The 54,730-nt window shown below is 47.2% G+C and overlaps 2 protein-coding genes across 2 annotated transcripts; one reads left to right on the top strand and one right to left on the bottom strand.

The window, feature by feature from the left end:
* Window positions 1–1,553: 1,553 nt before the first annotated feature.
* On the bottom strand, window positions 1,554–21,037 carry fem1b (fem-1 homolog b). The gene is made up of 3 exons (XM_038813204.1): window positions 20,409–21,037; window positions 10,669–12,080; window positions 1,554–6,467 (listed from the first exon to the last, which is right to left on the bottom strand). Exons 1-2 carry the CDS (start codon window positions 20,960–20,962, stop codon window positions 10,709–10,711), a joined length of 1,926 nt encoding a protein of 641 aa, XP_038669132.1. The 5' UTR covers window positions 20,963–21,037; the 3' UTR covers window positions 1,554–6,467; window positions 10,669–10,708.
* A 2,192-nt stretch (window positions 21,038–23,229) lies between these two features.
* On the top strand, window positions 23,230–43,786 carry LOC119974537 (ceroid-lipofuscinosis neuronal protein 6 homolog). Its single transcript, XM_038813513.1, has 7 exons — window positions 23,230–23,557; window positions 33,533–33,647; window positions 34,397–34,495; window positions 35,360–35,548; window positions 37,269–37,324; window positions 39,882–40,004; window positions 42,661–43,786. The coding sequence occupies exons 1-7, from the start codon at window positions 23,508–23,510 to the stop codon at window positions 42,929–42,931; spliced, it is 903 nt and encodes a 300-aa protein (XP_038669441.1). The 5' UTR covers window positions 23,230–23,507; the 3' UTR covers window positions 42,932–43,786.
* Window positions 43,787–54,730: the final 10,944 nt, after the last annotated feature.

The raw sequence follows: 54,730 nt of genomic DNA, 5'->3' as shown, positions 1-54,730 counted from the left end.
GATGCTCCAACATAACTCCTTAAATACTCATTTTTTATCTTTGAGCTAGTTTCTAATTTATTTCTATAGTTTACTCTCATGCCCACAATTTAGAAATAAACTGATGATCGTAATCTTATATTTGCAATGGGTATGAACTAGAATATTAAGTGAGTGACATGGCTGGGTTTCTCAATAAGAAGTCTTACAACACCAGGTTAAAGGCCAACAGGTTTGTTTCAAACACGAGCTTTCGGAGCACTGCTCCTTCCTCAGGTGAATGGAGAGGTATGTTCCAGAAACATTTATATAGACAAAGTCAGAGATTATCCCTCTCTCTGGATCTGTAATGATTTGATTACCTGCAAATGCTCGCATTCCAAGCATTGTCCGGCATCTCTGACTTTGTCTATATAAATGTTTCTGGAACATACCTCTCCATTCACCTGAGGAAGGAGCAGTGCTCCGAAAGCTCATGTTTGAAACAAACCTGTTGGAGTTTAACCTGGTGTTGCAAGACTTCTTACTGTGCTCACCCCAGTCCAACGTCGGCCTCTCCACATCATGGGTTTCTCAAGCTCGAGAAGATTAAGTTCGCCTCGAGGGGATCGATGGCAGGGTTTGCCTGGAGGTGGCAGCCGTTTATCGACTTCTTTGGAAAGAATTAAGCTGTCAGCAGGGCAGGGGAGTTGGAGGCGGACAAGGTGGGCAATTGTTGTTGGGGGTTTTCGTTATGTTAGCCATGTTGGCTGGTTTTGGGTGTCTGGTTGTCCATTGTGTTAAAATGTATAATATAAATGCCTTATTTTTTAAAACAAATAGCAGTCAGCGTGATTTCAGGAAACACTTTGTTAAATCGGGAACACACTAACCACCACAAAAAGTAGCAGATGCTGGAATTAGCTGAAAATGTTAAAACTGGAATTAGGGGCTGGTTTAGCTCACTGGGCTAAATCGCTGGCTTTTAAAGCAGACCAGCAGCACGGTTTGATTGCCGTACTAGCCTCCCTGGACAGGCGCCGGAATGTGGCGACTAGGGGCTTTTCACAGTAACTTCATTGAAGCCTACTCGTGACAATAAGCGATTTTCATTTCATTTCAATAGACTTCTGCCAGTGAAGAGCATGAAAGGCTGGAGAACCATGGACGGTGAATGGAGTTTAGATACATAGGAGCTAATAATCATCAATAACGATCTTTAGTGTCACAAGTAGCCACACTCCGGCACCTGTTCGGGTACACTGAGGGAGAATTCAGAATGTCCAAATTACCTAACAGCACGTCTTTCGGGACTTGCGGGTGTAAACAGGAGCACCCAGAGGAAACCCACACAGACACGGGGAGAATGTGCAGACACCGCAGACGGTGACCCAAGCCGGGAATCGAACCCGGGTCCCTGGCGCCGTGAAGCAAAAGTGCTAACTGCTGTGCTACCGTGCTGCCCATTTATGATTTAAACTGATGAGTAGGATGGGCTCTCGGGGATGAACAGCTTCCTCCACTGACCAATTCCCAAAGTATACAAGTTGTTTCACAACACCACGCAGAACAAAACACACCGTTGACGACACAAGTCGCTACCGTTGACTTTTAATAACAAGTCCTGATTTTTGTTTTCAGTGTGGACATAAGGTTATTTAAACAAAACAGTCACATTTTTACAAGATACAGAAGATCAAAAATGTTACATATCTCCCCCCTTTCCACAAAACAGACAGTACAACATTGTAATTCGGTGAAAAAAAAGAAACAAACGGGGAGTTTAAAAACCCAATAAGAAACCTCATTTTCCAAGTAGCAGCGCGCATTTCAAATTATAGGGAAAATAAATCTGCATCTTGGAAATTGAGTGAAAACAAGTTACATCAGTTGTATATCCTGAGGAGTAAAATAGTGCAAAGTGCCATGGCATTGTAACTCAAAATACAAGTCAGATAGATTCTGCTCCATCTTGAATTTTCATTAATATCTCATCGCTGATTCACACCGCTAAACTTCTCTTTCTGCTAATCACTTCCCCGACTGAGATCGAATAACCACAGAGGGATTGGCACAAGTGTTCCAATTTTTTTCTTTTAAATTTTACAAATTACCACAGAAATCAGAAGCTGTGAATTGATGTGATATACACAATGTATATATATTTTTAAATCAACCCTGTAAAAGCACAGCTCTTGTAGGAAGACAAGTCAAATGCCAAGAGAAAGATTTGTTGGGCTGTGTCAAAAAGTGACAACAAATATCAAAATGTCCTAATAGTTTTTCTCCCCATCCTTTATTTTATCCATTGTTAAGGCATTTGGTGGTACTGTAATTCACTCAGTTTTGCTCTGTGCAATTTTACATAACACTTAGCTTAAAGAGCAATGAGTCAGTGAAAGACAACATTGAACCAAAAAAAGCACCTCCCCAGATATATTATAATTCAAAGCCCCTTCTTCACGTTGGTTGCTTAGGTGACATTGCCACAGGAGTTGGATACAAATTACATAAGGAATCTGTTCTTTGGATCCATAATTGGTATCTGTCAAAAGTTATTTTAATTCAACACATTTTACAATTAACTGGTGTCTGCCCGACCATTTATGGCTGCACTCTGTCCCAAAGTACCTTATTGCAAATGACAATACCCTTTTGGTTGCCATTCTGAGTTTACGGAATGTAAAATTGTACTGAAAACAAGGTGACATGCAAAATTCGCAATATTGCTGACTATTTTAATTTAAAACATTTCTCTCTTTTGCACTTCACTCTTCCGTGAACCATCATCAGACATAAACTGAACTGACCCCCAGTATAGTTCACCATACAAGAGTCTGAACAGTGTCCACATGCTATTCAACCATGGACTCAAATCAATCCTGCCCAAATCCAATAGTCTCACAGACATTTCTGATAGATGAGTCCAAGAGTGGGAAATCCCACTCCAGTTTAGCAATGAAGAGGCTAATTTGAGGTCAGTTAACACGTCATAGATCAAACCTTGAATTTTCCTAGTCCAAACTAGCAACTCACCAAAGTTCCTTCGGCAGCACCTTCCAAACCTGCAACCCCCTACCACCTAGGACAAGGACAGCAGATGTACGAGAACACCATCACTGCAAGTTCTCGAGTCACACACCACCCCGAGTTAGAGCTGTACCACCATTCCCTCACTGTCACTGGATCAAAATCCTGGAATTCCCTTCCGAATAGCATTGTGGGTGTTCCTACAACACACGGACTGTAGCGGTTCAAAACAATAGCTCATCACCACTTTCCCAAGGGCAATTAGGGAATAAATGCTGGCCTAGCCAGTGACACCCATATCCCTTGAACAAATGAAAGCACTCCGTACAGTGCGCGTTTAGTTACTAAGCCGAGGGTAATCCACATGTTTAAAAACTAAAACTTTGTTATGGAATGTTTGAATAAAATATATTTTTGATCATTACAGATCCAAAACTTTAAAACAATGGCCAATCTAATATCTCCAGAGTTCTGTGTTCCAGCCCTAATGCTAAATATATCAAAGAACATCATAGGTCATGGGATCTTTGGGTCAGTGATCGGAAATGAACCCGAGCAATGGTTCCTGTTGCTGTCTGTGCGACCTTCCAAAGAATATTCAGAACAAGTGGCGACCACTTCCACATCCACCCAGAGTGCGTCCCACCTGATACTAAATCGGCCACAATCGCAGCTGCTGAAGGCAGTGGAATCCTCACTTTGCATGGACACACCACTGTATCTCCTACACCAATAATGTTCGAATATTCAGCCCAAGACTGTCACAATACTATAGCACCAGCGAGGTCTGTAAAGACCCATGGATAAAATATTTAAATTAGCAGAGGCTCCAAAGCGTAAAAGGGTTATCATTTTATTCTTTGTGAAAAGGCGACACCATTTATTCTCCAGAAATATAACTAGAGCGGGAAAAGGACACCAAGGTTGTCATACTAGTCATTAGCTGTTAATAACAATTTGCACACCCATCTCACATTAGTGTTGCCCCCAGGACTTCACTGAACACTACAATGAGAGTGCTTACCCAGCCCACTAGACATGTCACACCCTAACACGTAGGGGAGAGACAGCCTGGGGTAGAAATAAACCATGCTGTCTTGTGAAGTTTTCAGTTAGAGTCCCTGTCAGTACAGAGTATTTGGATGGGGGAGGAGCAGTTGGAGGTCAGTGCAAATCTGTTCTATTGTGCCAAGCTAGAGGAAAAGACGGCCAACGCTTCCATTTTGAATTAGTGTCCAGGGAGCTGCTGGAAAACATGGGATGCTGTGGGTAGACAGCAGGGTTAACAACCAGGACGTGGGTAGTCTGACGCAGTCTGTTGGCCATCTAGGCTCAGGCCTGAAGCACGGCCAATTCAATAAGGGCCAACACCGATGGACTGAAACCCCAGCAAGAGCTGATCGAAGAAGAAAACTGGAAGTATGGAAGGATTTACATTCAAACTCAAGTTTTACGGGGAGCCCAGTTACTCGAGCTTTGCTGATTACTCGTGATTCGACAGCTGGAGCAGTTGTAGAGATAAATTAAGAACATAATGTATCAACATTAAACATGCTTTTCCTGTAGCATCTGGCAGAAAACACATAAATATCCCGAGCAACAGAACTGTATGAGGGCTTCCATGAACGGAGCAGGAAAACAAGAAACAAAAAAAAATAAATCACTTGGGTGAGGTATCGTTTTAATAATTTAGGCATCAAGTACAATTTTGTTTATAAAAATCAAGGCTGTCCTTCAAAATCAGGACAATTCCGCCCTACCTACATCTTAATTAAATCTTAATTTTCAGTACAAGCATTATGATTGCAACATGTTCAAAACTGTTTATAAATTGGTGACCACAGATCCCTATTGGTTTGTGAAAGGTTACCCACAAAATCATAGAATTTACAGAGCAGGAGGCCATTCAGCCCATTGATTCTGCACCGGCCCTTGGAAAGAGCACCTTACTTAAGCCCACGCCTCCACCCTGTCCCTGTAATGCCACCTGACCTTTTTTTTCTTTGGACACTAAATGGGCAATTTGGCATGTCCAATACACCTACCCTGCACATCTTTTGGACTGCGAGAGGAAACTGGAGCACCCGGAGGAAACCCACGGGGACACAGGGAGGAAGTGCAAACTCCACACAGACAGTCACCCGAGGCCGGTATCGAACCCGGGTCCCTGGGGCTGAGAGGCAGCAGTGCCAACCACTGTGCCGCCAAATCAAGGCACAATCTGTGTTTCTTAGCACTTCAGTGGGCTATGGGGAATGAGCAGGAGTGGGACTAACTGGACAATTCTTTCAGAAGAGCAGGGTGGGCTGATGGTGTCCCTGCCATGCTGTACTATTCTATAATTCCACTGCCCTGGTCATTCAGACTCTGGACAGCTTTCCCCTTTCACAGAGGAGAAGCTATTTTGTGCAACAATAGCGGCTGGGCAGGGAGGGGGTTCTCTTTGGATGTTTTATGCCAAATGGGGAGAGCGCCTCAACATTTGTAGAAAAAAATTGAAAATTGCGAATCAAAAGTCAATGAAAGCACTCCCGGCACAGTTCAAATTAGGGACAACGTGTAACACTCGGATTAAAAATCATAAAAAAAACACAGGCAATAAAATTGGTCTTTGAAGAACCAAATCAATGTTGGGGGAACACATGATTCTTCACCCTTCCTCCACAACCCAAATCTCAAAACAACTAGTTTGAGTCACAGACAAATGTTTTTCTGTATTGTTTTTTATTCCCAGTATTGCCACCCTTCAGAGTTCTTTAGCCACAAGATCATCGGTGTTAAGAGGCCCATTTCTGTAAACACTTCTCCGTTTTAAGCCAACAGGAAACTTTGATCGTTCAAGTAATAACAATTAAACTAGATTCTTCTTTCAATGCTCAATTGACAATGATCTCTCAATTTCCCCCCCCCCTCCCATGTGGTTTCTCTTTCCCAAAATTCAACCTACAGTTCCAGGATTTAAGTTCTTTTTTCATATATATATATATATTTTTTTTTTCTCTATAGATTTACAAACAGATGAATCGAAATAATAAAACCTTACAAAAGAGTGATCTGAAGTTCTACTGAGCAACCCCGATCTTTTCTCAAGACAAGAGAACGGGCACCAGAACTGATCTTGGTGTGCAGATAGTCGAATTTGATCAGTTATTTGGATGAGACAGAACAGATTCATCTAAAGCAGCAACAGATTCAACGAGGCGTGGTCTGATTTATTCCATTGGGATTCTTGGAGGGGGCTGGGGTATTTTTTTCCATTTCCCCCCCCCAATGAGTTAAAGCCAGCAACATGAGCCAAGGAATTATAGTTTGGATTCCTGAATGTGTGAAATGTGGAGCTAATCTTAGACCTCAGCCCAACAGCCAAATACATTTACACCGAATACCGATGTTCGCCGATTGCTGCTCCACCCTGTGTGAAAGACTTTCGCAATCTCGCTCGTCCCTATGTTCCTTCGTGAACTATGAGCCTTTCCCATCTGTGAAATAATAGGAATTTAGAGTCAGTGAGATATTCTAGACGTGCTAAATATCAAATTTGCTAACCTGAGATTTGATGTCCTTGCAAATTTGTCGTCATTCCATAGCGCGGGAATCAAAACAAGGACCTTCTGCCCTGGATGGCTCTCAGCTACACACTTGCTTTATCAACTGAGCCATTGGAGATGCAAATGAAACACTAACAAATTCTAAAATAATAGCTCACAAATTTGTTTGTTCCAATCATTGAGATTTTCTTTGCTGAAGCTAATTAATTACAGAAATACGCTGAATGGTCAAATCCTATAGCTGATGAAAAATGCTGAACGATTTTCACTTTTAGGCTTGGCATGAGGTTAATTATCTCAGGTTTGGGTTTCAAGTTTAATACACACAGTGAGCCTACCCAAGACTTACAAGTGACCTGTTTTTCTCTTCATTCTTGCATGGGATGTGGACATTGCTGACAAGGCCAGCATTTGTTGCCCATCCCTAATTGCCCATGAACTGAGTGGTTTGCTTGACCATTTCAGGGGGCAGTTAAAAGGCAACCACATTGCTGTGGGGTCTGGAGTCAAATGTAGGCCAGACCGGGTAAGGACAGCAGATTTCCTTCCCTAAAGGAAATTAGTGAACCAGATGGGTTTTTACAACAATAGCTACATGGGTAGCCATTTCTGAGACGAGCTGTTTTTTTTGTTAAATATTCCAGCTGCCGTAGTAGGATTCTGGATTACTAGTTCAATGACATTACCACTACTCCACCATTTCCCCAAATACAAGAATATAATGAAAAAGAAGTTTGACAATGCGCTACATTGCATTGTGCTAAGTTCTGTCCTGATGCAGATCATGGGTTTTGAACATTTAACTTTCCCGCATAAGTAGCCCTTGTAATGTGAGTTAATTGGAAAAAGGTTAAAATATTAGATAAACTTACATTATTACGCAAGATATAGGCCAGTGCCCTAACCCTATTCTTCACTGTTAACAGTCAGAGGTTTCAATGGTCTACAACAGGAACATGAGGCCTTGGGTTGAGTCGGTACAGTCAGTACTGGACTGATAGCAATATGGTCACCATTTCACAGCTTGACTCGACTGAAGGTCAGTATTGAGCAGAATGTTGCAGTTGCAATTGAACTTGAAATTTAAATTGAGCAATTTAAGTCGCAATGTGACAATAGGTGCCTCCACCAATCCAAATCCATCGACACAAAGTCACATCACTGTTCGGAATTAACTTCTTTCATACAAGTTAGCTTTCTTTTAACCTCTCAGTGTCTAGCTAAAAGAATCTAGACTTGTCAGGATTGGCTGAGTGACATTTCATCAGGAATAAACGATTAACAATAGTAAGGAATAAGTAAAACAAATTTAAAATGGCAATGTACAGGTTTCCCATCTATTAACTATAAAAAACATGATAACCACGGCACTATTTTTGTAGAATGCCAGAAAACCTAAAAATACAGAATATCTGTGCTGTTTTTGCAATTCTCTATTTTCCAGGATTTATAATTTGGAGTAACTGAATATTTTGTTTTACACTCAGTGTTCATCGTGACTACCAAAACTACTTAAAGCAGCCGACATGCAAAAGGTTAATAAGGGCTGAAACCAACTGGAGTTCACCCATGTAACGCTGGGCCCACTGCAGACAGACCTCCGAATAACAGCGCTATAATCTGCAACCCAGGACACAGTGCCGCACTTAATGTTTAACAATTATTTGCAAAGAAATTAAAAGAAAATCGCTTACGTCACAAGTAGGCTTCCAATGACATTACTCTGAAAAGCCCCTAGTCGCCACATTCTGGCGCCTGTTCGGGGAGTCCGGTACGGGAATTAAACCGTGCTGCTGGCCTGCCTTGGTCTGCTTTAAAAGCCAGCGATTTAGCCCTATGCTAAACCAGAGGGTCAAGTTTTGAACCAAAACACTCTCGGACGAGCTGTCTTAGCTACATATTAGTAAATCCCATTTTACAAATGAAAATAAAACTGAAAATGATTCCAATTGTTATCATCTTCACAGCAGATCTGAATCCCCACTGGTAGTTTACCGACCACTACGCTCAATTACAGGGTTAAGATTTCATCACCAACCCCCAAAAATGTGATCTTTAAAAAGCACAGACCAAAATAATTGTTTGATATGTTCGAATTGAGCATTACATTTTATAGGTCTATGCCGGTTATCAGGGCAGCACGGTAGCATTGTGGATAGCACAATCGCTTCACAGCTCCAGGGTCCCAGGTTCGATTCCGGCTTGGGTCACTGTCTGTGCGGAGTCTGCACATCCTCCCCGTGTGTGCGTGGGTTTCCTCCGGGTGCTCCGGTTTACTCCCACAGTCCAAAGATGTGCAGGTTAGGTGGATTGGCCAATGAAAAATTGCCCTTAGTGTTGGGTGGGGTTACTGGGTTATGGGGTTACTAGGTTATGGGGATAGGGTGGAGTTGTTGACCTTGGGTAGGACGCTCTTTCCAAGAGCCGGTGCAGACTCGATGGGCTGAATGGCCTCCTGCACTGTAAATTCTATGAAATTCTATGAAATCAGGTCCATCGTTCACTTGCCTTCTGGCCATGCTCCATCCTCCTTCCGTGGTACCATGCTGTACCTCCTCACTAGTTATACCTCATGCGCAAGCCCAGACTGAATGGCTGCAGGGCATCAGTCATATGGGGTTCTACTGTCACCTGACCTTACACACAAATAGGAGGGATCGCCGATTGATTTACGATGAGCTCCAGGTCACACACAGCAAACAAGGTCCTAGAATTGTGCCAAATTCCCATTAATTTTAAAACACGTTTGAAAGTACCCAGGCTCGAACTGTACTCAAATCTGTGCAACATTAACACGACGGGCCAAAGGGTCTCTTCCTCTGCTGTAAAACACTAATGATTGCAAGCTGATCGGAAGAATTACGATTACGGTGCAGTGCAGGTTTTGTTAAGTTTAGATGGTGTTGCAACCACTCCAATCAATTTATTCACTAAAGCTTTCAGTAACAAAAAGGTGAGGAGAAATGTTAGGGTAAAATGCAGCAATCCCCTTTGTTTTCAGGTCATGGGCAGTCTCCCTGAAAAGAACATGCTGGATATTCTGATAACTTGCCAGGGGTTCCCTGCAGAGGATCTTCAGGTCAAACAAAACCAATAGCCAAGTACAAAATACAGATTGTACAGGAATAGAAGGTGCAACTCTGGCATGTTTTACACAAAGTGTCTGATTTACTACCGGACCAAGCACGTACTGTGACTACCCGGGGTGCAGGATGTTCCTCTACAAGGAGCATCGAAGCAGCTTTCTAGAATTTGTGGAACCACTTGTACACTTGGGTGTTTTTGACATTCCCATTGGTCATATCGGGAACATCAATAAAAAGCTCAATCTTAATGACAACCCAACACAGCTCATGTACTCAATAGGCAAAATAGGCAATCTCCCTACTCAGTTGTTTGCAGGTTAAGCTAGCTGTGCTTACACAGGTGTTAGGCAATAAAGTTCACCAATTAAAATTAACCAATCTGTGATTTTTAAGTCCTTTGTTTGAAATTGGATATTTCGGCTGGGACTGGCATTTACCCAACACAGTGCCAGTCAATATGGGGAAGAGCATTAACATTGCATTTAACCTTTCAGACTCAGGCATGCAGGATTATTCCAATATCACCATACATTTAGCAATCCATGAAGAGTCTGAATCTGAACAAGCCGAGATTCCCCCAGCAGGCTATCTTGCTTGCATTGCAAAGTGAACAATGAATGAAGGACAGGACAGGGAAGTGTGCCCACGTTAGAGGTACAAGTCCAAACATCCTGTGATAACGTTCTTATTAACAGTGCTCCGAATCCTCAAATTGGCAGGCAATACTAGAGAGATAGAGCTCTTGATTTATGTCCCGTTACAGCCCCAGAAAGCGCAACTCATTTGAGTAACTCCACATTACCATGTCTTCAGAAGACACGGGGTGGATATTACCCCAACACATAAAAAAAATTAATATCAATTTTTCAGACGTTTGTTTACAGCCATCCTCCATCATATCAGCCTATTTGACAGACATGTCACATGGAAGCATTGTATAAAATCAGTGTGGTTATGGTGAGAGATGGGAAATGGTGAGAAACTAAACAGCTAAAAAAAATTGAGCAGACCAACCAATTTCAAGGAGCGATAGGTTATGGACATACCTAGTACCAGTTTGGTAAAGAATCACCTGACTATTGAGAGTTAATGAAATTCTACAAACTCTTCCAATGCTTGAGGAATCTGGCTTTTGTAACTGATGTTGTGAACTCGTACGGCTCGGGCAGCCAGGCACTTTAGGCTCATTTTCATCTGAGTCTTCAGGAGGATTTCAGACACGCCGGTGGTGCTTTTGTCCAATGGGGTCTTTTTCTGCTTGTTGGTCATGTCGGCGTGAGCACCAGCCTCAACCAGGCTGATTATGATGGCGTGCAGTGTGAGGAAGTCGCTGATGGGCCGGTTGTACTGCACGATGATGTGCAGGGGCCCGTTACCATCCTTGTCCACAGCGTTCATGTCGGCCCCGCAGTCGAGCAGCAGTTTGGTGACCTGTGCGCTGGGGAAGCTGCACACGTCATTGGTGTGGAAATCGTCCACTGGCGTGCCCGAGTTCACCGCCAGGTGTAACAGGCTGGATCCCTCTCTGGTCCGGGGATCCAGGTGAATCAGTTTGTAGATCTGCTTGTTGATGCGAGCTCGTTCCTCCTCACAACACTGCGTTTTGGTGGAGATGCACACGAGGTACAAAAAGGTAAAAATGTTCGACTCACAATTGTCCATGGCTGCGTGAATGTCCACCTCGGACGAGTCTTTGATCCGCGACAAGCCCCGTTCTATTTCCAGGACACTGCATTTCAAGACACTCTCCACATCCCGTGCCTTCACCGGCTCATTCAAGTGGATCATCTGAGAAAAGACCTGAGCAAATCGCAGGAGATCTTTGTGTGTGTTTCGGTTTCCTTTCTGTCGCAAGCACAAGGCGTGGAGCCACAACTTGATGCATTGTTCGAACTCCATATTGTCCGCATACACGGCCCCCCTATAAATGATAGGGTGTGAAACGTCGATGTTGTCAGAACCCAGAATCCGTTCACGGACTATCAACCCCTCCATGTGGAGGGCATCCCTATCCTGTCGGATGGCCTCGAGTTCAGGCAGGGTCCTGCACTCAGTCCGCCCGCTGTAAGCCTCGATGGAGGGCAGGGTGTCCTTCTCCATTGGGTTGTTGGAGTCACGGTGCCGCTCAAGCATGGCCAGGTACAGATAGTGGTAGGTCTTCTCGATGTCGTAGTTCTCTCGGTCGTTGGCGAAGGAGGCGCCGAGCAGCTCCAGTGCTTCAATCCGACTCCTCCGGTCGCAGTCCACATGTGACAGCAGCAGCTCCACGACGTCTGCCTTACAGCTCTCCGCTGCTACCTTCAAAGGTGTCATCCCATGGCCATTCACCACCATGGTTGCCCGCCACTTCACCAACTCCTTCACAATTTCCAAGTGGCCAGCCTCAGCAGCGAAGTGCAGTGCAGTGGCCCCACACTGTGCCTTGGCATTGGGATCTGCGTGCTGCTCCAACAGGTACCTGGGAAAACACACAACAGAGGTCTTAGGCCAAAGCAGAAAATGCTGGAAATACTCAGGGCTAGTAGTATCTGAGAGAGAAATAATTAATATTTCAGGTCATCAGAACCTTAGAACCCAGCACTTCACAACAAAGAAAATCCCCAGACAGATCAGTAGATAAACGCACTGATAGGTATGACGCAGCATCAATACACAAATATTTTTCTATAAATTGAAGGGTGGGGATTCTCCTTTCTGATTTCTATCCTGCGAAGTGTAGGTTATTTGTGATCAGACTCCACTCTCCCATTCGGTTGGATTATTTGCTACACTCACTGCCAGGGTTCACAAAGTACTCGTCAACAGAGCACATGGTAGCAGAAGGTGAAAACAAACTACACCCCAGAATGAAGTCAGTGCCTTCTAATCAGGGAGGGAGCAGAGAAATCCTCCAATAAAACTAGTGTGAGGGGGAGAAATGGAAAGCCAGATTCATGGCCTAAGGATAATTTATCAACTCCAGTCCACAACAAATTAGCGGAGGAAGAAAATGTTGGACATTGCAGGCAGTGCCTGAAGGGGTGGAGGATATAGGTTCAGTAGATTGTTTCAAAAGTGAATGGAATATGTGCCTAAAAAAGGTTAATTTTGCAGGGTTCTGCAGAAAGTGCAGGAAGTGGGACTAATTGGATAGCTCTTTCAAAGAGATAGCAGAGGTACAATGAGTCAAATAAATCTCACAGCAGAGGAGACTACACAGCGGGTATCCAGGTTCTGCACAGCAATCTTTGCAAGTTAGAAAGACCAAAGCAATACATTTTTTAAATGATTAAACCAACAACTAGCCAGTGAAGACAGCAAGCGGGTGTTTGCACCAAACATCACCTCAAGCAGTAGACATGAGCTGAGCCGCGACGAAGTCAGTTTCAGAACCTCAGTTATCAAATCACCACACTACAGATAGCTAAAGCTTCAATTTTCGCTGATCAGACATAGGTAATTCAATTTGTCCTATTCTGCCAATCACGAGGAGACACAATGAATTTCTACGTCTCAGTTGTACAATAACCAATCTGCCGTATTTAGTTCTGAGCCGCACAAAACACCGAGGTCCCGGGTTTGTTCCTTCCACTGCACTGGACGGTCAATCAGTAGTTAGGGCTCTGGTAGAAACCAATTGAGCACCAGGTCCCAGGAAGTGTACATTTATGTCAGATAGGACAGGATCAGGTCAACCTCCTCCAGTCCAACAAGCCTCCGAGGTCAGAGTTTTCCTGTCGCTCTGGACTCTTCCATATCGCCAATTTCATTCACCATCAATCACTGATAGCCGTGCCTTCTGCAATATAGGTCTAAGCTGTGCGATTTCCACCCTAAACCCCTTTACCTTTGTGGCGCTCCTTAAAACCTGGTGCCTGTTCTGTGCTGTACTGTACTGTTCTATATTCTAAAAACATGCTTTTTGGGCCAGGTTTCTGGTAACCTTCCCTAATATTTTCACTATATGGCTTGGTGCAAAAATTAGACTGCTAATCAGGCCAATGAGGTGCTTATAATGTTTCACTATGTTGAAGGTGCTATAAAAATGCAAAGTATAGTTCATTACCCCAAGGGGGGGGGAAATAATCAGTTACTTACATATGAAGAATGGCTATTAGGTGAAGTAGTGAAGGACTCTGAAACAGAATCACCATCCAATAAGTCAGAGACATTAAAAAAGCAAGTTATCGCACACTGCTGCCAGTCACTAACTTTAATTGATTAGCACTAATCAGCACTGTCTTGATCGATCTCTTGATTTCTGACATTATAATAGTGACTACACTTAAAACGTACTTCATTGGCACCGAGAACTATGGAGGTCTTACTAGGTGCTATACGAAAGGGCCATTTTCAATAGTGCTGCAGTTGCTGGGACTGGAGCCGAAGCACATCATTACAAGCCTCCTCGTCAAAGGACAGCAAGAGCTGCAAACTGGAGATTACGCGCTTCGCTGTGGAAAGATCAAGCCTCAAAGATGCATCACTGCCGCTCACAACTCTAGGAAACAGAAAACAATGTAGGAAATACTCAACAACCCAATGTGCATCTTAAAAAAAAGGAGAAACTAATGCTGTATCTGCAGCTAAATTCCACCTTGGGGGAAAAAAAGAGTGGGAAAGCACTAAATGCTCAGTCTTCACCCTCCCACCTCCACTTTGTATAAAAATTCCAAAGTAGTTCAAACTATGAATTGTGGCAGTATGGACTTATACACAAAAGAAACAAATTCAAAACATATGTCCGAGTGCTCACAGAAATCATAGTTTTCCTGTTATTATAGTAATAACCTAAACTGTTTAAAGCTTCCGCAGGGCTATTTTTCTCAACTTAAAGTCACAACTATCAGCAACAATTTTAGCTCCACAATTCCATAGCTAACTCAATAAAATATCTTAACTACATCAGAGCTTGTATTTACACACAACAGCTTTTCACACACTAATGAGTTACTTTGAAGTATAGTTATTGGTGCAATGTAGGCAGACATTTTGCACACAACAAGATCCCACACAGCATTGGGACGAATGACCAACGAATCTGGTTTTGTTCGTGCTGGTTAATAGGGGAATGTTGGCTGGGGATCAGGTGAACTCATTCCAGCTTGCCTCTTAAAAGTACAATGGTATTTTTACACATTCTTGGCTAAATGTACCATCCAGAGGACCTTGCCTCCAGGTTTGTGGCATTTTCTTGATATTACATTAAAGTACTATGGATCAGTGTACGCATTCAGATACTGGTGGGTTCTGTGAGGCTCCCATGAGCTGTCCCATCAACAGCCCTCCTTGGTCTGGATTAGGTTTGCACAGAGGTTAACTTAGTTCCACATAGGGCGGCACATTGGCACAGTGGTTAGCCTCGCTGCCTACGACGCTGAGGACCCGGGTTCGAATGGAGTTTGCACATTCTCCCCGTGTCTGCGTGAGTTTCACCCCCACAACCCAAAGATGTGCAAGAAAGGTGGATTGGCCACTCTAAATTGCTCCTTAATTGGAAAAAAATAATTGCGTACTCTAAATTATTTTTTAAATTAAAAAAACAACTTAATTCCACACAAGCTTATTGTTTGCAAAAGCAGGCCAGAACAACAAATTCCAAACTCGGAGAAACAAACGATTCCTCCCGCTTGCAACATTCACCAGTACCACAATCTACATACAGAAAAGCAGAAACATGCATTTATACATAGTACTTTTTACACATTTAGGGATGTGCCAAATTGCTAGACAGCAAATTACATTTGTTGCTGAAGTATAGTCACTGATGATTTGTAGGCAAGCTCTGAAGCCAACATACACACAGCAAAGTCCCACAAAGGGCAACGAGAAGGACCAGTCGATCAGACTTTTTTTTGATTGAGGGATAAGTGTTGGCCAGGACATCGGGAGGACTCCCTTGCTCTTCTTCGAATAGTGCCACATTCCTTTGAAAAATAGACATTGCCTTGGGTTTAATATCTCATCTGAGAAACTCCAGTAAATCAGCACTGGTGTAGCACTGAAGTATCATCCTGGATTATGTGTTACTCCCTTGAGCTGAGGCTTGAAGCTACGACCTTCTGACACAAAGACAAGAACACCACCAATGAGCTAAAGCTTCTGTGTAAAAATAGTATGCTCACGAGCACAGACATTGTTACACTAGACTCCATACACACAAAAAATCAATAAGAGACAAACAGGTATTGAATGCCAAGTACTTCCTTGTTGAAAACTAAATAGACAAGCATTTAACAACTGAACAAATCCTCTCACCAAACAATTAAACTCAGTGTCTAACGTGATGCCTCCATGTTGACAGACTACATTGTGTATTATATGACATAAAATTATACCACGTATAACACAAGAAGGCTCCCTTAATGCAACCTGCAGATCTGATAGAAAAAGTGAGAAGAAAAAGGGGAAAGAGGATAAATAGAAGGAAACAAATATTTTCTTACACACAATTGCTTTTTAGGTATAATTTATATAGACTACCCTTAACATTTTAGTGTCTTTATTATTTCAACGATAGTGTTCATTTCAGTACCACCAAGGTTCCTTGAATTCACTGGCAGTTCAAGGTTGAAAATTAAGTGCTGACTTAGAAGCAGTGGGATTTTATGTATGAAAATAATGAGCTATTATAGCAATAGCAACAATATTCAGCTGGTAAGCAATAACCTCACCCCACTTGGTAAATTTTTTTCTTATCCAATTGCTCCCCAGTGTATGGACTAGCTCTTGTTAATGCAAAATTGTTCTTTCGCATGCAAAAAACCCCCAGAATCACGCGGTCGAAGTAAGCAACTTAATTAGAACAGCGTTTACCAATACGAGGCCACGATGCTAGAAATGACCTCTATATTGGACAAACAGTTTGCGCATAGCTTGGATAGTTTTTAACTGCACTGTGGCCTTGATCTGTTTGGGTATAATTTTGCAATTATGAGATGTGTGTATGTGAAGATTTTATTTCCCTGCGACCCGAGCAATTGTATATACCATGTGAATTGCTGATCACATTTGTTTTAACATCAGCATTATCCTATTTATTATAGACGGGCAAATGCCAAGGGTAACGGATTATTCATCAGAAATATGTCTATATAAATGTTATTCTCAGTCCATCCACCTTGCGCATACCTCTGGACAAGAGCATCACTCAACATCCTTCAATTCCCTTGGAATATTGCGCACAATTCTGGTCGCCACACTACCAGAAGGATGTGGAGGCTTTGGAGAGGGTGCAGAGGAGGATTCCCAGGATGTTGCCTGGTCTGGGGGGTGTTAGCTACGCTGAGAGGCTGAATAGACTCGGCGTGTTTTCATTAGAAAGACGGAGGTTGAGGGGCGATCTGATAGGGGTCTACAAGTTTACGAGGTGCATGGACAGAGTGGATGGGCAGGCACTCTTTCCCAAGGTGGAGGGGTCATGACCGGTACATACTTGAGGGCCGAAGGGCCTGTTCCTGTGCTGTATTGTTCTTTGTTGTTATTTCCCGTCATGGGATAATTTCAATACATTCTACCCATGTGTTATTACCTTTGAATGTTCACTGCATCCCTTCCAGCCCATAAATGCCAGTAACCTCTACACTCTACCAAGACAGCCAGCCCCTCCTCCTCCATCACCTTCACCCGCCAAAACAACCCGCCCTCCTCCAACACTCTCTACGCTAACGCAGTATCCAGCTCTTCCATCGCCCCTCGACAACACAGCCCGCCCTCCTCCAACACGCCTTACGCCAACGTAGCACTCCGCTCCTCCATCACACCTCGACAACACAGCACCCAGCTCTCCAGCACCCTGGCCAACATGGCACCCCGCTCCTTCACCACCCTTCCCAATGCAGCACCCCTCTCCTCCATCACCCTCCCCAATACAGCACTCTGCTCCTCCATCACCCTCCCAAACACAGCACTCCGCTCCTCCATCACACCTCGACAAGCCAGCACCCCGCTCCTCCATCGCCCCAATGCCAATACAGCACCCCACTCCTCCATCACACCTCGCCAACACAGCCCCACTCCTCCATCACACCTCGCCAACACAGCACCCCACTCCTCCATCACACCTCGCCAACACAGCGCCCCACTCCTCCATCAGCCCCCACCAACACAGAGCCCCGCTCCTCCATCGTCCCCACACCAACACAGCACCCCGCTCTGCCATCATGCCCATTAGCAACACATCACCCCGCTCCTCCATCGCCCCCACGCCAATACAGCACCCCGCTCCTCCATCGCCCCCACAGCACCCCGCTCCTCCATCGCACCCACGCCAATACAGCACCCCGCTCCTCCATCGCCCCCACAGCACCCCGCTCCTCCATCGCCCCCACAGCACCCCGCTCCTCCATCGCCCCCACGCCAATACAGCACCCCGCTCCTCCATCGCCCCCACAGCACCCCGCTCCTCCATCGCACCCACAGCACCCCGTTCCTCCATCGCCCCCACAGCACTCCGTTCCTCCATCGCCCCCACAGCACTCCGTTCCTCCATTAACCCCAGGCCAACACAGGACCCTGTTCTGCCATCACACCCCCACGCCAACACAGCACCCTGCTCTGCCATTACACCCCCACGCCAATACAGCACCACACTCCACCATCGCCCCCACACCAACACAGCACCCTGCTCTGCCATCATCCCCATTAGCAACACAGCACCCTGCTCCTCCATCACCCTCCCCAACACAGCACCCCGCTCCATCACTCTCCCCAATACAGCACCCCACTCCTCCATCACCCCTACGCCAATACAGCACCTTGCTCTTCCATCGCCCCCATGCCACCACAACCCGCGCCCTTCCCTACCCACTGCTGTTCCCCCACCCACCCCAACTGTCTAGACCGCTTTCCCCCATCCCCCCACTCCACAGCCCTCCAGGGCTGAGGTGCGGTGTGGAGAGGTGGTGAGTTGTTTGGGGGGGGGGGGGGGGGGGGGGGGTGAGTTGTGGGTGGGGTGAGGTGTGGGGGGGCGGGTGAGGTGTGTGGTGTGGGGGGTGTGAGGTTTGCTCTTCCATCGCCCCCATGCCACCACAACCTTTGGGAGGGGGTGGGGGTGAGGTGTGTGGGGGGCGGTGAGGAGGGGGTGAGCTGTGTGGTGTGCGGTGCGGGAGGGGGATGAGGTGCGGGAGGGGGATGAGGTGCGGGAGGGGGATGAGGTGCGGGAGGGGGATGAGGTGCGGGAGGGGGATGAGGTGCGGGAGGGGGGTGAGGTGCGGGAGGGGGATGAGGTGCGGGAGGGGGATGAGGTGCGGGAGGGGGATGAGGTGCGGGAGGGGGATGAGGTGCGGGAGGGGGATGAGGTGCGGGAGGGGGATGAGGTGCGGGAGGGGGATGAGGTGCGGGAGGGGGATGAGGTGTGAGGTGGGAGGGGTGAGGTGTGAGGTGTCGGGGGGGGGGGGGGGAGGTGTGTGATGTGGGGGGGCTGAGTTGTGTGATGTGGAAGGGGATGAGGTTTGGGAGGGGGTGAGGTGGATTGTGAGGTGTGGTGTGTGGGGTGAGTTGTGTGGAGGGGTGAGTTGTGTGGAGGGGTGAGGTGTGGGTGGGGGGTGTGGGGGTGGTGTGAGGGGGGGTGAGATGTGGGAGGTGTGTGGAGGGATGAGGGGGTGGGGTGAGTTGTGGGGGGGGGGGTGTGGGGAGGGGGGGGAGGGTGTGGTGTGGAGGGGTGAAGGTAGGGAGTGAGGGTAAGAGTTGAGATGTGGGGATGAGATGCGAGGTTTGGAAGTGCCGTGGGAGGGTGAGATGTGGGGAGGGTGAGATGTGGGGAGGGTGAGATGTGGGGAGGGTGAGATGTGGGGAGGGTGAGATGTGGGGAGGGTGAGATGTGGGGAGGGTGAGATGTGGGGAGGGTGAGATGTGGGGAGGGTGAGATGTGGGGAGGGTGAGATGTGGGGAGGGTGAGATGTGGGGAGGGTGAGATGTGGGGAGGGTGAGATGTGGGGAGGGTGAGATGTGGGGAGGGTGAGATGTGGGGAGGGTGAGATGTGGGGAGGGTGAGATGTGGGGAGGGTGAGATGTGGGGAGGGTGAGATGTGGGGTGGGTGAGATGTGGGGAGGGTGAGATGTGGGGAGGGTGAGATGTGGGGAGGGTGAGATGTGGGGAGGGTGAGATGTGGGGAGGGTGAGATGTGGGGAGGGTGAGATGTGGGGAGGGTGAGATGTGGGGAGGGTGAGATGTGGGGAGGGTGAGATGTGGGGAGGGTGAGATGTGTGTGGGGGGGGTTTGAGGGGTGTGAGATATGGGGGTGTGAGATGTGTGGGTGGGGTGAGAGGTGGGGGGTGAGGTGTGAGATGTGGGGGGTGGGGGTGAGATGTGGGGTGTGGTGGGGGTGTGGTGGGGGTGAGATGTGAGGTGTGATGGGGTGGGGGTGAGATGTGGGGGGTGGGGGTGAGATGTGGGGGGCGGGGGTGAGATGTGGGGGGCGGGGGGGTGTGAGGGACGGGGGGGTGTGAGGGACGGGGGGGTGTGAGGGACGGGGGGTGTGAGGGACGGGGGGTGTGAGGCATGGGGGGGGTGTGAGGCATGGGGGGGGTGTGAGGCATGGGGGGGGATGTGAGGCATGGGGGGGGATGTGAGGCATGGGGGGGGGGGGTGAGGGATAGGGGGGTGTGAGGGATAGGGGGGTGTGAGGGATAGGGGGGTGTGAGGGATAGGGGGGGGGGGGTGAGGGATGGGGGGGGGGGGGTGAGGGATGGGGGGGGGGGGGTGAGGGGGGGGGGGGGGGGGGTGAGGGATGGGGGGGGGGTGAGGGATGGGGGGGGGGGGGTGAGGGATGGGGGGGGGGGGGGTGAGGGATGGGGCTGCACCTACCTGACCACTTGGGCATGCCCCTTGTAGGCGGCGATCATCAGGCAGGTGTTGTCGTACTTGTTGGCGATGCGGATGTCGGCGCGGTTCTCCACCAGGTAGCGGACGATGTCCAGGCGGCCGTCGAAGCAGGCGGCCCGCAGCGGGGTGGAGTTGGTGGCCGTGGTGTGGTTGACGTTGGCGCCGTTGGCCACAAGCAGCCGGACCACGTCCAGGTGCCCGGCGCCTGCCGCGCACCACAGCGCCGTGGCGCCGTCAATCACGTAGCCGTCGAAGCGGACGGTGCCGTTCTGCTCGGTCTCCACACGGTAATGTTCCAGCAGCAGCTTCACCACCTTGCAGTGGCCGTTGCGGGCGGCGGCGATGAGCGGGGTGGCCCTCTGGGCGCCCGCCGCCGCCGCCGCGGTGCCGCTGCCCGGCCCGAGCCCAGGCCCCGGGCTGACCTGCGCCAGCAGCCGCCGGCTCTCGGCCTCCGAGCGGTTGAGCAGCAGCGCGGCCAGCGTCAGCACCCGGCCCTCGCTCGCCGCCTTGTACACATAGGCCGCCAGCGACTCCATCCACCCATCAGCCCCCCGGCGCGCCGCCCGCCATCCCGCCCGATTTCAACCCGCCGCCCGCTCCCGACCGCCGGCGCGCCGCCTCCAGCCTTCCCCCGCCGCACTTCCGGCGGCCCGGTGTGCAACCTTCAATCCGCTCCCCAGCACTACAAACCCGCCTTCAGTAAGGTTCCGGGCCAGCACTCACCTACCTGCACTTCTCAAAGTGTTAACAAACCCTCCCACCTTCCCTTTCCCCCAAATTCCCCCCCCCCCCCCAAAAAAAACTTTTATGCTTTCTTCCTTTCCTCCTTGTGGCAAACCTTCTCTCCATCTATTTCTCCTCCTTGCTTCTCCAGCCTTGCCCATATTCCTGAAGGAATCATCATCCCAAGACCTCCACCCAGACACACATACCTTTTTTCCCCAGATCTGCAATATTGTTATAATAAATAGTTAAAAGTGATCAAAGTAAACATTTTCTTTGAGATTTGTATTTTTCTCTCTCTCTCTCTCTAGTTGCTGGCAACTGTCATGAGGAGATTAATATTTAACTCCTCGGGACTCCCAACACTAAATTCTGGAGGGTTGGTAACCTCAATTCCCCTACAAACAGTGTCTAATAGCTGGTGTATGGTCTGAAAGCTGTCACTCACATGGGATTGTCAACTGAACATCAATGTCACCTTTCCAACCCCTGTTCAAGTCCTCACATATATGAGTTGTAACACATCTGAATACTAAAATCGTAGAATCATCCAACACAGAGGAGGCCGTTGTACCTGCGCTGGCATTATGTCACAGGTTTCTAATCAGTCCCACTCCCTTGTCCTCTCCTCAAAGCCCAGAACATGTTTTCTCATCCCATAAACCACTACAGCCACAAACAAGGATGTCGTTAACCAGGTACCTACACAGATCCCAATCACTGTGGTGCTTTCTTTGCAACCATTCGGCACACACCATATGCAAAATGGAAACTGCAGCCCAAAGTCAGACACCACGTACAACTGCTTATCAATTCTGGGCTGTTCTCTCACCTTTCCACCTTTCCTCAGTGTGCTCGCCCGTGCATCTGTTCAGCGCCTCCCTGCTTGTTCTGCCCTCTCCATAAGTAGCCATCCTCACCACCAGCTCTCCCATCAATTTTCTTATGCAAGGCTGCAGAGGCAGCAGCCACCCACCGGCCAGTACCTGGTAACTCAGTAAAATGTGAAGCCCCAACAACTCAATGCCAGGGGTCACTTGGCCCCCATTAACTGAAAGTGAGACATCTGTGCGGCAGTGCAGTTCGATAAATGTAAATTCCTGGCCCCCCCCCCCTTCCCAGTTTATGATCCCATGTGTAGAAGAGATGACAATGAGGGACAGCAGGCCATTCCACCAGAAGAGGCATCAGAGCTGATGGGCCTGGTTTAATGTCCAATCGAAGTTATTCCTTCGTGATCAGGAAGAGCAGTTGAAAGTGGCAGGCACTGGACAAAGCGAATGGGGGAACTAACAGGACACAGGGACAAACACGGTAGCACAGCGGTTAGCACTGTTGCTTCACAGCTCCAGGGTCCCAGGTTCGATTCCCGGCTTGGGTCACTGTCTGTGGGGAATCTGCACGTTCTCCCCGTGTCTGCGTGGGTTTCCTCCGGGTGCTCCGGTTTCCTCCCACAAGTCCCGAAAGACGTGCTGTTCGGTAATTTGGACATTCTGAATTCTCCCTCTGTGTACCTGGACAGGTGCCGGAATGTGGCGACTGGGGGATTTTCACAGTAACTTCATTGCAGCGTTAACGTGACAATAATAAAGATTATTAAAGTAAACGCCAGTCCACACTAGCCTCCCCTACAAATTCTCACCTTTGGTTTCAAATCCCTCCTCTCTCTGAACTCCTGCACAACCTTCTCTTCCCTTCCCTTCCCTCTCTCTGAGCCCTGATCCAATCCAGCCTCTTGGGTTTTACTAGCTCCACCACCAGCCCAGGGTGTCTCCAACTATCTGAGTTCTGTCTGGAATTCCCTCCCTTCACTGTCCCTCCTTCTCCATGATACCCACCTCTTTTGACCGTCTGCCCCTAATCTCTCCCCCCCCCCCCCCCCCCAACCTTATGTGACTGGGTGCCCCATTCGGCTGGGACGTCACTTGGGAAGTTTCATTCTGGGGCGGAGGCGCTACACCAAGGCAGCAGGGCAGGGCGTTTAAAAGAGCGGCTGGCAGCGCAGGGAGAGGGGCTGTGTGTCTGTGAGAGAGAGAGAGAGAGAGCCGCTGGGTGTTTATTGAAGCTTTTTCCTGAACTGCAAACAGGAGGGAGGGGAAGAGGGCGGTGACTGTGTGTGAGACAGAAAAGGGGTGGGAGCTGCCCAGGGGTTTTGGCTCCGTGCTGGGAGTGAGGGTGAGAGTCTGTCCCCAGTCACAGGCGCTGCAGATGTGCCCAGAGGTTGTGGAGGGAGAGAGGGAGCTTTCTACCCGAGCTGGAGGAGGGGGTGAGCACAGACCGAAGCGACATTAAAGCTCTTGTCAAGATAAGGGAGCTTGTGGCCAGAGGACAGACCAGCCAGCGGGGAGAGAGCCCAGCATGCGGAAGCGACAACAACCTCCTCTGCAAACTCCCTTCTTCCTGCCCAGGTTTGGCTGCTTTGGGGGGGGGGGGGCAATGTTGAACTGTGTGTGCTGTTTAATTCTCTTTTGTTTTTAAAGGCAAAGGGAGCCCAGCCAGGAAATCTGCACCCACCCCTTACCAAAGACAGACCCCCTCAACAACACTCAGCAAATTCAAATGCATGTATCTTTTTTTCTTTAGAAAGAGTCATTTCGCAGATGTTATCCCAGAAATATAGCACTTCCCACTCCACTACCAACATGGGGGAAACACAAAAGGAAGGTTTTCATTTACATAGCGCCTCTCTCAACCTCAGCATTCCCAAAGTGCCTGGCAGCCAGTGGGGACACTTTTTTTGTGTGTGTGTTTGAAGTGTGCTGGTGGTTGTAAGGTAAGGGGGCCTGTGTTCCCATAAACTGTTCGGTAACCATGACCAGGCAATATTTTTTAGTGAGTGTGTGTGATGTCTATTTGAGGGATAAATATTGGCCGGGACATAGAAAATAGAAGCCGGAGGAAGCCTTTCTGCCCTTTGAGTCTGCTCCGCCATTTATTATAATCATGACTGATCATCAAGTTCAATATCCCCTTCTCCTCAAACTATGACCCTCTAGCTCTGGGCTCCCCCATCCATCGGGAACATTGTTTCTGAATCTACCCTGTCTAATCCTGTTAGAATTTTGTAAGTTTCGAAGAGATCCACCCCCCCCCCCCTCACTATCCTAAACTCCCATGAATATAATCCTAACCAATTTAGTCTCGTCTCATACAACAGGACATTAGGGATGGGAGGGTGGGGAATAATGCTGGGGATCTTTCACCTCCACCTTAGGGAGCAGAAAGGTTTCATCAGAAAGGTCGCACCACCGATAGTGCAACTCTCCCTCAGTGATGCACTGGAATGTCGGCCTGGATTTTGTGTTCAAGTCCTGGAGTGGAACTTGAACCAGAGGCTGACTCTGAGGCCAGTGTGCTGAGCCACACTGTTTAACCCTTACTGCGGGGATAAACCTTACCCCCGTGACTAGAATCAGCCTCTCATTAACTTTGTTTTGCCTCCAGATGGACTGCTGTCGACATTCCCTGGCAGGGACATCTGTGCGACTCAACAACAGGATTTAATTCTGTCTTTCTCATCTGGACTATCGCACCAAATCTGTCGGAGGGAATTTTTTCCATTTACCTTCGCAATCTGCAAATCCCTGGTCTGATAGCAATATGGATAATGATATTGTTAATAATGCTGTTTTTGACTGACCCCTTTCTCCTGTGATGCTAAGGCTGAAATGAGCCTTCTTTCAAAGCAACGATTGGGTGTTAATGAATGGATTGCAGGGAGGGGATTGACAAAGCGCAAAGGGCTATTGATTTGCTCCTTTAGCGCTTTCTTCCAAGTCCAATTTTGCCATGCTTTGCAGCTCCACTCACTCCTGCAGTATCTCACCCATGTGACTATTGTTTTGTTCCTTGAAAAAGGGAGGTCAGACAGTGGCCTGTCAACTATTCACCTGTGGATACCATCACAGAAAATGGCAGAAATCTGAAAATTAAATAAAAATAACAACGATCTGGAAAAACAAAGTGTCAATCAGCCTCTCTCTCTCTCTCTCTCTCTCTCTCTCGAGAGAGAGAGAGAGAGAGAGAGAGAGAGAGAGAGAGAGAGAAGGAATTAAAATGACTCTTTTACTCTTCCAGATACTGATAGACCTTCAATGTATTTCCAGCAACAGTAACAACATAGGAAAATATGAAACTGGAATGGGAGCAGGCCATTTGACCCCTCAAGCCTGGTCCCCCATTCAATAACATCGTGACTGATTTGATTGTGGCCTTAACTTCATTTTCCTCTCCGTAACCCTCAACTCCCTTGTAGATCAAAATTCCGTCTAACTGCATGTTGAATAAATCAATGATCTAGCCTCCACTGATCTCTGCGGTAGAGAATTCTTTACTGAGTAGGACTGCACTCCTGTACGCTTCACCCGATGCCTGTGTCTATGTATTTACATTGTGTATATATCATGTTTGGAACGATCTGTCTGGACTGTACACAGAACAATACTTTTCACTGCACCTCGGTACACGTGACAATAAAACAATTCCAAAGATCGAGAACCCTTTGAGAGAATCTCTCCATCCTAAATTGAAGGCCCCTTATTCTGAAACTATGCTCCCTACTTCTAGATTTCGCTACAGGGGGAAACATCCTCTCCGCATTCACCCTGTGAACGCTCTTGATTTATTGTCTTTTCTTGGTTCGCTTTTTCTACTTTTGGAAAGACGACGTATCCCTTGTTGTTATCAAAGTGTTAATTGCATCAGTTTTCCATCGGACAAGTTTGCGCACCATTATTCGATTTGCTTTTCTGACAGAAACCTAGCCACCTGCATCAATGTCCATTTTGTGCACCAGAAGTGGTTTAACAGCCCCTTAACTGCTCAAGTAATCGGCAAGGGGCACTAGTCTCACTATAGACACCAAAATAAAAATAATAAATTCTTCATGGTCCCTTGGACAGTTCTAGGGCCAGGAGCCTCTAAGGGAGGTTTATGTTCGTTGTTTGGGTTTGGGATATCAGGCAATGCTCTGAGCTTTGTAGAAGCGTTTTGCCAAGTAAGGTGAGTAGCCAGGTTTTAAGAATCAATTGTATGTTGTGGGTTAGCACAGGAGAAGCACCTTTATTGCATTAACGTTTTGAAGAGATTAGTAACATTTCTAATTACACTGATTGTACAGAATACTCTCCACTTAACATGTCAAATACATTTGTTTGTTCGTTTATAGCCAAGCCGCAGTCTAATCAAAATGTACATTCTTACCCGCACACAATTCAACATGTGATATATTCCATAAGCTGGTTTAGCTCATTAGGCTAAATCGCTGGCTTTTAAAGCAGACCAAGCAGGCCAGCAGCACGGTTCGATTCCCGTACCAGCCTCCCCGGACAGGCGCCGGAATGTGGCGACTTAGGGGCTTTTCACAGTAACTTAATTGAAGACTACTCATGACAATAAGCAATTTTCATTTCATTTCATTTCATAAGCCAGTGTATTATGGCAAGACTTCACTCTTTGACACCTGTGTCTCATTTCGTAGGTCTCCATAAGGACACCCTCCTGTTCATCGGGAATCAAGATCCACTTACAGGAGACTACATATTGTAACCACCCCTGAAACACAACAATGCCTGTTTCCTGTCCTTGCCTGGCTGATTTCCAGATTCACAACATTAGTATTTAATTGTATGTATGATGCCCTCCTCCTAAGTTTGAAATGGAGGTGATGAAGTGCAGCACGGTAGCACAGTGGTTAGCACTATGGCTTCACAGCGCCAGAGTCCCCGGTTCAATTCCCGGCATGGGTCACTGTCTGTGCGGAGTCTGCACGTTCTGTACAATAACCAATCTGCGTATTTAGTTCTGAGCCGCACAAACCCCCCGAGGCCCCGGGTTTGTTCCTTCCACTGCACTGAACCACTGGATGGTCCAGATTAGTAGTTGGGGCTCTGGCAGGAACCAATTGAGCACCAGGTCCCAGGAAGTGTACATTTCTGTCACTTAGGACAGGATCAGGTCAACCTCCTCCAGTCCGACAAGCCTCCGAGATCAGAGTTTTCCTGTCGCTCTGGACTCTTCCATATCTCCAATTTCATTCACCATCAATCACTGATAGCCGTGCCTTCTGCAATATAGGTCTAAGCTGTACGATTTGGGTCACTGTCTGTGCCGAGTCTGCACCTTCTCCCCATGTCTGCGTGGGTTTCCTCCGGGTGCTCCGGTTTCCTCCCACAAGTCCCGAAAGACGTGCTATTAGGTAATTTGGACACTCTGAATTCTCCCTCTGTGTACCCGAACAGGCGCCGGAATGTGGCGACTAGGGGATTTTCACTGTAACCTCATTGCAGTGTTAATGTAAGCCTCCTTGTGACAATAAAGATTATTATTTTTATGGTAGAGTAAATAAGGAAAAACTATTTCCACCGGTAGGAGAGTGGGAACCAGAGATTTAAGGTGATTGGGCTTTTTTTTTAATTTTGAGTTATTTTGAGCTGGAATTCGTTGTCCGAACAGGTGGTTGAAGCAGATCTGATCAACTTCTAAATGTAAAGTGGACAAATACTTGTGGGGGAGTGAGACTAATTTGGAAGCTCTCTCAAAGAGCTCGCTCAGATACAGTGGAGTGAATGGGCTCCTCTGGTGATGTGATTCTAACAAAAACAAAAAAAGAACAATATGATTGTTTTTAAATCATCAGCTTATGTAGTTTGGGTTGAATATTGCACTTAAATTAACTTGCTTGTTAATTAGCCTTCTTGTCCGGATTTTAAGCATGCAAACCCTTAAGCGTTCTCGTTTCCTGCTGAAGCAGGCAAACCTTTTTGGATAAGCAATGCACTGGCTCCCTTTCAATTCTTTACTGCTGACCTGGTCAACGTGCTGGTGGATGCAGCACAGTGGACTGTTTGAAAGGTGCTCAATCTCCACATTCTGCATCTGGAACACCTCCTCCGCTCAAAGAAAGATTTCCATTTCTGTGGCACCTTTCTCAACCCCAGTATGTCCCAAGAAGACTTATAACCAACCAATGAAGTACTCTTGAAACTTGTGCAGGCAGCCAGTGCGACCATGTGAAAACATTTTTTAAAAAGTTGATTGAGGGATAAATATGGGCTGGGGCACCAGGGACAACTCCCTTGCTCTTCTTCAAAGTAGTATCACCTCTTTTGAGAGAGCAGCCTAGGCCTTTTTCGCTAACAAATGTTCTCTGCAAGAACAGATTATAGTTATTTCTGTCACTGACCTGTAGCTCATTTTACATCCACTGTGCTGCAAACATTGTAAAAATATTTCAAACTATTCAATGTAGATACCATTCAAGACAAAGCAGTCCACTTGATAGGCAACCATTAGTATCCACTCCCTGCACAGTGTTACAGAGTGTTCAATCTACAGGATACATTACAGCAACATGTCAAGGCCGCTCGCACAGCACCTCTCACAGCTGGGCAGATCCAAATGAATGCCATCACCTCTGAAATCACGCACCATTCCTGATTTGAAAATATATCGACGTTTCGTCATTGTCGGAGGATTGAAACCCTGCGAAACCCCCCCCCCCCCCCCCCCCCCGCCACTCTTCCCCCCCCCCCCCCCCCCCCCCCCCCCCCGGCTCCCTAACAGCACTGTGGGTGTACCTGCACCACAGGGACTGCAGCGGTTCCAGAATAAGGTTCCTCGTCACTCCCGTTGACCCTGCTGAGTATGGCGCATTCACCACTGACATCGATCCACCCACAAAGGGGGTTTATTCCCCTCGACGTTGTCTGAGGGTATCGGTGTGACCACACCTCGACTGCACAGTTTTGGTCTCCTTATTTAAAGGAAGGATGCAAATGGAGGTGGTTCAGAGGATATTTGCTTGGAGTACAACACGGGGAAAATGTGAAGCTGTGCACTTTGATGCAAGAATGAAAAAGAATGGTGACTGCAGAATTCCAAGCTGCAGACGGATCTAGGTTTTCTGGATCATGAGTCACAAAAGGTTAGCATGCAGGTACAGCAAGTAATTAAGAAGGTTAATAGAAGGCTTTGCTTTATAATGAGAAAAATTGAACATAAAACTAAGGATGTACTGCTTCAGTTATCCAGGGCATTAGCGAGACCGCATTTCGAATGCTGTGTACAATTTTGGTCTCCTTTATTTAAGGAAGGATGTCAATGCATTGGAAGCAGTTCAGAGGAGCATTTACTGGATTGACACATGGAATGAGCGGTTTGTCTTATGAGGACAGGTTGGCAAGGCTGGGCTTGTTACGACTGGAATCTAGAAGAGTGAGGGGCGACTTGATTGAGGTTTATAAGCTGATGAGGGCTTTTGACCAAGTGGACGTGGAAAGGATGTTTCCTCCTATGGGTGAGTCACTAGCAGGGCCACTATTGTAAAATTAGGAGTAGCCCTTATCAGACAGAAATGTGGAGAATTTCTTCCTGAAGGTTGCGTCACTTTGGTACCCTCTGCCTCAGAAAGCAGTGGAGGCCGGGTCACTGAATATTTTTAAGGGAGCGATAGATAGATTCTTGTTGGGCAAGGGTCAGGGTTAAATGGGAATGTGGAACTGGAAACGTAAACCGATCGGCCACTATCTTTATTGAGTGGCGGAGCAGGTTGGAGGGGTCGAATGGCCGACATCTGCTCCAATCTCATCTGCTCGTAGGCCACTGGGGAATGGAAGTGTTTAGAATGCAGTGATTCCTAAAACCCCAGAGTCGGGCATCAAGACTCTTAAGATAGAGAAATACAGCACAGAACAGGCCCTTCGGCCCACGATGTTGCGCCAAACTTTTGTCCCAGGTTAATCATAGAATTTTGGACACTAAGGGCAATTTTTCATGGCCAATCCACCCAACCTGCACATCTTTGGACTGTGGGAGGAAACCGGAGTACTCTATCCACTTGAGTGGCAACTTTCAAAGATCTATGAACATAGACCCCAAGATCTCTCTGCTCCTCCACATTGCCAAGAACCCTACCATTAACCCTGTATTCCGCATTCATATTTGTCCTTCCAAAATGGACAACCTCACACTTGTCAGGGTTAAACTCCATCTGCCACTTCTCAGCCCAGCTCTGCATCCTATCTATGTCCCTTTGAAGCCGACAACAGCCCTCCTCACTATCCACAACTCCACCAATCTTCGTATCATCTGCAAATTTACTGACCCACCCTTCAACTCCCTCATCCAAGTCGTTAATGAAAATCACAAACAGCAGAGGACCCAGAGCTGATCCCTGCGGTACGCCACTGATAAATGGGCTCCAGGCTGAATATTTGCCATCCACCACCACTCTCTGTCTTCTATCGGTTAGCCAGTTTGTTATCCAACTGGCCAAATTTCCCACTATCCCATGCCTCCTTACTTTCTGCACAAGCCTACAATGGGGAACCTTATCAAATGCCTTACTAAAATCCATGTACACTACATCCACTGCTTTACCTTCATCCACATGCTTGGTCACGTCCTCAAACAAGTGGATGACGCTCAGTAATTATTATTTGTAACTCAAGCACAGCTTATTGAGAGATTTAAAAACTTAAATGCAACTTACTTGCAGTGGATGCCCAGGGTCAGTAAATGTGACAGGAATGGTAATGAGTTAACCTTTATGATGTAAGCAGTGGTGATGAGATTGTGTCATGTGACTACAAAAATGGAGGAGACCGATTCTTACCCCCGTGTTTATGACTGAAAATAGACGTCTGTGGCAAAGGCACTAGAATTCTTTGCTCTATTTAACCTCCCTCCTCCCCCTTCATCTCCTCAAATGCTGTTGAGGAACAGCTCTACCGACCATTTTGGCCACCTCTGAACCTAGATGGTGAATTCCGCCAGTGCTGCAGCTGGTTTAGAAATCCCGAGGAGGTGGTGGGGGGGGGCATGGGTTGAGATTCAACCAATTTCGCAGGAAAGGAGCTCTGGGGAATTACCAAGACACATTGTCCATAAACTGAGCCGGGAACGAGACAGATTTGCCAATCGAAGCTTGGGAGACCAAAGAGAATCCTCGGAGAAACATGGAGGCATTCCCCTAGACCGAGGCGATATTCTGCACTGGCTGACCCCGAAATGAATGGGGGATTGACCCCCCCCCCCTCCCCCACCTACCCACAATCCCCTCTGACTCTGTCATTGAGAGTTTGCAGACGGTACAATTGATCTCAATCCTGCTCCAGCCCAACCTGTACACTCACATCTGCTTTCAGAACGTGTTTATTTCTGTCCTGGCTGAGATTAGCTGACCCAGAGATGGGAACGGGAAGCTCTTGGTCCCTGTGGATCAGTAGGCAGGCGATTGATGTAGGTATCAGCACCTGAAATTGCACTGAAACTATAAACATCAGACAAAGTGCGTGGAACTGTCTGGTCACCACACTCGAGGGCCAGGTTAACAAAGCTAAACGACACTAAAGGATTAAGCTGCATTATACATGATACAAATGGGCATTGGAGTTTTCTGAAGTCCAGAACACATCTACCATCTGTTTTGACATCAAACTCCACATCCCCTTACATTCACCAAAGCCTTTGCCAGAGAGCTGTTAGAGTTTATTAGAATGTGGCTAATTCCCCCTGCTTTTGTCCAAATAGTTTAAAAGTTTTTATTTCTCAATAAAGGTCAAATTTTCTTTTGAAAGTGTTGCAGATTCTATTAGTTACTGGGCAGTTCATACCCTAGTAACTCTCTGCCCAAAGAGAACCTAGAGAACTACAGAACAGAACAGGCCCTTCGGCCCACGATGTTGTGCCGAACTTTTGTCCTAGGTTAATCATAGATCATAGAATTTTGGACACTAAGGGCAATTTATCATGGCCAATCCACCCAACCTGCACATCTTTGGACTGTGGGAGGAAACCGGAGCACCCAGAGGAAACCCACGCACACACGGGGAGGATGTGCAGACTCCACACAGACAGTGACCCAAGCCGAAGTCGAACCTGGGACCCTGGAGCTGTGAAGCAATTGTGCTATCCACAATGCTACCGTGCTGCCCTTAAGAACAAATTAATCTACACTCCATTGTTCTACCATAATCCATGTACCTATCCAATAGTCGCTTGATGGTCCCTAACGTTTCCGACTCAACTACTTCCACAGGCAGTGCATTCCATGCCCCCACTACACTCTGGGTAAAGAACCTACCTCTGACATCCCCTATATCTTCCACCATTTACCTTAAATTTATGTCCCCTTGTAATGGTTTGTTCCACCCGGGGAAAAAGTCTCTGACTGTCTACTCTATCTATTCCCCTGATCATCTTATAGACCTCTATCAAATCGCCCCTCACCCTTCTCCGTTCTAATGAGAAAAGGCCTAGCACCCTCAACCTTTCCTCGTAAGACCTACTCTCCATTCCAGGCAACATCCTGGTAAATTTCCTTTGCACCTTTTCCAAAGCTTCCACATCCTTCCTAAAATGAGGTGACCAGAACTGCACACAGTACTCCAAATGTGGCCGTACCAAGGTTTTGTACAGCTGCATCATCACCTCACGGCTCTGAAATTCAATCCCTCTGCTAATGAACGCTAGCACACCATAGGCCTTCTTCACAGCTCTATCCACTGGAGTGGCAACTTTCAAAGATCTATGAACATAGATCCCAAGATCTCTCTGCTCCTCTACATTGCCAAGAACTCTACCGTTAACCCTGTATTCCGCATTCATATTTGTCCTTCCAAAATGGACAACCTCACACTTTTCAGGGTTGAACTCCATCTGCCACTTCTCAGCCCAGCTCTGCATCCTATCTATGTCTCTTTGCAGCTGACAACAGCCCTATACAGCCCGAGAGTTGCTGCTAACCACCCCTTTGCCCCCACCTTTCTTCAGCTTATTATCGCATCCAAAAGTCTGAACTCTGAAGCTTCAACCAGGTCTGCTCAGGTCAAAGATGGGGGGGGGGAAGAGAGGTCAAACGGGTTGAGGGTGTCAACCTTCAAAACACACCAATGGTTGGCGGTAAGAATGAGAGAGACTTCTGGTCAGCCACATTTGATGTGGAGTGGCGCTCCACAAGCTCTAAGCTCCTAGCAACAGACTAGCGACCCATTCCAGGCATTGCCAGCTATGGAAACAGACAAAAGTCTGACTTAGTGCATCACTGGGTGCAGGAAGAGAATTGGAATTGAGTGGAAAATGTGGGGTTAGAACCTTTGAACTCGGTGGGTGAGTGCGTCACTGGACAAACCAAAGTAAATACCTCCAGACCTTTTTTTTATTAAAAAGATTTTTCTTTTATATCCTCTTATTATTCCTCATCCCTAAAATGTGTCACCTCACATTGCTGCAGGTGAGATTTTACTGGAGTTGGACACAGAGATGGAATCCCAGGAGGTTTGGCTGTGGTGTGTCTCATCATGTTTCAATAGAACAAGCAGAGGGCAGGTTTTCAAAGGCTGGGTTCAGCTCCAATTATGATGCCGTGTCCTCTTATTCCATAGGAATGTAGGAAGTGAGCCGGAGAACCTGGATAAAAAACCTCAGTTTCACCTGGATCTTTGGTTTTATTTCACTGTGCAAAACTGGATCCTGGATTTTGGACGTCCTATTGCAATGGTGAGTCATAAACCAACAAATGGGATTGACCAAACGGGACCAGGGCTCACTCACCCAATCGCTATTCGGAGACCCCAAGCTGAGGCTCTTTCCTCCAGCAAAGAGAAGGCGGGGGGGGGGAGGGGGTTGACCAGATGGGGGGCTTTAAAATTATTGAAGGAGTTTGATTGGGTAGACGGAGAGAAGGTTTTTCCACTTGTGTGGGGGCGGCCAGAGCTTTGAGCCGTCCGTATGAGAGAGAATATGAGAGCGTCACTAATGCGCCCAAGAGGGCATTCCGGACAAACCTCTTTCCCCAGAGAGAGTGGTGAAAATGTGGAACTCACTACCTCAAACAAAAAAGTAGTTGAGATAAATCGCGTCGAGGAATCCGGATAAACACACGTTGGGGGAAAAAGATAGAAGGATATGCGGACGGGTTGAGATGACGGGCTCATGTGGAGGGGAAATACCAACATTGAAGAGTTTGGGTAAATGGCCCGTTTCTATGCTGGACCTCCAGTGTAATCCATGTGGAAAGTGAATTCTGAGGACATTGGGCGGGGTCGGTTGTAATATTTCCTTATCGCTTCCTGCTTCAATACACTCTGTATACATGAAGAATGGGTTCTTCATCAAACTACCTGAGATATACTGGGTAACTCATTAGGGGAGAGGGAGATTGGGAAGATAATTTATACTGGATCTACTGGGTTTTTTTTCCTGTTTTAAAAGAAAAACTGACCAGGGTCTGTTGTGCTTCATTTTAGATTATCTTTCCAGTGGAATGGTTTCCATTGAATAAACTGAGTGTTGGTGATTATTTTCACATGGCCTATAACATCATCACACCTTTCCTCCTACTGAAGGTAACGTCTTTGCTGTTGACTATTTTAGATGTTGTGATTGGAGAAAGTAAGTGTCCTGTCGGTGAATCCATTGCCCCTTTTCTGATGGCTGCATGACTGAACATTGTTCTGGTTCTGAGCTCGGAGAACGCACAGGTTCCAACTTTGATTTGCAACCTTTGCTGAGTTGGATCTTCATTCGGGGTTAGCAATGGGGATGCTGTAACTTGTTGGGGGCGGGGAGGGCGGAGAATTGGTCCAGCCAAATGCTGATTTCTTTCCAATGAATCCTGCTTGAAAAGGTCATGGTTGTTGGGTGAGGCCAGGGTCGGGCCTGCCTGTGTTGCCCTATACGCCAGCTGATGCTTACAATCCAGGCTTACCCAGTATCCCAGCGACTTTGCAGCCATAGGGGCGGCATGGTGGCACAGTGGCTAGCACTGCTGCCTCACCGCTCCAGGGACCCGGGTTCAATTTCGGCCTCGGGTAACTGCCTGTGCGGAGTCTGCACGTTCTCCCCGTGTCTGCGTGGGTTTCCTCCGGGTGCTCCGGTTTCCTCCCACAGTCCAAAGATGTGCAGGTTAGGTGGATTGGCCATGATAAAATTGCCCCTTGGTGTCCAAGAAAGGTTAGGTAGGGTGGCTTGGGCTTAAGTAGGTTGCTCTTTCCAAGGGCTGGCGCAGGCTCATTGGGCCGAATGGCCTCCTTCTGCCCTGTAAATTCTATGTTCCTTCTGAAAAGGGGAGAAAGTGTGAAAATAGAGGCAAAATTGGGCAAATGTATGGACACATGTCACAGACGACCAGAAATGGAGATGAAAACTTGTCAAGCTCTCACGAGCACTTATTTCAGGATATTTCACTCACCCTTTCATACCTTCTGCAGCTTATTGAACGTTCTCCCAAGACACTCCCAATCTCCGCAGTGTACATCTGTATAATAACGTTTGTTATGGGAGCCAGCATTCACCTCGTTGGCGATTCAGTGAATCATCGTCTGATTTTAAGTGGGTATCAGCTCCACCTGTCCGTGCGGGAAAACCCGATTATGAAGGACTTGAAACCAGAAACATTGGTAAGAAAAGCGTTTCAATCAGATTAAACCTGTGCAAGCTCAGCTTGGTCAAAGGTGCTGCAGTGAGTTTGACTTTGCACATCTTCCACATCCCCGATTCGAATTGTTCCACCATTTTAATCTCTGCACCTTTGGTGGACGTGCCATCAGCTGTCATGGCTTTCAACTCTCCCTCTTTTCCTCCCCCTTTCCCTCCCCACTCATTCCACCATGTCAACGATGGTATATAAATGCAAGTTATTGTTCAAATCCACGCTAAACTGAAAATAACTTCCGACTATGACTGTGAGGCATTGACATGAAATTAAATAAACATGGAAAATGCTGGAAACACTTGGGTCAGGGAGCATCTGTGAGAGAGAGAGAGAGACAGAGTACATATTTCAGGTGGTCAACTTTTTCCCAGAACTATGTAAGTTTTCCTGGTATGAAATTGAATTTGGAGGCCTCTGTCCAGCTCTGAAAGAAATGTGTTCTTTCACGGGATGTGAGTCTGCATTTCTTGCCCTTGAACTGAGTGACTTGTTAACCCATTTTTCAGAGGGCATTTTAAGAGTAAATCAACCACATCGCTGTGGGGCTGAAGTCACATGTAGGCCAGACCAGATAAGGATGACAGATTTCCTTCCCTAAAGCACAGTAAGAAGTCTTACAACACCAGGTTAAAGTCCAACAGGTTTGTTTCAAACACGAGCTTTCGGAGCACGGCTCCTTCTTCAGGTGAATCTCTGAATCATTCACCTGAAGAAGGAGCCGTGCTCCGAAAGCTCGTGTTTGAAACAAACCTGTTGGACTTTAACCTGGTGTTGTAAGACTTCTTACTGTGCTCACCCCAGTCCAACGCCGGCATCTCCACATCAGGCCTTCCCTAAAGGACATTCGTGAGATGGGTTTTTACAACAGTTGGCAATGGATTCGTGGTCATTTTTATTGAATTTGCTCCCCGTGTATGCATATGTCTCACCCCCCAAGACCCAAAGATGTGCAGAGTAGGTGGATTGCCAAGCTAAATGGGCAGCACGGTAGCACAGTGGTTAGCACAGTTGCTTCACAGCTCCAGGGTCCCAGGTTCACTTTCCAGCTTGGGTCACTATCTGTGCGGAGTCTGCACGTTCTCCCCCATGTCTGCGTGGGTTTCCTCCGGGTGCTCCGGTTTCCTCCCACAAGTCCCGAAAGACGTGCTGTACGTGAATTGGACATTCTGAATTCTCCCTCGGGGTACCCGAACAGGCGCCGGAATGTAGCGACTAGGGGATTTTCACAGTAACTTCATTGTAGTGTTAATGTAAACCTACTTGTGACAAAGATTAATATTATTATAAAAATTGGAAAAAAAATTTAAAAATTGAATTCAAATGTCATCATCTGCTATGGTGGGATTCGAACCCTGGTCCCCCCAGAACATTTCCATGGTTCTCTGGATTACTAATTGAGTGACAATACCACTACGCCACCGCCTCCCCTTAATTGGTGTTTGGCCAGTCCAGTAATCTCATTGCAGGAAGGCTCGAGAGGTGCGTTGGTATCGGTGTCATGACACAGGTACAGGGTCAGGGAAAGAGGGAGCTCCCCGTTCACCCAATCAATTTGCTTTGCAACTTGGATGCTTGAAGCTGAATGCTCGAACTGGCAAACGTTCCATTCTCTAGCACCACTCCGCTTGCTCTGAGCACAGATCTGAATAGTTTCGAAGTTACGATTTCTCTTGTTAAACCCACAGATTGACTCCTTTGAGCTGCTGTATTACTACGATGAATCCTTGGGTCACTTGATGTGGTAAGCAAGCTAACGAAAGAGATAAATATTCGGACCATCCATCGCTGGTACAAAATGGCAGCCAGAGAGTGACCTGATGGTCAGTGGCTGAAGGTGCCACCTGTTGTGGTTCTGAACGGCGTAACCGAGGCAGGTCCCGACTGACTGTGCCCGGTCTTGTCTTGCCAATTGCTCACCGCCAGGGCAGCTGTTATGTCTATGAGTCAGGGAACGGGTGCTGGGTGGAGTTCCTCCACCACTGGCACCTGGGCAAGCGGGCCTTTGGGAGTGTGGTTGCCTTACCGGTTGCTCACATGTCTCAGTTCACACATGTTGGATGGTCATCTGGTCTCGTGGGGTGTTCGATTCCTGTCGGGAGGCTAGTCAGCTGCCTGTAACTGGGGAAAGGTTGTTGGGGGCGGGGTTGAAAAATAAAGCAGCTCCTGGGACAGACTAGACATTACTGAGCCAATTCTCTGTGTAAGATTGTGTCAGGATTCCCGCTCTAGTTTTTGAACCTAGAAGTACACCCACTAATTCTACATTCCCAGCAGAACAGTGTGGGAAGGGCTACTGCGCCGTACAGCAATTTACCCACCCGGAAGGAGGTATTGCCAAAATGTCCCCGAGCTTGTTTCAATGCAGCATTGCTGCAGAAGTTGAATGGAGCAGTGTTTATGTGGATTCATTAACTTTTGATGACTGTATGAAACTTAGGCTTAACATATCGAGCGGAACATTCAGTTAAACATATGAGCTGGCTCTCCGTCCTCTTCATCCTCCACTGAGCTCAGTCTCTTCCTCCTTGACAACCTCCCCTCCTCGCTTCCACTCTTTCTCAGGAATCCAGTTACTCTGTGAAAGGATGTATCTTACAATGCATTAACATTGCGGTGGTCAGCGAGGTGACTATGCACAGACCTAGGGGTGCAGGATGGTGTTCTCTATATTGCCTATTTCTCAGATCACAGGTGGCTCTTCCTGTGAAATCTCTATGTGGATTTTACTGTTTTATTTAAGGCCTGCTCAGAAATGATGGGACAACTGCAGGAAGCACAGCCTCACATTCTCATTGTTTGAAAGCGGCATTGTTGTTGAGTCAGGTTCTTCTGTGGAAAAGTGTGTAAAGGCCAAACTACCAAACACTTTGCTCAACCATTATTTTCTACTAAACGACCTTTTCTCTTCCCAATCACAAGGTTAGTACATTCACCACTGCAGTTCAGATGAGAGGACGACACTAGGAAACTGCAGCATTCCTATTACGAGCCGAGGTGGGAGGTGGGAGGGTGGGGGGGGGGGGGGGGGGGGGGGGGGGGGGGGGGGGGGGGGGCTCACCGTTGACCTGGGTCTGTGCTAAGTAGGTTGATCCGATTGATCTCGAAGCTCCTGAACTGAGAGGGGGATAAAAGTCAAGTATTTACCCTTAATTGCCTCTGAAATGTGTGTCTGTGATTATGTATGTGAGTGTGTGAATGTTTGTGTGCATCTTTGTAGAATGTGAGTGTGACATATATGTGTGTGTGTGTGTATGTGTGTTCGCACATGTGTGAGGATTGGATCACCCATTGTACTCTGCAAGCCATGTTTAAATATCCTGGGCTGGATTCTCCGATTTGTGAGCAATGGCCGAAGGAAGTGTGTAGATCTGCGACGAAACAATCGGCAAGGCCCCCGCACCGACGCTGTGACCGGGGAGGGACCAGCAGCCGCGCCACGTAACACACCGGGCCGTCACAAAATAAACAGCCGGAGTATTGGCAGGTCCGTGGCCGCGCAGGTGCACGGGGAGGAACTGCAGCGGTCAGGCCGTACCACGTGGTGCCGGCCGCGCACGGACCCCACCTACCAGATACTGCCCCCTGGCCACTCCCTTGCCACCCCGGACTAGCCCCCCCCCCACCAGCCTTCGCCAAAGCAACCCCCGGCCAGCAGCACGGCTTCTCCCCCCCCCCCCCCCCCCCCCCCCCCCCGACGGCCAGCAGCACGGCTTCCCCCCCCCCCCTCCCCCCCCCCCCCCCCCCCCCCCCCCCCCCCCGGACTGTGATGGTGCTGGACACAGTCCGCAGCCGCCACGCCGGGTTCACGTAAACTGAGCGCACAAGTGAACCACGCCATCGTGAGCTCGCCCCATCGGGGGTGGAGCATCGGGGGGAGGGGCTTCAGGTAATATCCTGAGGCCGTCCCAACGGTGTGCGGCGCGCTCTTCGACGATGCCATTTTGTAGGGGGTGGAGCAGCCAAAAACAGGCACCTCCCCCGATTCGGTCGTAAACAGGGGGTTCTCCGCCCGATCGCCGTCGGGCAACGGAGAAACCCGCCCCCCTGGCTTGTGTGGAAACCTGGTCCCAGCCGTGACATTCCTGTGTCACTTAGAAACCAACGCAAGAGGCAGCTCGATGTTCCAAAGAACCTTTGACCTTTTTCTCGTTCCCTGATGTCTGATTAACCGTTGCGTGTGTGCATGCTTGTATATACAAAGTCTATTTGTGAGGCTGCAGCACGAGGTGTTACTTTGGTCACTGCAGCTCGAGGACTGTTTGGCTAATAGCTGCGTTGTGTTGATTTTTGTGCTCCAGGTATGTTCCTTTCTTCATCATTATCAGCCTGTATTTCACCGGCTGCTTCACTCGCAGTAGCAAGGACAGCAGAATGCCCCTATCAGCCTGGCTGCTCCTCGGCCCGAGCAGCCTCTACTACTGGTAAGAGATCAGCGAATATTTAGCGAAGGACAGACACGGCTTTCTTTCGTCATGCGTTTTGTGGGACCGGGCTGCCGCATTTCCAACGGTAACGACACTGCAAAAGTACATCACTAAAGCATTTTGAGACTGGTGATCTGGAATGGCGCTATATAAATGCAATTCTTGGGCGAGACGGTGGTTAGCACTGCTGCCTCACGGCGCTGAGGTCTCGGGTTCGATCCCGGCCCGGGGTCACTGTCCGCGTGGAGTTTGCACATTCTCCCCGTGTCTGCGTGGGTCTCACCCCCACAACCCAAAGATGTGCCGGCTCGGTGGATTGGCCACGCTAAACTGCCCCTTAATTAGGGGGAAAAAGAATTGGGCACTCTAAATTAAGTCTTTCCTTTCCCCTAAATATTACTTGATTAATTCTGGGGTGCAAGTACAATTGCGTAGTGGTTATGGCGCTGGTCTAGTCAACTAGATAACAAACCAGAGAATGTGAGTTCATAACTCACCCGTTCGGTAGCATAGTGGTTAGCACAGTTGCTTCACAGCTCCAGGGTCCCAGGTTCGATTCCCGGCTTGGGTCACTGTCTGTGCGGAGTCTGCGCATCCTCCCCGTGTGTGCGTGGGTTTCCTCCGGGCGCTCCGGTTTCCTCCCACAGTCCAAGCTGTGCAGGTTAGGTGGATTGGCCGTGCGAAATTGTCCCTTAGTGTCCAAAAAAGGTTAGGCAGGGTTACGGGGATAGGGTGGGAGGCATGGGCTTAAGTAGGGTGCTCTTTCCAAGGGTTGGTGCAGACCCGATGGGCCGAGTGGCCTCCTTCTGCACTGTAAGTTCTATGATTCTATGAAATGCAATATTTTTAAAAATCTAGAAATAAGTCACCTTATTAAACAGCGACCACAAAGCTGTTGGATTGTGAGGTATGAAAAGAAAACACAAGTAGTTCAAGCCAACAGCACCCCCACTATCCTTTCTAAGTCTGACCACCACTTGGCTCCTGCCTCGCATTTTAATTATCCACTGACATGCCTTACAAGCCGCACGCCTGTACTAACCCACTACTCTATTCCCAGAGAACATGGCTCACCACCATCTTCACGGGACATTTGGGGACGAGCATTGAACCTTGACCTTGCCAGTGGCAGTCGGGCCCTGAGAATGGAAGTGTAGCAGGAACATCACCCACCATTCCTGCTGATTGCACGGTGACTGCAGGATGGTGAGCCTGAGGCCAGACAAGGTGTGACAACCCCCTTGGCTAAACAGCCGGCCAGGCTAACCGAATGGGCATCTGGCTGAATATTGCCAGTGGCGTCGCAAGATAATGATGGGCGAGGAAGATCCATTCAGCCCATCTTCATTCCATCGAAAGATCTTGCGTCTCCTCGTTTCAGCACCCAGTTGGTCCTTAACTGATTCCAGGGGCGTGTGTTGATCACTCCTTTTATTAGGATTGGAATTATTTCCATCGATGCTCTCGGGACAGATGTAAAACGGGCTGTCAACTCGCTAACATTTGTTTAGCGCTCCAGCCCCCACTCCTTTCTGGTATCTATTTAAAATTTGCCTTTTACTAGTTTGTCCACCTGTCTGAATATTGCAAATGAATGTAAACCATACTCTAATCTAAGCTTCAGGAGTTGAAGGGTTAACGAAAGGAGAGTTTTTTTAAAATTCATTCATGGGAAGTGAGCATCGCTGGCTGGGCCCATCACTAATTGACCTTGAGGGGGCAGTTGAGAGTCAACCTCATTGTTGTGGGTCTGGCGTCACATGTAGGTCAGACCAGGTAAGGACGGCAGATTTCCTTCCGTAAAGGATATTATCATAGAATTTACAGTGTACAAGGAGGCCATTCGGCCCATCGAGTCTGCACCAGCTCCTGGAAAGAGCACCCTACCCAAGGTCAACACCTCCACCCTATCCCCATAACACAGTAACCCCACCCAACACCAAGGGCAATTTTGGACACTAAGGGCAATTTCTCATGGCCAATCCACCCGGCTAGCTCAGTCGGTAGAGCATGGGACTCTTAATCCCAGGGTCGAGCCCCACGTTGGGCACTTACTTTAAGGGGCTGTTTAGCACAGAGCTAAATCGCTGGCTTTGAAAACAGGCCAGCAGCACGGTTCCCCGAACAGGCGTCGGAATGTGGCGACTAGGGGCTTTTCACAGTAACTTCATTGAAGCCTACTCGTGACAATAAGCGATTTTCATTTTCTCATTTTCACCATGCACATCTTTGGGCTGTGGGAGGAAACCGGAGCACCCGGAGGAAACCCACGCACACACGGGGAGGGTGTGCAGACTCCGCACAGACAGTGACCCAAGCTGGGAATCGAACCTGGGACCCTGGAGCTGTGAATTGTGCTATCCAGTGATATTAGTGAACCAGATGTTTATTTTTTAATTTTTACGACCAACAGCAATGGTCATCATTAGACTTTTAATTCCAGATTTTTATCGAGTTCAAATTTCACCATCTGCCGTGGCGGGATTTGAACCTGGGTCCCCAGAGCTTTACTCCAGGTCGCTGGTTAACTAGTCCAGTGGCAATACCGCTATGCCACCACCTCCCCACTGTGGGATTTAGTGGAGATTATTGGTCAGATTTTTTTTGAAGAATTGGGTTGCGTACCCCTTTCACTCTGTTTCTTTCCTTCTAGGTATTTGGTGACTGAAGGTCAGATCTTTGTCCTCTATATCTTTACTGCCTTTGCCATGATGGCGACAGTAATGCACAAGAAACGCAAAGGACTGGTGATGGATAGTAACGGTCTATTCCTCTTCTACTCCTTCTGCATTGCACTGGTCCTGATCTCTGCTTGGGTGGCTTTCTTGTGGAATGACAAAATTCTCCGGAAAAAGTACCCAGGAGTCATGTACGTGCCGGAGCCCTGGGCATATTACACCCTGCACATCAAGAAAACACCGTAACCTCTCGCCGGGTCCTGTTTCCGAACCTGCTTTAGTCAACTCTCCAACTCCCCCGAGTAATTGATAGTTGAGTGTTTCTCCAGGGCACAATTGTACTCTCATCACCTCAACCCACAATGCTTTCAGTTAGGCATTGATGCAAGTTTGCACTGGTTGCTGTTTAACTCCAGCCTGATGCAAAAAATAATGTGGTGTTTTCAAAAGCGTTCTGGGTGGTGCACTCAATCTCCCCCCCCCCCCCCCCCCCCCCCCCCCAAAAAACCTGTTACAATTTCTTATGCAATCTTTTTAATATCAGGAAAAAGCAGTTCTGGCCCTTGCTGCGTTTACATTAAAACCATGTTGGGTCAGAGGAAATCTCTTGTTCATAGACCCGCATCCAGGCTGCGAGTCACTGAGCATTAGCTGGGGAGTGGGTCTAATTGGGTAACTCTTTCAAAGGGCCCATCCAGGCGCGATGGGCTGAATGGCCTCCCTTAGCGCTGTATGATTCTATGACTGACCATCTCTTGTGAAACTAAAACTTTAGGCCAGAAATTGCTATTGACGATATTTATTGATCCAGTCCTTTAACCGGTTCACTGAGCATTTTTCTGCCTGCTCTTTTCACAAATGCAATAACTCATTAGAAAAAGTTTGGTTAACACGTAACTGGAGTGGAGAGCAGAGAGATACACGGGCAGACTGGAGTAACCTTTGCTGCGTACAATTGTGTAAAGTGGGTGAAAGTTGAAGTTAATAAAAAATAGCCTGCCAACTCCACCATGTGGAGATGCCGGCTTTGGACTGGGGTGGGCACAGTAAGAAGCCTTACAACACCAGGTTAAAGTCCAACAGGTTTGTTTGGAATCACTAGCTTTCGGAGCGTAGCTCCTTTATCAGGTGAGTGACAAGGTAGGTTACGCAAAAACATATATAGACAAAGCCAGTGATGCAAGATGATACTTTGAACACAGAATTGCCGAGCAGAAATTAATAGCTAAGTTCTGCACGCATGAGTACGACCTCAACCAGAACCTTGGGTTCATGTCTCACTACATTCATCCCCCACCATCTGGCCTGGGCTTGCGAAATCCTACCAACTGTCCTGGCTTGAGATAATTCACACCTCTTTAACCTGTGATTATCCCTCTCTCCAGCTGCACTGTCTGGACCTGTAAAGACTTAATTACGTGCAAAGACTCGCATTCAAAGTATCATCCTGCATCATTGAATTTGTCTATGTGTGTTTGTGTAACCTACCTCTTCACTCACCTGATGAAGGAGCAGCGCTCCGAAAGCTAGTGATTCCAAACAAACCTGTTGGACTTTAACCTGGAGTTGCAAGGCTTCTTACTGTGCTCACCATCATCGAACTCGAAGAAGGTTTACCCAGCGTGTTGACTCACTGCAGTCGTTTCTACAAGAGCTTGTTTAAAAATAAAAATAACCTCTATTCTATTGACGGGATTTGTTTAAAGTTTTGTGCTGCTGTCTTTTTATGCTAATTGCTTGAGAATGTAGAACTTGGGATTGAAACCCAGTTCGCTCTGTGGCAAATTGGCAAAACCGAATCTTAAAACTTTGTTCGTCCGTGATTCTAATTGAATTGTCGGGACCATGTTCTGTGAGTTTTTAATCGCCACCATGGACTAAGATATCTCAGGGCCACAAACACCCAGCTCACCCAAATCCTAAACAATAAAAGACTGTGACAAAACCTGCGTCAAAATATGAAATATTTGTTTTTTTTTATGATGTACTGTTTTAAAATAACAAGTCAAAATGGAACCCGTGTACTTGTTTACCTAAACTTGCATAGTAGAGCACGTGTGGTTATCTATGTGAATGGGGCAGATTGTTCTGTTAATGAAGCGGATCTGGAGGATTCTGTTCTCCCAAGAATTTCACAATGTAACTCTCCTTGTTGGCGTGGGAGCCACAAAGATGTGTCTATTCGCTCATTAATATGTCGTGCAGTAACCCTTTTGGAATTTTTTTTTTCTTGGAATATCTAACGTATCCTTGGATACCTCGAAATTGTATAAAATCTGAAGGCTTTTATTTTATTGTAGCTCTTTCTTTCACTTGAATTGTGAAGCAGCGGAGAGATTCCTGGCACCAGCGGTGTTCAAACATCTTTTTTTCCCTGAAAGAAGACTTGTTTCATCCAAATCTTCAGATCACCAAACTGCTTAAGAAATGCCTTCTAAATATTCCCCGTGGGTCTCACCCTCACAACCCAATAGATGTGCAGGATAGGTGGATCGGCCACACTAAATTGCCCCTTAATTGGGGAAAAAAAATAGTTGGATACTCTAAATTTTGTTTCCTTTAAAAACTTCTAAAGAGAATATATTTGAAGCCTATGTGGGCCGCTTCAATCTTCAATTTTTCTATGTACTTCAGTTGTGAATTCTTTATGCTATCTTACTGCTTCTTAGTAATTCATCTCAACACATCAGTAAATCTGACCGTATCTCGGCCCCTCACCCCCGTCCCCATAACCCCAACTAACCTGCACATATTTGTACAGCAAGGGGCAATTGATCATGGCCAGTCCATCTAGCGTGCACATCTTTTGACTGTGGGAGGAAACCAGAGCACCCGGACACTGGGAGAACGTGCAAACTCTGCACAGACAGTCCTCCCCCCCCCCCCCCCCCCCCCCCCCCCCCCCCCCCCACCCATTGCTAATCAACATCTTCACTTTTTGCTTTGTATTTCTAGGCTTTGTGACATAGAATGGCACATGCTGACTATCTTCGGTGTGAAGTGTCATACTGTACCTGCACAGTGCTATAATCTTTAATGATATATTTTAAAGCATTACTGTCGGGAATCTCCGCTTTCCCCCTCCCCCCTCCCCCCAGCCACGTGTTTCTCAGGGGTGGGCGGTGTTGCGCTATTTTCTGAGGGTGGGATTCTCTGCTGCTGCCATTGTCAGTGAGAATTCCCATTGAAGTCGGCCCATCCCGACGGGAAATCCACGGGTGGGGGCGCGCTGCCGGACCCAGAGAATCCTGCTGCCAGTGAAGGGCCGGAGCATTCTTATGTTTTGAAAACAAACTGGAACTTAAGATGGCCCCTCGGAGCCACCATCCAGTTTTATTGCGGATTTCACCATCGTATCCCGCTCGAGGACAAAGCTACCTTTTCTGATATTATCACATGGTGGTTTTGGGCAACAGGTAAACAAAACTCCACCGCCACCTTTGTTGTAAAAAATGCAAATTTGCCTCGTCAAATCTAAAGGCTTTGGCCACCAAAAAAACACAGGTAGGTGACGACTTCAGATTGTTAATTAAATTATCGCAATCACTTCTGTGGGATTTGACTCCCCACTGATGTCAGGTCACATGATGCAGTGGCTATTTTGTCTCCCTGCTAAAGATATGGCGGGAAATTCAAACTGCTTTTCCAAGGGACGCCTTCAGAGACGCTGATAGAATTCCCGCAGAGGCAGAGGGCCTGACGGGGAAAGCCATCGAGTGCTGCAGCCAGTTAAGTAGCAAATTAGCCACCAACAATATCTTGAAAGAGAATCTACAGCTTGCTCTCTCTCCTCTAACCTGTTCTAGCTTCACACCGACCTGTGAAGACAACTTCCAGGCAGCTCAACTCTAGGTACCATCACATCTGAGAAATCTCTGTGTTTTCAAGACCGCTTCAGCAAAAGTAACAACTCAGCTGCAAAACATCAGGGCTGCACCAAAATAGCGATGGAGTGGAGTTCCATTTTTATAATTGCTACCTCCGACTGTATCTAGTTTTTGAGTGTGTGGGTGAGCTGTGTGAGTGAGACAGTCTGTTTTCTTTAACCTCCGGGGGCAACTGTGGAACAAATAAACACACTCTTCTCCTTTTAAAAACACAAAAGCTTGCTGCTGGCTTATTTAAATTGACCCAATCACTCTGAGGGTGAGAAAATACACAGGTCCACATACTGATATATTCAATCACGGGCAAATAAAACAGTTCAAAATTGTCTGTAACAGAAGCAATTGGTTTTTTTTAACATCCCTTTAATTCTTCTTGTCATTCCTGGGCCATTATCTTTGCCATACGTCTCACCTGTAGTCCTTTATTAAATGCACAATGAAGATGAACAAAACTACATCCACTGCATTTCCTTTATCTCAGAGTTCCACGGGATTGCCCAACTATGACCTACTCTTTTCACTTTCCATGCTGAATCATGTTTATTAATTCCATCTCACATTACAGACTGAAGTCTTACAGCACCAGGATAAAGTCCAACAGGTTTATTTGAAATCACTCGCTTTCGGAGCGCTACGCTCCAAATAAACCTGTTGGACTTTAACCTGGTGTTATAAGACTTCTTCCAGTGCCCACCCCAGTCCAATGCCGGCATCTCCACATCATATTACAGACTGCCAGGCAATTTACCAGCAGGTAAAGTATGACCATCTGACCTACAATTTCCTGGCTTATGCCTTTCTCTTTATTTGAAGAAATGAGCTATATTTACTCGGATTCCAGACTGTGAGGAGAGATTACACAAACTAGGGTTGTGTTTCCTGTAATTTGGAAAGTTAGAGATTGATTTGATCAAAGTTTTTAAGGGGGGGCAGATAGATCATAGATCATATAATTTATAGTGTAGAAGGAGGCCATTCAGCCCATCGAGTCTGCACCGGCTCTTGGAAAGAGCACCCTACCCAAGTTCAACACCTCCACCCTATCCCAATAACCCCACCCAACACTAAGGGCAATTTTGGACACTAAGGGAAATTTATCATGGCCAATCCACCTAACCTGCACATCTTTGGACTGTGGGAGGAAACCCACGCCGACACGGGGAGGATGTGCAGACTCCGCACAGACAGTGACCCAAGCCGGAATCGAACCTGGGACCCTGGAGCTGTGAAGCCATTGTGTTATCCACAATGCTACCTATTTTGGCAGTCTGGGGAGTATGGAGCCAAGGGGCATATTGCCTAAAGGTTCGAGCCAAGCCTTTCAGGGGTTAAATTAGAAATCACTTAAAGGATGGTAGGCAATTGGAACCCAATCAGCAGTTGATGCGAGAACAATGGTTGACTTTAAATCTGAGATTGATGCAATTTTGTTAACTCCAATTTTTATCATTTTCTTTTGCTTCATTTAAGACATTGTGGCAAAGATTATGATGGCAAAATGGGGCAAAGGCCCCATATGGTATCAGAGGTCACAGATCAGCCATGCTCTTGTTGAATGGCAGAATAGGCTCGGGGAGTTAAACGGCCTCATCCTGTTCCGATGTGCCCAATTTCCAGTCTTCCAACACAATTTTCCTTTCCAGAAAATTGGAAATTTGTAAGCCAGACCTCTGCTATTTCTGCCCTAGTTTCTTTGAGGCCCTGCGGCTTTAAATGAAATGAAAATCGCTTATTGTCACAAGTAGGCTTCAAAGGAAGTTACTGTGAAAAGCCCCTTTAGTAATTGGTTGATAGCCTTCACTCACAGTTCTACACCCACCTCCAGTGGTTCATCTTCCAATAGCAACCCTATCCTGAACCCGACTAAAAGTGACATTTTAAATCATTGCCGGAGTTCTCCAGCCGGTGAGAGTCCCTGTTCCCGCCGGCAGCACGCCCTCGCCTGCGTGTTTCCCGGCGGAATGGGGTGTCTTCAATGGGAATCCCGCCGCCAGCAAACGGTGCGCTGCTGATAAACGCGCAGTTGGGGGACCAGAGAATCCCGCCCCATATGAGCAGCACGGTAGCACAGTGGTTAGCACTGTCGCATCACAGCTCCAGGATCCCAGGTCCGATTCCCAGCTTGGGTCACTGACTGTGCAGAGTCTGCATGTTCTCCCCGTGTCTCCGTGGGTTTTCTCCGGGTGCTCCGGTTTCCTCCCACAAGTCCCAAAAGACGTGCTTGTTAGGTGAATTGGACATTCTGAATTCTCCCTCAGTGTACCCGAACAGGCACCAAAATGTGGCGACTAGGGGATTTTCACAGTAACTTCATTGTAGTGTTAATGTAAGACTACTTGTGACACTAATAAAGATTATTATTATTTCTCCTAGGTTCCTTCTTTTCCTTTCTAATAACACTTTGTTGTATCTTTTCTATAAGTATATTTTGGCTTTCGAAGAACAAAGAACAACACAGCACAGGAACAGGCCCTTCGGCCCTCCAAGCCTGTACCGGTCATGATACCAACCTTGGCCAAAACCCTCAGCACTACCTTGTGCCGAAACCCTCTGTACCCATCCCATCCATGTGTTTGTCAAGATGCCTTTTGAACGTTAATGTATCTGCTTCCACAACCTTACCTGGCAACGCGTTCCAGGCATTCGCCACCCTCTGTGTAAAATACCTGCCTTGCACATCTCCTCTAAACTTTGCCCCATGGACCTTACAGCTATGCCCCCCCCCCCCCCCCCCCCCCCCTCCGCGCCCAGTGACTGATTCCTCCACCCTGGGAAAGAATGCCTGCCCATCAACTCTATCCATGACCCTCATTACCTTGTAGACGTCTATTAGGTCACCCCTCAACCTACGTCATTCTAATGAAAACAATCCTCGTCTATTCAGACTCTCCGCATAGCGAACATCCTCCAGACCAGGCAACATCTTGGTAAACGTCCGCTGCACCCTCTCCAAAGGCTTATAACCGAGATCAAAATACCCTCATTTACGGTATCAAATTTGATCTCATTTCTGTCTCTATCCGTGGGACCTCAAACTTTGACATTCATTCCTCACTGGAATATGTTTAACCTGTGCCCTTTACATCTCCTGTTTAAATTTTTTCCCATTGCATTTTTAAAAACCCATTCAGGGGATGTGGGCTTCGCCGGCTAGGCCAGCATTCAGCTGCTTTCTCGAACCAAGCAGTCCACATGGTACAGGTACACCCACAGTGCTGTTCAGGGGGAATTTCAGAATTTTGACCCAGACATTCATTTACCCTTACATGTCATCTATTCAATATCTCTTTACCTTCTGAATAATTTGTTAATTTCCACAGTCACATATCCTGAACCTTGAAATATTTCTCTCTTTTTTAATCTTCCATTCATGAGACGTAGGCCGCTGGCTGGGCCAGCATTTGTCGTCTGTTCCCGAGGACATTTAAGAGTCAGCTACCTTGCTGTGGATCTGGTGTCGCATGTAGGTCAGACCAGGTGAGGATGGCAGATTTCCTTTTGTAATGTTCTTGTCGGACGGCCTAATTTATATTACAAAAACAATTGTAGCTAAATCTACAAATGATTTATTAACATCAACTGTAAACTATTTACAAAACAACAGATGAATAGCAGGAAGATCATGCACAAGCAACCTCTCCTCAGGTTCCTCCAGTCAGTCTGTGGGGTCACCTGACTCTAACATTCACTTATATACTAGTGAGACTCCTAGTGGCCAGTCACTGAATTACAACATAACCATGATATTCTTACATCCCCTTTACTTTCAAGGAATAAATTACTATATTACCATCAGCATATTTGCATGTGATATCATGAGTCCAACTTTAGAAATGTTTTTAATTTTTAAAATTGGTTTCACAAATATATATACAAGAACAGCAAGCATAGTGTACAAATAGTCCAAATCTACAAATTGAGTCGATCAGATTTCCTCCCGACTCTGGATGATCTTCTCAAAGTTTGACCTTGCTGCTCAGAACTGGGAGAGTCGATGTTCTCCATCACATTCTCATGCTCAGGAACTGCAGAACTATCTGACACTGCAGCTGACATTGATTCTGATGTTGATTCGTCATCCATCACGTTGTTGTGAAAGTCTTCTCTGGTTTTCAAGAGCACGCGACGATTCCTTCTTAAAACCAGCCCATCCTCTGTCTGTACATTGTCAGAATGAGGTGCTGCTTCTTCAAGTACAATGGCTTTTCTCGACCAATTACCTGAATCTTTTGCTCTCACAATGTCATCACTGCTCAGAAATGGTAAAGTTCTAGACACTCTATATGTAACTGCTTTTGTTTTGCTTTAATGTGTTACATTTCCTGCAGGATCACTGCATTCCCCTCCTTCTTTGCCAAGTATGGAAGTGTGGCATGCAACCTTATATTCATGAGTAACTCTGTTGGCGATCGACCATGTGACAATGTTGACACTCTGTAACTCAATAGTGTGAGATAAGGATCAGATTGACTGTCCATTGCCTTCTTCAACAATTGCTTAACAATATGTACACCGTTCTCGGCTTTTCCATTGGCTTCAGGGTACAACAGACTCAGTGTGGCGTGATTGAAATCGTACGTGACTGCGAAGTGTTGCCACTCTTTACAGCTAAAACAAGGACCGTTCTCACTCACGACAACTTGCAGAATTCCGTGTCTAGCAAAAATTTACTTGGTATGCAGGATTACACTGCTTGCAGTTATGCTTCACAGTACAACCATTTTGAGCCATAAGGGGCTGGTTTAGCACAGGGCTAAATAGCTGGCTTTCACAGCAGACTTTGGCAGGCCAGCAGCGCAGGTTCAATTCCCGTACCAGCCTCCCCGAACATGTGATGGAATGTGGCGACTAGGGGCATTTCACAGTAACTTCATTTGGGCAGCACGGTAGCATGGTGGTTAGCATAAATGCTTCACTGCTCCAGGTTCCCAGGTTCGATTCCCGGCTGGGTCACTGTCTGTGCGGAGTCTGCACATCCTCCCCGTGTGTGCGTGGGTTTCCTCCGAGTGCTCCGGTTTCTTCCCACAGTCCAAAGATGTGCGGGTTAGGTGGATTGGCCAGGCTAAATTGCCCTTAGTGTCCTAAAAAATAAGGTTAATGGGGGTTGTTGGGTTACTGGGATAGGTATACGTGGGCTTGAGTAGGGTGATCATTGCTCGGCACAACATCGAGGGCCGAAGGGCCTGTTCTGTGCTGTATTGTTCTAATTCTAATTCTAATTTGAAGCCCACTTGTGACAATAAGCGATTTTCATTTCATTTCATTTTCATAGTTTGAAAAATAGTCTATGATCATTAAATAAACAAATACTTGCCTGGCGTGTTTGATGAGATTGAAGTCATAGCATTGTAACCTCATCATCAACCGCTGAATGAGACATCTGGTTGAGATTTATTTTGATGATGTTAACCAAAGGACGATGATCTGTCTCAACTGTGGAATTTTGAAGCCCATAGATGTAATCGTGGAATTTCTCCAAGCCGACAACTAAACTCAGGCATTCTTTTGCGATTTGGATCGTGATGCACACGTGACTGGTTTCCAATCGTCATGCTCGAGTTGCAGAAGAACTGCTCCCAGACTATCTTTGGACGCGTCTGTTGGCACTTTAATCTGCTTAGATAGGTCAAAAACTGTTAGAACTGGCGTGATGGTTCGTAAAATCTTGAGCTTCTTCCACTCTTGCTCATGTTGCTCAGTCCAAGTGAAATCCGTTGTCTTGTGCAGGAGATCACGGAGATGTGTTGTTTTTGCTGAGAGGTTTGGAATGAATTTCCCTATAAAATTGATCACACCCATCACTCTTAAAATGGCTTCCTTGTCGTGTGGTTTTGGCATGTTGCGAATTGCTTGGATTTTGTCCTTGTCAGGTTCAATGCCATGTGATGAGAGTTTGCTACCTAGGAATGAGACCTCAGTTACTCCAAATTGGCACGTTTGCTTGTTGAGCTTCAGCCCATTTCTCCTGACGCTCGTTAAAACTTTAAGCAACCTCGTATTGTGTTCTATGGGTGAGCCCCAAACGATGATATCATCCACGTACACACGTACACCTTCGATGCCTTCTATTATGGCACGGTGAAAAATTCCTGATGCTGAAATTATGCCAAACGTCATTGTCGGAAAGCAGTACCATCCAAATGGTGTTTAAAATAATAATAATTGTCTTTATTATTGTCACAAGTAGACTAACATTAACACTGCAATGCAGAAACCCTGTCATGCATCAGGTTTTGTAAAGAATTGTGCACCAGCCAAGAGGCAGCACAGTAGCGCAGTGGTTAGCATTATTGCTTCACAGCCCCGGGGTCCCAAGTTCGATTCCCGGCTTGGGTCACTGTCTGCGTAGAGTCTGCACATTCTCCCCGTCTCTGCATAGGTTTCATCCAGTGCTCTGGTTTCCTCCCACAGGTCCCGAGAGATGTGCTGTTAGGTAATTTGGACATTCTGAATTCTCCCTGAGTATACCCAAGCAGGCGCCGGAGTGTGGCGACTAGGGGATTTTGCACTGCAGTGTTAATGTCAGCCCACTTGTGACAGTAATAAAGATTATTATAATTATTATTTCAGACATGATTTCCCCACACTTTGGTACTTGGTAATGTTCTCTTTTGATATTCTCATTAAGATCTTTCGCATCCATGCATATGTCAATATCGCCATTCCTTTTCTTTACACAAACAGTGAAATTTACCCAGTCGGTAGGTTGTTCTATCTTTCTGATTACTTTTAATTTTATCCATTCTGTCTCGCTCCTTTTTGAGGTGATCCCGAAGAGGAACAGGTACTCTTCTTGGTGCCTGTAACACAGCTTTTGCATCCTCTTTGAGTTGTACCTTGTAGGTGAATGGTAGTGTACCAAAACCTGTGAACACATTGCTGAATTTGCTGCTAATGTTCTCTGAATCGTTGGAGTTTTGATCCAATCCTTTGTGGATGCTACATACCTACTGCACTAGACCTAATTCTTCACAGGACCGATCACCTAATAATGAATCCAAGCCCTCGGATAGAATAGAGAACGGGAGAGAATAAACTGTGTTCTTCACCGCCACACTCGTGTCACAAGCACCATAACATTTAATGCTTGAACCATTATAATCTCTCAGAAACTTTCCCACCTTTTTTCGGATGTTTCCCGCCTTTGTGGCGACTTGGGGATTTTCACGGTAACTTCACTGCGGTGTTAATGTAATAATAATAATAATCGTTATTGTCACAAACGGGCTTCAATGAAGTTACTGTGATAAGCCACTAGTCGCCACCTTCCGGCGCCTGTTCGGGGAGGCCGGTACAGAATTGAACCCGCGCTGCTGGCCTTGTTCTGCATTACAAGTCAGCTGTTTAGCCCACTGTGCTAAACCAGCCACTAATCATAGAATTATAGAATTTACAGTGCAGAAGGAGGCCATTCAGCCCATTGCGTCTGCACCGGCTCTTGGAAAGAGCACCCTACCCAAGGTCAACAACTCCACCCTATCCCCATAACCCAATAACCCCACCCAACACTAAGGGCAATTTTGGACACTAAGGGCAATTTATCATGGCCAATCCACCTAACCCGCACATCTTTGGACTGTGGGAGGAAACCGGAGCACCCGGAGAAAACGCACACACACACAGGGAGGATGTGCAGACTCCGCACAGACAGTGACCCAAGCCGGAATCGAACCTGGGACCCTGGAGCTGTGAAGCGATTGTGCTATCCACAATGCTACCGTGCTGCCCCCTAATGTAAGCCTACTTGTGACAATAAAGATTATTATTATATGTGCTGCTCGACTTTGTTAGCAGGGCGCTGGCGAGCGTGGTCTCGGCGAATCAGCTGGCGAGCCTTCATTTGTGACGAGAAGTCCGTGAGGCCTCGTTAAGTGGACCAATTAACGTTGAATTGCGTTGCCGGCCTCGCTGGGGGGGGGGAGCTCCGGGAATCTCGCGGCAATTCCCACTCCTTACCACACTTCTCCGGAGAATTGCGCCCTGAGACAGTAACAGTGTCCACACTGGAGTTAGGAAGATCCTGGGTTGAGGGAGGAGTCGATGTGTTTGAGATGCTCATACATAGATCCAGGAGGCTTCCTGGGGTCAATGGGAACGTTACAACTTCAAAGGTACTGAGTTAGCTATGAAGCGCTTCGGGACATCCCAAGGTTGTGAA

The sequence above is a fragment of the Scyliorhinus canicula genome, chromosome 12 (genome assembly GCF_902713615.1).
Source record: "Scyliorhinus canicula chromosome 12, sScyCan1.1, whole genome shotgun sequence".
Lineage (NCBI taxonomy): Eukaryota > Metazoa > Chordata > Chondrichthyes > Carcharhiniformes > Scyliorhinidae > Scyliorhinus > Scyliorhinus canicula.
This window is presented reverse-complemented; position numbering and strand designations above follow the sequence as displayed.

Coding starts and splice junctions, on each gene's coding strand:
- fem1b (XM_038813204.1), bottom strand. CDS start 20,962: ATGGAGTCGCTGGCGGCCTATGTGTACAAGGCGGCGAGCGAGGGCCGG. Junction 12,081..20,408: donor GGGCATGCCCAAGTGGTCAG/GTAGGTGCAGCC, acceptor GTGTTTTCCCAG/GTACCTGTTGGAGCAGCACG.
- LOC119974537 (XM_038813513.1), top strand. CDS start 23,508: ATGCGGAAGCGACAACAACCTCCTCTGCAAACTCCCTTCTTCCTGCCC. Junction 23,558..33,532: donor ACTCCCTTCTTCCTGCCCAG/GTTTGGCTGCTT, acceptor CTTATTCCATAG/GAATGTAGGAAGTGAGCCGG. Junction 37,325..39,881: donor TCCTTGGGTCACTTGATGTG/GTAAGCAAGCTA, acceptor TTTGTGCTCCAG/GTATGTTCCTTTCTTCATCA.